General features: G+C 42.9%; 3 protein-coding genes across 7 annotated transcripts in view; all 3 read right to left on the bottom strand.

The window, feature by feature from the left end:
- Nucleotides 1-14177: 14177 nt before the first annotated feature.
- LOC308318433 (uncharacterized protein) lies at nucleotides 14178-36580 on the bottom strand. Its single transcript, XM_080767988.1, has 4 exons — nucleotides 36296-36580; nucleotides 32755-32905; nucleotides 31874-32305; nucleotides 14178-18398 (listed from the first exon to the last, which is right to left on the bottom strand). The coding sequence occupies exons 2-4, from the start codon at nucleotides 32824-32826 to the stop codon at nucleotides 16653-16655; spliced, it is 2250 nt and encodes a 749-aa protein (XP_080624114.1). The 5' UTR covers nucleotides 32827-32905; nucleotides 36296-36580; the 3' UTR covers nucleotides 14178-16652.
- Nucleotides 36581-40060: 3480 nt separating this feature from the next.
- On the bottom strand, nucleotides 40061-60975 carry LOC308317881 (uncharacterized protein). Of its 2 annotated transcripts, none has more exons than XM_080767226.1 (7): nucleotides 60840-60975; nucleotides 55516-55563; nucleotides 52361-52480; nucleotides 48395-50795; nucleotides 46353-46807; nucleotides 44178-44549; nucleotides 40061-42026 (listed from the first exon to the last, which is right to left on the bottom strand). In XM_080767226.1, exons 4-7 carry the CDS (start codon nucleotides 50691-50693, stop codon nucleotides 41181-41183), a joined length of 3972 nt encoding a protein of 1323 aa, XP_080623352.1. In that variant the 5' UTR covers nucleotides 50694-50795; nucleotides 52361-52480; nucleotides 55516-55563; nucleotides 60840-60975; the 3' UTR covers nucleotides 40061-41180. The 2 variants fall into 2 exon arrangements, with proteins under 2 accessions (XP_080623352.1, XP_080623351.1); XM_080767225.1 differs by having other exon boundaries at nucleotides 48395-50746.
- Nucleotides 60976-68920: 7945 nt separating this feature from the next.
- Nucleotides 68921-72089, bottom strand: part of znf1035 (zinc finger protein 1035) — a 30594-nt gene continuing 27425 nt past the window's right edge. Inside the window, exons 5-6 of one of the 4 annotated variants that reach the window (XR_013964406.1) lie at nucleotides 69973-72089; nucleotides 68921-69892 (exon numbers count right to left, since the gene is read on the bottom strand). The exon at nucleotides 69973-72089 is cut by the window's right edge and continues 8109 nt beyond it. Coding sequence is in view for 1 of the 4 variants with exons in the window: in XM_080768814.1 (XP_080624940.1) it covers nucleotides 70486-72089 (1604 nt within the window). In the remaining 3 variants the exon portion in view is untranslated. The other 3 variants (XR_013964407.1, XR_013964408.1, XM_080768814.1) reach the window with 3 other exon arrangements.

The following is a 72089-nucleotide window of genomic DNA, read 5'->3' as shown; positions in this document are numbered from 1 at the left end:
GGCGACCGCGTTTTCTACGAGGCTTCTCGGACTGCACTACTACTACCGCAGCGTCTGTCGAAGAGGCTTGAACGTCTCCTCCGGTAGCGTTTGCCACCACGTCCATCGCAGGGAGAGCGTGGTGCAAGGCGACGCGGTCCGGTTCAGACTGAACCAGTCCGCACGGATCTTTAACAGGGTCATTCTTCCTCCTCCTTCTCCTCCTTTCCGAGGGTTTTTGATCTGCAGCCGCCACAGAAGGACTCTCTGTCGTTCCGTCGACACGAGCGTCCGCCGGAGCTGCAGCGGCTTCACCGCCGCCGGCGGTCTGACCTTGCCTTCTCTTAAACGGCCGGCCGCGTTTCCTGCGAACCGTCCCAGACTGCAGCGGGGCGGCGGTGGCGTCTGGCGAAAAGCCTTGAGCGTTGTTGTTGTTATTGTTGAACTGCGACGTCTCTCCGGAAATGTCTCTCGTGTCCTCCGCTGGCTGCGTCCTCGCGTGGGCACCGTGTTGGACGTTAGCGCCGTCTGTGTAAACGGGTGTAAACGAGACCCTCGGGGGTCCCGGGGAGAAGGGTGTGTCCGCTGGGGGCCGGGGCGTCTCTGTGACGCCTCCCTGTGTAGAGGACGGACCTTCATGTCTGCTGTGGTCCACTCTGTGTTGAAGCTTCTCTCCAGAGGGTGGACCTTCATGTAGGCTGTGGTCCACTCTGTGAAGCTTCTCTCTAGAGGATGGAGCTTCATGTAGGCTGTGGTCCACTCTGTGAAGCTTCTCTCTAGAGGATGGAGCTTCATGTAGGCTGTGGTCCACTCTGTGAAGCTTCTCTCTAGAGGATGGAGCTTCATGTAGGCTGTGGTCCACTCTGTGAAGCTTCTCTCTAGAGGATGGAGCTTCATGTCTGCTGTGGTCCACTCTGTGAAGCATCTCTCTAGAGGATGGACCTTCATGTCTGCTGTGGTCCACTCTGTGTTGAAGCTTCTCTCCAGAGGATGGAGCTTCATGTAGGCTGTGGTCCAGCTTCTCTCCAGAGGATGGACCTTCATGTCTGCTGTGGTCCACTCTGTGAAGCTTCTCTCCAGAGGATGGACCTTCATGTCTGCTGTGGTCCACTCTGTGAAGCTTCTCTCTAGAGGATGGACCTCCATGTCTGCTGTGGTCCACTCTGTGAAGCTTCTCTCCAGAGGATGGAGCTTCATGTAGGCTGTGGTCCACTCTGTGAAGCATCTCTCTAGAGGATGGAGCTTCATGTAGGCTGTGGTCCACTCTGTGAAGCTTCTCTCCAGAGGATGGACCTTCTTGTCTGCTGTGGTCCACTCTGTGAAGCTTCTCTCCAGAGGATGGACCTTCTTGTCTGCTGTGGTCCACTCTGTGAAGCATCTCTCTAGAGGATGGAGCTTCATGTAGGCTGTGGTCCACTCTGTGAAGCTTCTCTCTAGAGGATGGACCTTCTTGTCTGCTGTGGTCCACTCTGTGAAGCTTCTCTCCAGAGGCTGGACCTCCATGTCTGCTGTGGTCCACTCTGTGAAGCTTCTCTCCAGAGGATGGAGCTTCATGTAGGCTGTGGTCCACTCTGTGAAGCTTCTCTCCAGAGGATGGAGCTTCATGTAGGCTGTGGTCCACTCTGTGAAGCATCTCTCCAGAGGATGGACCTTCATATCTGCTGTGGTCCACTCTGTGAAGCTTCTCTCCAGAGGATGGACCTTCATGTAGGCTGTGGTCCACTCTGTGTTGAAGCTTCTCTCCAGAGGATGGACCTTCTTGTCTGCTGTGGTCCACTCTGTGAAGCATCTCTCTAGAGGATGGACCTCCATATCTGCTGAGGTCCACTCTGTGAAGCATCTCTCCAGAGGATGGACCTTCATGTAGGCTGTGGTCCACTCTGTGAAGCTTCTCTCCAGAGGATGGACCTCCATATCTGCTGAGGTCCACTCTGTGAAGCTTCTCTCCAGAGGATGGAGCTTCATGTAGGCTGTGGTCCACTCTGTGCTGAAGCTTCTCTCCAGAGGATGGACCTTCATATCTGCTGTGGTCCACTCTGTGAAGCAGCTTCTCTCTAGAGGATGGACCTTCTTGTAGGCTGTGGTCCACTATGTGAAGCTTCTCTCTAGAGGATGGACCTTCATGTCTGCTGTGGTCCACTCTGTGAAGCAGCTTCTCTCTAGAGGATGGACCTTCATGTAGGCTGTGGTCCACTCTGTGAAGCTTCTCTCCAGCAGTCTGTTGAAACAAAAAAACATTTAATATGAAAGTAATAATTAAAATAATTATTTTATTTCACCACTTGAAACCCCAGGGCAGTGGTTAAAGGAAAGGAAAGGTACCATGTTTACCCAGGGTAACTGGACTAAGCTCAAGAACTTGTTTACAGCCAGGCCCTGCTCATAGAACATTTCATGGTAGGGGTTCAATGCCTTGTCCAAGGGCACTTCAGCGGTGGTAATTTTTAACGTGCCGGTCCGGGGATACGAACTATAGCGACCTTCCGATATCAAGACCGCTCCGCAAACCGTTCTTAGTCCAGTAATAATGTAATTTGACCTCAAACTAATTGCAAAAGAACCAAACTCAGCTGATTTTGTATCTTCAATATATCCTGAATAACAGAAAGAAAGTTGCCGGGAATTGTCTGAGGAGAAAGTGTTGAAAACGGCCTGTACAGTTTGGCCACCATAGACATCCTATATAAGGCAAATATTTTATTTACTTTAACCCATTTTGACCTGAGATCAGATTCTAAAAATGTCTTCTACATCCTGACAGTTTTCTGAAAAAGCTATGTTTCTATGTCAGTCGTTCTTCGATTTTTCAAAAATAGCAGACCTACACTCATTGGGCTAAATTTGGCCACAGCCACAATTCCAGGCAACATTAAAGATACAAAAAATCAGCATTTCATCAGTGGTCCGTGGCTCAGATAAATAACGGACCTTGATATGAAAAAGGTTGAAAACCCACTAGGGGAACATTCGCCAAAGACCGCCGACCTACAAGCTCAAAACACGTGACACGCGTGCGTTTTGGGCAAAGAGATTTAGGGTGCGTTCGGAAAACTCGCACTTGAGCACACTGGTGTGCACTCTGTGTGCACTCTGTGTGCACTCTGTGTGCACTCTGTGTGCACTCTTGTCGTGCGTTACATTCAGTGCACTCGGTGCGTTTGATTTGATTTGATTTGATTATCTTTATTTTGAAACCTTCAGGTATGACAGTCAAATAAGAAAAAACTAAAAACAATATATATATATATATATAACCACAATGCATGTATATTTCTTTTTTGAATGAAATAAGAAAATTATATTGTCATTCAACAATGCAGTGCGCTATCGCCACCGGGTGTGCCGAGTGACCGCACTGACCCCCCCCCCCCTACTCAGAAGCTGGGGTTGTCCAGTGTGTCACTGACCCCCACCCTACTCAGAAGGTAACATGTCATTGGTTCAACGTTGTTATGAAGCTGCATGGCTACCTGCATGATGTAATGAAGCTTCATGGCTACCTGCATGATGTAATGAAGCTTCATGGCTACCTGCATGATGTAATGAAGCTTCATGGCTACCTGCATGATGTAATGAAGCTTCATGGCTACCTGCATGATGTAATGAAGCTTCATGGCTACCTGCATGATGTAATGAAGCTTCATGGCTACCTGCATGATGTAATGAAGCTTCATGGCTACCTGCATGATGTAATGAAGCTGCATGGCTACCTGCATGATGTAATGAAGCTTTATGGCTACCTGCATGATGTAATGAAGCTTCATGGCTACCTGCATGATGTAATGAAGCTTCATGGCTACCTGCATGATGTAATGAAGCTTCATGGCTACCTGCATGATGTAATGAAGCTTCATGGCTACCTGCATGATGTAATGAAGCTTCATGGCTACCTGCATGATGTAATGAAGCTGCATGGCTACCTGCATGATGTAATGAAGCTTTATGGCTACCTGCATGATGTAATGAAGCTTCATGGCTACCTGCATGATGTAATGAAGCTTCATGGCTACCTGCATGATGTAATGAAGCTTCATGGCTACCTGCATGATGTAATGAAGCTTCATGGCTACCTGCACGATGCAGCTCATGGACGAATGGCGTGGAGAGACCGGACCGCACACTGGAACAGGCGTCACTTCAGAGGATGGGAAGCTATGCTGCTGGACACATCGACCACCGAGCGTCCTTTCAGGGGATGGGAAGCTATGCTGCTGGACACATCGACCACCAGGCGTCCTTTCAGGGGATGGGAAGCTATGCTGCTGGACACATTGACCACCGGGCGCCCTTTCAGGGGATGGGACGCTATGCTGCTGGACACATCGGCCACCGAGCGTCCTTTCAGGGGATGGGGCGGTGTGCTGCTGGACACATCGACCACCGAGCGTCCTTTCAGGGGATGGGGCGGTGTGCTGCTGGACACATCGGCCACCGGGCGTCCTTTCAGGGGATGGGGCGGTGTGCTGCTGGACACATCGGCCACCGAGCGTCCTTTCAGGGGATGGGGCGGTGTGCTGCTGGACACATCGGCCACCGAGCGTCCTTTCAGGGGATGGGGCGGTGTGCTGCTGGACACATCGGCCACCGGGCGTCCTTTCAGGGGATGGGGCGGTGTGCTGCTGGACACATCGGCCACCGAGCGTCCTTTCAGGGGATGGGGCGGTGTGCTGCTGGACACATCGGCCACCGGGCGTCCTTTCAGGGGATGGGGCGGTGTGCTGCTGGACACATCGGCCACCGAGCGTCCTTTCAGGGGATGGGGCGGAGTGCTGCTGGACAATTCGACCACCTCTGTGTTGTAAGGACACTTTATTCTCCATGTCAGAACTCTGTGGATTACAAATAAACAGACTTTAGTCTACATGTCAGAACTCTGTGGATTACAAATAAACAGACTTTATTCTACATGTCAGAACTCTGTGGATTACAAATAAACAGACTTTAGTCTACATGTCAGAACTCTGTGGATTACAAATAAACAGACTTTATTCTACATGTCAGAACTCTGTGGATTACAAATAAACAGACTTTAGTCTCCATGTCAGAACTCTGTGGATTACAAATAAACAGACTTTAGTCTCCATGTCAGAACTCTGTGGATTACAAATAAACAGACTTTAGTCTCCATGTCAGAACTCTGTGGATTACAAATAAACAGACTTTAGTCTACATGTCAGAACTCTGTGGATTACAAATAAACAGACTTTAGTCTACATGTCAGAACTCTGTGGATTACAAATAAACAGACTTTAGTCTCCATGTCAGAACTCTGTGGATTACAAATAAACAGACTTTAGTCTCCATGTCAGAACTCTGTGGATTACAAATAAACAGACTTTATTCTACATGTCAGAACGCTGGGGATTACAAATAAACAGACTTTATTCTACATGTCAGAACGCTGGGGATTACATAAAATCACACCTGTGTGAACTGAGTGGTGCAACTCCCCTCTCACACAACACATCTCTCTGTTTTTTACTAAAACTACAATATGACGTCACCGCTCACACAACACAGCTTTCTGTTTTTACTAAAACTACAATATGACGTCACCGCTCACACAACACAGCTCTCTGTTTTTACTAAAACTACAATATGACGTCACCGCTCACACAACACAGCGTTCTGTTTTTACTAAAACTACAATATGACGTCACCGCTCAGACAACACAGCGTTCTGTTTTTACTAAAACTACAATATGACGTCACCGCTCACACAACACAGCTCTCTGTTTTTACTAAAACTACAATATGACGTCACCGCTCACACAACACAGCTCTCTGTTTTTACTAAAACTACAATATGACATCACCGCTCACACAACACAGCTCTCTGTTTTTACTAACCAAACGGTGGTCAGCTCTTGACCACTGGGACTATGAACAGGCCTTTAGAAAATCAGCAAGACAAGTTCAGGGGGAGCAAAAACTGTGACAAGAATCAAGAGTTACTAGAATTACTAAAATTACTAGTTTAGGTGGGGAACAAAGAACCGTTTTTGCATGGTGGGGAACATAGAACCTGGGGAACATAGAACCTGGGGAACATAGAACCTGGTTAACATAGAACCTGGGGAACATAGAACCTGGGGAACATAGAACCTGGAGAACATAGAACCTGGGGAACATAGAACCTGGTTAACATAGAACCAGGGGAACATAGAACCTGGGGAACATAGAACCTGGGGAACATAGAACCTGGGGAACATAGAACCTGGGGAACATAGAACCAGGGGAACATAGAACCTGGGGAACACAGAACCTGGGGAACACAGAACCTGGGAAACATAGAACCTGGGGAACATAGGACCTGGGGAACATAGAACCAGGGGAACATAGAACCTGGGGAACATAGAACCTGGAGAACATAGAACCTGGGGTACATAGAACCTGGGGAACATAGAACCAGGGGAACATAGAACCTGGGGAACACAGAACCTGGGGAACATAGAACCTGGGGAACATAGAACCTGGGGAACATAGAACCTGGGGAACATAGAACCTGGGGAACATAGAACCTGGGGAACATGGAACCTGGGGAACATGGAACCTGGGGAACATAGGACCTGGGGAACATAGAACCTGGGGAACATAGAACCTGGGGAACATGGAACCTGGGGAACATGGAACCTGGGGAACATAGAACCTGGGGAACATAGAACCTGGGGAACATAGAACCTGGGGAACATAGAACCTGGGGAACATAGAACCTGGGGAACATAGAACCTGGGGAACATAGAACCTGGGGAACATGGAACCTGGGGAACATAGAACCTGGGGAACATAGAACCTGGGGAACATAGAACCTGGGGAACATAGAACCTGGGGAACATAGAACCTGGGGAACATGGAACCTGGGGAACATAGAACCTGGGGAACATAGAACCTGGGGACATAGAACCTGGGGAACATAGAACCTGGGGAACATAGAACCTGGGGAACATGGAACCTGGGGAACATAGAACCTGGAGAACATAGAACCTGGGGAACATAGAACCTGGAGAACATAGAACCTGGAGAACATAGAACCTGGGGAACATAGAACCTGGGGAACATAGAACCTGGGGAACATAGAACCTGGGGAACATAGAACCTGGGGAACATAGAACCTGGAGAACATAGAACCTGGGGAACATAGAACCTGGGGAACATAGAACCTGGGGAACATAGAACCTGGGGAACATAGAACCTGGAGAACATAGAACCTGGGGAACATAGAACCTGGAGAACATAGAACCTGGGGAACATAGAACCTGGGGAAACATAGAACCTGGGGAACATAGAACCTGGGGAACATAGAACCTGGGGAACATAGAACCTGGGGAACATAGAACCTGGGGAACATAGAACCTGGGGAACATAGGTATACACTCCCATAAAAGGCTATCCTGAACCCGTGTTGTCAGAAAAGTGACTTAAAAGTTGACACAGAATTGTCAAAGTAAAAAAGTCGAAATCATACGATTTGTCGCACACGTTACCGCAGGGAAATTTGTTCTCCGCATTTGACCCTTCTCTCTTGGAGCGGTGAGCTGCAGCCGTGCCGCGCTCGGGAATCGTTTGATTAGTAGATTTATTTGACCCCCCAATCCAACCCTTTGATGCTGAGTGCCAAGCAGGGAGGCATTGGGTCCCATTTTTACAGTCTTTGGTTGGTACGACCCGGCCGGGGATCGAACCCCCGACCTCCCAGTTTCAGGGCGGACACTCTAACCACAACCACAACAAGGCCACTGTCTGTCTCTTCTGATGCCAGGAAGAGAGAAAGGCCAACACCCCAAATCTCGGCCACTCACTCACACTCACTCACTCACTCCAGTATGGTGGTGTTACGGTGAAATTGGTGACCTGCCAAACTATGTGACCCATGGGGTCCTTTCCTTTGGGGGGTTCCAGGGGGTCCCCAGCCAAAGTAGCTAACACAGCATCACAACCATCCACTTATGTATAAGGGCAACCGAACAAAAAAAGACTCCAGTGAGGGATATGGTGTGAAGCTCTTTCCAATGTGTGGTGATGATGGCAGTAACTCAGGTCGTCTCGTTGAGTGCATTTAAATTAAACGCATGACATAAACCGGGTACTTAAACTACAAAAACAGACGTACATAAATTACAAATAGCTCAAAACAAAGCTGCCAGATTATCTCTCCAGTGTTCCAACAGGACACACATTGCAGAAATGCACAGAAATATATCATGGGTGGCTTACTGTTGAGAATAGATTACATTCACGTATTCTTACGTTTTTCAGAAATGTATTAATGGACAAAAAACCACAGTATTTCTTTGAACAGGTAGCACATGTAAGAGACGAACATAACCATATGACTAGACAAGCCAGTTCGGGTGTTTTGGTGGCACTTAAACCAAGAACAAATATTCTTAAATCTTCTATTATCTACAGAGCAGTAATAGGTTGGAATGCACTACCAAAGTGTGTAACCAATACAAATACAAAATTCATCTTTCAAATCAAGTTAAAAGAACACCTTATGTAAACCATGCTGCAGTAACCCTGGGAAAATAATAATTCAAATGTATAATGTGTTGAAAGTGATTTTTTGCTATGTTTTTCTTTGTTTTTTATTTTATATTTTATTTCACTATGTTTTATTTTGAGTTAGTGTTTGTAAACAATTGTAAGTATTGCCTTTGTTAAATGTTAAATGTTTGTCTGTGTCGGACCCCATGCAGGAAGACTAGCTTTTGTCAAGGCAAAAGCTAATGGGGATCCTTATAAACAATAAACAATAAACAAAAACAATAACTTGTGATGCAAAATAAACCACGGACAACTCAAAACAACTGAAAACAAACAAAACACGCACGGTTGGAAAAACTGTGTGGCTTCCCTGTGGCGTTTCCCAAAATTCCCTGCTGCCGTGCACCTGTGACACATACAAATAGACTGCCTGTGATTGGCTGAACCCGCCTATGCCCAGGTTGTCACTCAGTCAGTATCATAATCTCAGTCCATATATTCATACAACAAATTAACCACAGTATAATTCATCAAATTGGCTACACAACAACTTATATGTTGGCTATTCAAAAATAGTGCTGCTATATCTGCTATTTATTTATAGTTTCTAAAAAAATATTGACATTAATTAATTAATGTTTATTTAATTTCGAAATGTTTGAACCCATTTTAGACCTGAGGCAGACTCTAAAAAAAAAACAGTATTCTGAAAAACCCATGTTTCTGTGGTGGTGCTAAAACTTTTTCATGTCCAGGACCCCCAGAATATCTGTATTTGGCCCGTGGACCCCCATCTGAAAATATGTTGTTCCAGGGACCCCCCTCCAGAAGCAAAGATTTGATATATATTAAAAGATTTGCGCCATATTTTCACAATTACAAAAAAATAAATAGCAGATCTACAAGTTCATAGTGTGGCACTCGGTGCCGCGCTATGAGCTTGTAGATCTGCTATTTTTCAACAGCTAGAATTTTACATAATGCTTAAAAACACCAAAAGGGGTTCCCATCCTGAATGTTTTAACATAAATCTATCCCTGTCAGGTGTAAAGGAGCAACTTGGACACTCAGGCATGAAGGAAGCATGAGTTCAAGTCCGTTGCTCTCCCCTTGTCCCCCATATATGGGGACTAGGTTGGTGGAGGGTGTGTAGAGCCCAGGATCACAATAGACACAGGGGTGAAAAATGGGTTACAAAATCGTGGGATAAAAAAATCTCTAAAAAAGATAATAATAATCTATCTCTTTCGAAAGGCTCAAGAACCTTTGGGATGGGTATGACCTTCTCCACCATAATTGTAGTGGAGTCAAAGTTTTATATTTTCCTCTGAGATGTACTGGTGGATTGATTGATTGAGTGATTATTGATTGATTGAAAGTTGCATTAAAGTTTGCAGAATGGGTGAAGTTCAATGAACGTAGGCTACAGTTCAATACAACAAGGTCTGCCCCAGAAAAGCACTAAGACATGTTTACATCTGTGTCCTCCATGTTCAATTCATCAGAACATTTAGACGTAAAACTACTGAAAATAACGGAAATACAGCCAATTAAGTAACTTATTTCTTTTAAATATACTGTATATATATATTTATCCCACCACGATTTTGTAACCTATTTTCACCCCTGTGTTAATTATCTAATGTGATCCTGGGCTCTATACACCCTCCACCAACCTAGTCCCCATATATGGGGGACAAGGGGAGAGCAACGGACTTGAACTCATGCTTCCTTCATGCCTGAGTGTCCAAGTTGCTCCTTTACAACCTGACAGGGGGGAGTTTCCCTGGTTGGACGTAGCACGTGGAAGGAACACGTTATTCCAACCAGTTCCTTTCCCCTCCATCAGGCGCCCCGGCTGGCCAGGGGGAGGCAGTTTAGAGACTAATCAACAGTGTGCCAATCAAAAGGTCTCAGAATGAATTAACCAGAGAGACAGAAACCAAAAGAGTATGAAAAACTAAACAGAGCAAAACAGTGACAGTCAAACCAGTGCTTCTCAAATCATAATTCATATCAATGACCACCACATTCATTTGGGAATAGGGACCCCCCCCCCCCATACAAGTTATTTTTCTTTTTCATAACAGTTCTACAAGCTTTTTCAAAACACATCACTTCCCTTACTTTAAATACCTTGTATAGCAGTGGTTCACAAACTTTTCCATCTCAAGGACCCCCAACTTGACACCAATCAGCCCCATTTGAAGAGACATGCCAGGGACCCCCATAAGAGAAGATTGTTACGGCTCTATAGCAGTTATTCTCAACCCGTTTAATTTCAAGGACCCCCCAGTTTGACATGCATTGGGCTACGGACGGACCCCCCCCATTTAATGGCGTTTATATATATCTCTGGGACCCCCGATTTATATTGTAAAATCAATGCACGGACCCATAAGGGTCCATTTGGTTCCAAACTATCATTTAGCTGCGGGGACCAACCTGAGACAGCCTCTCAGGGACCCCCCTGGAGGGCTCCAGATGTTGTAACATGTGTACGTTTAGGTATACAATGTATATCTAAATGTACACATCATGTTACAACATCTGGAATATGGCCAGTAGTGTAAAATGTAGCATGTGTGAATGAACGTAGTCAACAACACAACATCAAACAGGCTACAATGTAACCATGTGTGTCTTCAGTCAGTGCAACACTGTTGCAACCATCCATCCATCCATCCATCTCTGCATGCACTGCATGATCATAAACTGATATGATGATTATTATTATGATTTATTAAATGAATGGATGCTGCATGATCGTGCACGTCGTCTGCGGCTGCATCATCATTGCCTGCAGCATGCACGCACGCAACGCATCGGAAAGCCGTGCACGTGTATTTAAAACAAAGAAAATACACGTTTTTAAGATGCAAACAGACGCTAATTTATTTTTATTTTTTTAAGACTTGTGTGTTGAACAAAATGAACATGTTGTCTATAATGAACTGAAGCCATAACAATGCATGCAGCAGTTCAGCACTAGGCCACATCAGTCTCACCGCCAAACAGCGACAGATTGTGGCTGTTTTTTTAAACCCACAGCAGCCGGACTGACTCACCGCGGCGGGGCTCTCCGGCTCCGTAGAGTCCATGGTTGTGGTCAGGTGTAGCGGTGGTGGACCGGTTGTTGTTGTTGTTGTTATGAGAGGAGAAAGTGTTGCTGTGTTGCTGGTTTTCACTAGGTTAGCCAGTGTACTAGTAGCATGCTGCTGCTGCTAAATGCAATGCAATGCAAGGCTGCATGTCTGGAGTAGCAGAGCCGCCCACCGCCACCACACTGCACCTCACAGCGAGGCCCCAAACCGAGCTGCGCCGCTACAGCGTGCAGTGTGGGGGGGCCAAGGGGGGGTTGGGTGGGGGGGCGTGGGTCATTTTCACCCCCCCCCCCTCCAAATATATAGGCCGCCTGTAGGTTACTATTAATTTGGCTGCGGAGCCACATCGATATTTTTTGTTATGTGTTCCAGGGATCTCCTCCATAAGAGAATAGCCTACTTTAGTTTAAAAAAAACCGTATAATAATAATAATAATAATTAAAATTTTCACTTTTTTCTTTTCAAGAGTTTTCCGAAATATTGACAAAAAAGCAGATCTACATAAACTCACAACAACACATGGTGTTATGAGGTCTTTTTTAATAGCCACACTATATAAACCGCCATAAAAGTTCACCTTCAAATGTACGGTCTGTACATGCAATGTAGGCTACTCATGCATGCTTTCTTCTAATCTACTTTTAGTCTCTTACTGTTGATTTTATGTCCTTAAATGTCTCAATGAATTGAATACACATGACAGTCGACCACAATGGACACAAGGCCCGCGCCCGAAACGGTTGAGAAATGACAGTGTTGACCATAAGGATCATAAAACATCCTTGAATGATTACTATTGCAATTCCTTTTGGGACAAATCATATAGATTGACATACCGTTCTGCCTCGTCATTAGAGTGGACACTATAGCATGTTGCTGCGCAACACCACTGACCTCTGCTGGACATGTGGGGGTAGTGTGGCTGCAACGAGAGATCAGATTATACAGTAATATACTTTATGGTTTTCAACCGTTTCATTAGATCAAGGTCTATTATGTATTCACCATATCTGAGCCACGGTCGGTCCACCATTTGATGACATTTAGCCTCTCAGACCCAAGACTAAAGAATATTTAGTTGTCATATATTGGATAGGCTATGCTGTTATGCACAATTCCTTGATGCGATACCATTAGGAGAGATTTCCAGGCAAGCTTTGATCAAAATAACAATTCTTCTAATATTGTATAATTGTGTAGACTTCTTGTAAGTTTTAAGTAATGCAGATGTTTAACAATAATTTAACTCTGGAGTGTATAACTGAAACCAAATAGAACCGTAACTGTCCACTTTAATAACTAAAGATTTAAAAGAGTTAAAGATCTAAGAGGTTAAATTTGGTTGCCAGTTCGAACCCTGTGGGCTTGGCTCCCCCAGAGTTAGTGTCGAAGTGTCCTTGAGCAAGGCTCTGAATCCCTAAATGCTCCTGATGTGCAGGTTGGTGCCTTGCATGGTTTCTGCCGCCATCGGTGTGTGGATGTGTGTGTGAATGGGTGAATAGATGCACAATCTCTGTAAAGCGCCTTGGATAAAGGTGCTATATAAACCCAACATTTAGCTGTAGATCTGAGCAGTGGTTTGAAAACATTCTTAAAACCATAAGGGTGTATCAATGAAGTAATGAGTGTGAAGAATGGAGACCCAGGATTCAGGACAAAAGAGATAAACTGCTGACGTGTTGTTGAAGACACAAAGAAATGAGCAAACAAAGAAACACTGGAAAACATATAGAATTTAACCTGAGAAATGGGCACTCTCGACTGATTGGCTGAAATTGGCATCCCACCCGAATACGCATGTTCTACCCATTTAGGATAGGACTGAGGCCGATTCTAAATCCTGACCTAAGTTTTCTGAAAAACGTCAAATAAAAAAATAAAGAAATAAAAAACGTTATGCGTATTGGCTACTGTCGTGTACATAGCAACAAGTTCCCCAAAATGGGTTCCCATCCAGAATGGTTTAACGCACTATAGCAATGATTATCAGAATATTGGCCCTTTACCAAAAAAACAAACTAGTTAAAACTGTTTTAAGTTATAACCTTGCCCTGTATAGAGCGTCGCCAGGCCCAGGAAATAATCCCCAATGCATTTTTCCCCATAGACATTTGTCGTGAGTCGTGACAAATCATGACAGTCGTGACAAATCATGACAACAAAACACAATATTTTGGACCAAACAAATCATCACAAAGAAGAAAAAAGAAAAGAAAAAAAAGTGTTGTTTTTCTTCTAATTATTTGTTTGGCCCAAAACATTGTGTTTATTGTCATGATTTGTCACGACAAGAGTTGGCTTTAAATAAATCTCTTTAAATCTCTCTCTTTAAATAAATACTTTTTGAAAAGTCTATGAGGAAAATGAACGGAGAAAAAAATTTCGGGTGGGGACTGCGATGCTCTAGTCTATACCATGGGCTCCAACACGTCTTTGACTTCAGAGATACTTTCAAAATGCCTTAATTCAAGTGCTGGCAGATGCCTTTTTATATTTAAAGTATATCTTTTTAGGGGCAGCCCATCAGTGAGTAATATAATGATACTTTACATCATTCTACACCATCAGATATGTTACTGTACATCACTCTACACCATCACACACAGTCATCCTGAAAATATAGCTTTATTTTCTCACTGTAAATCCTGACAAAGCTGTGGTAAGAACTCACAAGGCATTGTGGTCAACCTCTCACCATACATAAAAAAAAGCACGTTTACAAAAAAAAAAGAAAGAAAGAAAAAATAATCCCTACAATATGTATCTATGCAAACCTAGTGTGTTGTTTTTTTTAAACGTATGTACATATAGATGTTTGACTTGTGCATTTTGACTGTACAAATACAAGAAGGGAAATGCTCATCAAACAAACTTGTTGGGAAATTTGCTCACGTGGCTTTAGGGCCGATTCATACTCCTATTTTAGAGCTGAATAAAAGTGGGTTCGGCTCTGTAGAGCCTACGATGTGACGTCATTTGAGGTTCGGGGGGGGCGGGTACCGTCCTAAAGTCGTCTCTTCGGTGCTACTGAAGTTTTCTGACGAGCCGAGATCATTTCGGCACTACAGCGCCGAAACAGCGGGGTAAAATGCGGAGTATGAATCGGCCCTTAGAATTAGAACAAGGGTTTCTCGGGGCGGGCAAACGCAAAAAGATGTAGCCTGTGGTTCTCAAAACGGTGTTCATTTTAAGGTCTCCCCCCCCAACTCTAAGGTTCTGGGGGGGGGGGGGGACCTTAAAATGTGTTCAGACCGGCAAGGTGTTCATATTTCCTTCCGGTCCAGATTGGGAGTCGCGTTGGGTTTTTAATAATTCAGATCTTAGTTGGAGAACGTTTCACATACGTGTCTTATTATATTCCATCTAAATAAAGCAATAACCTCCCAATATATATATATATTTATATATATATATACAGACACACAGTAGGGCTGCACAATTAATATATAATAATAATTAATTATTTTTTTCTTCTTAGTTCAATTCAGTTCGAAACATCTTATTTTCGGTCAGCTGTTGGAACCACGTCATGGAGGTCGGGGGACGTCGCATTAGACCGACCTCCCGCTAATCCCGCTGCAACGTGGCGGGTTAAGACTCGACCCCACGGTGTCCCCCCGCGTGCGGTCACCCCAGTCTCGCAGAAGAAGACTGCCACGACCCTAATAGAGGGCATTATACGCCATCATCATCATCATACCTGGAAGTTATGCGGGAACGTCTACTGAGTGGCAAAAAACTACTTTCTGGCCTCGACAGTGTCCATACATCCACACAGAAAAGTCCTTATCTGATTTGACAGTCCATACATCCACACAGAAAAGTCCTTATCTGATTTGACAGTCCATACATCCACACAGAAAAGTCCTTATCTGATTTGACAGTCCATACATCCACACAGAAAAGTCCTTATCTGATTTGACAGTCCATACATCCACACAGAAAAGTCCTTATCTGATTTGACAGTCCATACATCCACACAGAAAAGTCCTTATCTGATTTGACAGTCCATACATCCACACAGAAAAGTCCTTATCTGATTTGACAGTCCACATACATCCAAATCTATCAGATTGCATTAAAGGACCACTTCACCACTTTTCAACCTATCTTCATATAATAGGTCCTCACTAATATTCTTGAAAAAAATGGCATAATTTTTTTCTACTCAGTCTGTGTCTCATAGGAGGGCTGTGGGCAGTTCAGAAACCGTCTTCCAGTGACATCATCGATGGGGAATACAAGCTAATAAAAACTGCAGGCTTTCTAGTCCTGAAAAGTTGCAATGTGAAAATGGAAGCCATCGTTCTCACGATAATGAAAATCTAAACATTTTTGTAAAAAGAAAAATCTTGTTTAAAAAATAATCTGCCTAATGATGATGTCACTGGAAGACGGTTTCTAAACTGCCCACAGCCCTCCTATGAGACACAGACTGAGTAGAAAATAATCGTGTCATTTTATCAAGATTATTAGTGAGGACCTACTATATGAAGATAGGTTGAAAAGTGGTGAAGTGGTCCTTTAAACAACGTTAAGCGCCACTCACTCTATGCCTGCTCATAACCTGCTCATAACTCATAGGTTGAACCACCATCTTCACAGCCAGTCATCAGGCTCAGTCAAATAACAGCCGTCAGATATAAATAATATGGTAATAACGGTTTATGTTTCCCAGAAGCACAACGAGAAACAAAAGACATGAACAAAACGATAAGAAAAAGAAAAGAAAAAACTACACAAATAACTCATCGTTACCAATAATGGTGATTAATAATCGTCATGGTTACATGAAGCAGAAACAGTCCCGAGATGATCACTTTATAGCCATAATAGTGCAGCCCTAACATACACAAGTATATATTTTATTGAGTTTTATCCGTCACAATTAAGCCTTCATACTGCATGAAGTAGCCAAACGTTGGTTTTTATTTTTAGGAGCATTTGTACCCATTTGTTTATTTATTTATAGACCAAAAACTGTTCAAATGAAGACACGTCTTTTTACGTCAACTTTATGCACTTGTCTGAGGTTGAGTGGTGGTGGTGGTCGAGGTGGGGGTTGTGGAGGGGGGGTTTGTTTACATCTGAACGATATGGAGGGAAGAGTTCAAGCTCTGGAACATCTGGACAGGTGTGGGCGACGGGGAGTTCAGGCTCTGGAACTTTTGGACGATGGGCGCGGCGGCGGGGCTAGCCGCTGGGGCTACCGGGCTGTCGTCAGGCGCTGACGACACTGCGCTGTTAAGATTCGGAACGTCAGGCTCTGACGACACGGGGCTGTTTAGATTCGGAACGTCAGGCTCTGACGACGCGGGGCTGTTTAGATTCGGAACGTCAGGCTCTGACGATGCGGGGCTGTTTAGATTCGGAACGTCAGGCTCTGACGACGCGGGGCTGTTTAAATTCGGAACGTCAGGCTCTGACGAAACGGGACTGCTTAAATTTGGAACGTCAGGCTCTGACGAAACGGGACTGCTTGACTTCTCACCGTCAGGCGCTGTTACCGCCGGACTGCTTGACTTCTCACCGTCAGGCGCTGTTACCGCCGGACTGCTTGACTTCTCAACGACAGGCGCTGTTACCGCCGGACTGCTCGACTTCTCACCGTCAGGCGCTGTTACCGCCGGACTGCTTGACTTCTCACCGTCAGGCGCTGTTACCGCCGGACTGCTTAACTTCTGAACCTCAGCGGCCACCGGGCTGCTTAACTTTTGGACGACCGCCGCCGGGCTGCTTTCCACGATGAAGCACTCGTCGTCGTCATCGTCGTCGTCCTCCGCCGCCCCCGTTGTGGCCGCCGTCGTCGGCACCGCGGCGGCGTGCGCTTTGCGTCCGTGGGCCGCCGCGGGCCGGGCGAAGGCGGCCTTCATGCCCCCGGGGGGGGGGGCCGCCAGGCCCAGTTTACTGTTGCCGTTCCTGTTGAGATGCAGCACGGGGTACACGGGGGCCTTCCCCGAGGGGGAGGGGGAGGGCGAGGGCTGGGTGAGCTTCCTGAAGCGGTTGGGCAGCTTGCCCAGCTGCAGCTGCTGCTCCACGAACTCGCGCGCCTTGGCGCACTTGTGCCGCTGCAGCATCTGCAGCGCGTCGAAGTCTATGTGGCAGATCTGACACGTGAAGCCGCCGTTCTTGTTCTTGCTGCCGGCGCCCAGCATGGCGGCCGGCGGCAGGGCCTTGTTGGCCAGGTTGGCCAGCATGAACTCCGTCTGCATGCGGGCGCTGGCCTGCAGCGGCCGCGGCACGGCGGCGGCCGCGGACCGCCGCGGCGGCTGCGTCTGCGCGGCCCGGCGGTAGGAGGAGGCGGCGCTGTGGGCGCGGGTCAGGTCGATGCGCCCGTTGTTGGCCTTGGCGCCGACGCCGCCCGCCGCCAGGCCGGTCCGGCCCCCGGGCGGCTTGCGCTCGGCGAACGGCCTGGCCGTGATCAGCCTCATCTTGAGCGAGGAGGAGGAGCCTGTGGAGGCGTGGCACTGGTGGTAGCGCGGCACCGACTTCTTGCTGGACAGCAGCACGCCGCAGCCGATGCAGCCGAACACCTTGTCCGTGATGTGCGTGCCGTTGTGGTGCGCCGTCAGCTCCCGCCGCGTCTTGAAGCGCATGTCGCACTTGGCGCAGATGAAGCGCGCGTCGCGGTTGAAGCGGACGTCCGCCTTCTTCAGAACCACCACCGGCTGGTAGAGCGTCCACAGGTCGGCCGTGGGGGAGGCCGCCGTGGCGGTGGCCGGAGGCGCCTGTAGGGGGCGCTGCTGTGGCTGCTGATGATGCTGCGACCCGGACGGCAGCATCATGGCGTTCACCTTGGAGGCCAGCGCCGGCAGCCGCGCGTTGACCTTTTATGGCGAGCAGAAGGAGAAGAAGAAGAAACGTGGATTTAGTTTGTTGACGATGTGACCAAAAAAGTGTGAAATAAGGTCAGACTAAAGAGGTCCTTTGTCCACCAGTCGACCTTTAGGCTTAACCCATTCTGACCTGAGATCAGATTCATACGAGGTTTCCACTGGACACACACTGGGTCTGATTAACCAATTCTGACCCGAGATCAGATTTAAAAAATGTCAGTCGTTCTTTCGATTTTTCAAAAAATAGCAGACCTACAAGCTCATAGCGCGCCACTCGGTGGCGCGCTATGAGCTTGTAGATCTGCTATTTTTCAATAGCTAAAGCATAACATGATGCTAACACCAAAATGGGTGCCCGCCCAGAATGGGTTAATCAGGAGATGTAGTAGCCACAGGGTAATCTAAGCGGTGGATATTGCTCATGTCTTTATGTATGTAAATTGTCCTGTTCTTTGTGTTTTGTATATATATGTGTTCTGCATACTTGGCTGCTGTGTCGCAAGACAAATTTCAGTGTGAACTGACAATAAAGTACTATATCATATCATATCAATTCAATCTATACATTAAAGAGAATGCTTAGGTTTATTATAAACCTAAACTGTATTATCATCTCCACCGTGTGATTCGACTTAATAAATGTCTAGCCTAGCCCCTTAGATCTAACACTTCATGTAGACTTGGACAGTATTTTAGAGACAGACTTATAGCTCGTTACGTAGACAGCACTAGAATTGCATTTTATGTAGTCATATTAGCACTTTATAGTACACATGTATATTGTATAATATATAATATAGTATAGTATGTATAGTTGACAGATAGATACTCCACTGTTACGTTCTTAGTTTATACATGATTCATGATAACTATACTTTTTATATTATGTGATGTATGCAATGCTTTTGTTCTTGCTTAATGTAAGTCGCTCTGGATCAAGGGCGTCTGATAAATGCCTGAATTGTCTTCCTTTGTTTTGCCTGTTTGTATCAAAGTTTTGTTATTGTTTGTTTTGTTATAATACGAGATAAAAAGGGCACTGTAAGCTACGGCTTCAGGCGGCACCTTTTCGCTCCAAGTATTCTCTGTAGTTTGTTGAAATGAACCCTGTTCAAAGTATTATATATTATATATTCTCTGTAGTTTGTTGAAATGAACGCTGTTCAAAGTATTATATATTATACATTCTCTGTAGTTTGTTGAAATGAACGCTGTTCAAAGTATTATATATTATACATTCTCTGTAGTTTGTTGAAATGAACGCTGTTCAAAGTATTATATATTATACATTCTCTGTAGTTTGTTGAAATGAACGCTGTTCAAAGTATTATATATTATACATTCTCTGTAGTTTGTTGAAATGAACGCTGTTCAAAGTATTATATATTATACATTCTCTGTAGTTTGTTGAAATGAACCCTGTTCAAAGTATTATATATTATACATTCTCTGTAGTTTGTTGAAATGAACGCTGTTCAAAGTATTATATATTATACATTCTCTGTAGTTTGTTGAAATGAACCCTGTTCAAAGTATTATATATTATACATTCTCTGTAGTTTGTTGAAATGAACGCTGTTCAAAGTATTATATATTATACATTCTCTGTAGTTTGTTGAAATGAACGCTGTTCAAAGTATTATATATTATACATTCTCTGTAGTTTGTTGAAATGAACGCTGTTCAAAGTATTATATATTATACATTCTCTGTAGTTTGTTGAAATGAACCCTGTTCAAAGTATTATATATTATACATTCTCTGTAGTTTGTTGAAATGAACGCTGTTCAAAGTATTATATATTATATATTCTCTGTAGTTTGTTGAAATGAACGCTGTTCAAAGTATTATATATTATACATTCTCTGTAGTTTGTTGAAATGAACGCTGTTCAAAGTATTATATATTATACATTCTCTGTAGTTTGTTGAAATGAACGCTGTTCAAAGTATTATATATTATACATTCTCTGTAGTTTGTTGAAATGAACGCTGTTCAAAGTATTATATATTATACATTCTCTGTAGTTTGTTGAAATGAACCCTGTACAAAGTATTATATATTATACATTCTCTGTAGTTTGTTGAAATGAACGCTGTTCAAAGTATTATATATTATACATTCTCTGTAGTTTGTTGAAATGAACCCTGTTCAAAGTATTATATATTATATATTCTCTGTAGTTTGTTGAAATGAACGCTGTTCAAAGTATTATATATTATACATTCTCTGTAGTTTGTTGAAATGAACGCTGTTCAAAGTATTATATATTCTCTGTAGTTTGTTTAAATGAACGCTGTTCAAAGTATTATATATTATACATTCTCTGTAGTTTGTTGAAATGAACCCTGTTCAAAGTATTATATATTATACATTCTCTGTAGTTTGTTGAAATGAACGCTGTTCAAAGTATTATATATTATACATTCTCTGTAGTTTGTTGAAATGAACGCTGTTCAAAGTATTATATATTATACATTCTCTGTAGTTTGTTGAAATGAACCCTGTTCAAAGTATTATATATTATACATTCTCTGTAGTTTGTTGAAATGAACGCTGTTCAAAGTATTATATATTATACATTCTCTGTAGTTTGTTGAAATGAACGCTGTTCAAAGTATTATATATTATATATTCTCTGTAGTTTGTTGAAATGAACGCTGTTCAAAGTATTATATATTATACATTCTCTGTAGTTTGTTGAAATGAACGCTGTTCAAAGTATTATATATTATACATTCTCTGTAGTTTGTTGAAATGAACCCTGTTCAAAGTATTATATATTATACATTCTCTGTAGTTTGTTGAAATGAACGCTGTTCAAAGTATTATATATTATACATTCTCTGTAGTTTGTTGAAATGAACGCTGTTCAAAGTATTATATATTATATATTCTCTGTAGTTTGTTGAAATGAACGCTGTTCAAAGTATTATATATTATATATTCTCTGTAGTTTGTTGAAATGAACGCTGTTCAAAGTATTATATATTATATATTCTCTGTAGTTTGTTGAAATGAACGCTGTTCAAAGTATTATATATTATACATTCTCTGTAGTTTGTTGAAATGAACGCTGTTCAAAGTATTATATATTATACATTCTCTGTAGTTTGTTGAAATGAACCCTGTTCAAAGTATTATATATTATATATTCTCTGTAGTTTGTTGAAATGAACGCTGTTCAAAGTATTATATATTATACATTCTCTGTAGTTTGTTGAAATGAACCCTGTTCAAAGTATTATATATTATACATTCTCTGTAGTTTGTTGAAATGAACCCTGTTCAAAGTATTATATATTATACATTCTCTGTAGTTTGTTGAAATGAACCCTGTTCAAAGTATTATATATTATACATTCTCTGTAGTTTGTTGAAATGAACGCTGTTCAAAGTATTATATATTATACATTCTCTGTAGTTTGTTGAAATGAACGCTGTTCAAAGTATTATATATTATACATTCTCTGTAGTTTGTTGAAATGAACGCTGTTCAAAGTATTATATATTATACATTCTCTGTAGTTTGTTGAAATGAACCCTGTTCAAAGTATTATATATTATACATTCTCTGTAGTTTGTTGAAATGAACCCTGTTCAAAGTATTATATATTATACATTCTCTGTAGTTTGTTGAAATGAACCCTGTTCAAAGTATTATATATTATACATTCTCTGTAGTTTGTTGAAATGAACGCTGTTCAAAGTATTATATATTATACATTCTCTGTAGTTTGTTGAAATGAACGCTGTTCAAAGTATTATATATTATACATTCTCTGTAGTTTGTTGAAATGAACGCTGTTCAAAGTATTATATATTATACATTCTCTGTAGTTTGTTGAAATGAACGCTGTTCAAAGTATTATATATTATACATTCTCTGTAGTTTGTTGAAATGAACGCTGTTCAAAGTATTATATATTATATATTCTCTGTAGTTTGTTGAAATGAACGCTGTTCAAAGTATTATATATTATACATTCTCTGTAGTTTGTTGAAATGAACGCTGTTCAAAGTATTATATATTATATATTCTCTGTAGTTTGTTGAAATGAACGCTGTTCAAAGTATTATATATTATACATTCTCTGTAGTTTGTTGAAATGAACGCTGTTCAAAGTATTATATATTATACATTCTCTGTAGTTTGTTGAAATGAACCCTGTTCAAAGTATTATATATTATATATTCTCTGTAGTTTGTTGAAATGAACGCTGTTCAAAGTATTATATATTATACATTCTCTGTAGTTTGTTGAAATGAACGCTGTTCAAAGTATATATTATACATTCTCTGTAGTTTGTTGAAATGAACGCTGTTCAAAGTATTATATATTATACATTCTCTGTAGTTTGTTGAAATGAACGCTGTTCAAAGTATTATATATTATATATTCTCTGTAGTTTGTTGAAATGAACGCTGTTCAAAGTATTATATATTATACATTCTCTGTAGTTTGTTGAAATGAACGCTGTTCAAAGTATTATATATTATACATTCTCTGTAGTTTGTTGAAATGAACCCTGTTCAAAGTATTATATATTATATATTCTCTGTAGTTTGTTGAAATGAACGCTGTTCAAAGTATTATATATTATACATTCTCTGTAGTTTGTTGAAATGAACGCTGTTCAAAGTATATATTATACATTCTCTGTAGTTTGTTGAAATGAACGCTGTTCAAAGTATTATATATTATACATTCTCTGTAGTTTGTTGAAATGAACGCTGTTCAAAGTATTATATATTATATATTCTCTGTAGTTTGTTGAAATGAACGCTGTTCAAAGTATTATATATTATACATTCTCTGTAGTTTGTTGAAATGAACGCTGTTCAAAGTATTATATATTATATATTCTCTGTAGTTTGTTGAAATGAACGCTGTTCAAAGTATTATATATTATACATTCTCTGTAGTTTGTTGAAATGAACGCTGTTCAAAGTATTATATATTATATATTCTCTGTAGTTTGTTGAAATGAACGCTGTTCAAAGTATTATATATCATACATTCTCTGTAGTTTGTTGAAATGAACGCTGTTCAAAGTATTATATATTATACATTCTCTGTAGTTTGTTGAAATGAACGCTGTTCAAAGTATTATATATTATACATTCTCTGTAGTTTGTTGAAATGAACGCTGTTCAAAGTATTATATATTATACATTCTCTGTAGTTTGTTGAAATGAACGCTGTTCAAAGTATTATATATTATATATTCTCTGTAGTTTGTTGAAATGAACGCTGTTCAAAGTATTATATATCATACATTCTCTGTAGTTTGTTGAAATGAACGCTGTTCAAAGTATTATATATTATACATTCTCTGTAGTTTGTTGAAATGAACGCTGTTCAAAGTATTATATATTATACATTCTCTGTAGTTTGTTGAAATCAACCCTGTTCAAAGTATTATATTATTATACATTCTCTGTAGTTTGTTGAAATGAACGCTGTTCAAAGTATTATATATTATACATTCTCTGTAGTTTGTTGAAATGAACGCTGTTCAAAGTATTATATATTATACATTCTCTGTAGTTTGTTGAAATGAACGCTGTTCAAAGTATTATATATTATACATTCTCTGTAGTTTGTTGAAATGAACGCTGTTCAAAGTATTATATATTATACATTCTCTGTAGTTTGTTGAAATGAACGCTGTTCAAAGTATTATATATTATATATTCTCTGTAGTTTGTTGAAATGAACGCTGTTCAAAGTATTATATATCATACATTCTCTGTAGTTTGTTGAAATGAACGCTGTTCAAAGTATTATATATTATACATTCTCTGTAGTTTGTTGAAATGAACGCTGTTCAAAGTATTATATATTATACATTCTCTGTAGTTTGTTGAAATCAACCCTGTTCAAAGTATTATATATTATACATTCTCTGTAGTTTGTTGAAATGAACGCTGTTCAAAGTATTATATATTATACATTCTCTGTAGTTTGTTGAAATGAACGCTGTTCAAAGTATTATATATTATACATTCTCTGTAGTTTGTTGAAATGAACGCTGTTCAAAGTATTATATATTATACATTCTCTGTAGTTTGTTGAAATGAACGCTGTTCAAAGTATTATATATTATACATTCTCTGTAGTTTGTTGAAATGAACGCTGTTCAAAGTATTATATATTATATATTCTCTGTAGTTTGTTGAAATGAACGCTGTTCAAAGTATTATATATCATACATTCTCTGTAGTTTGTTGAAATGAACGCTGTTCAAAGTATTATATATTATACATTCTCTGTAGTTTGTTGAAATGAACGCTGTTCAAAGTATTATATATTATACATTCTCTGTAGTTTGTTGAAATGAACGCTGTTCAAAGTATTATATATTATACATTCTCTGTAGTTTGTTGAAATCAACCCTGTTCAAAGTATTATATATTATACATTCTCTGTAGTTTGTTGAAATGAACCCTGTTCAAAGTATTATATATTATACATTCTCTGTAGTTTGTTGAAATGAACGCTGTTCAAAGTATTATATATTATACATTCTCTGTAGTTTGTTGAAATGAACGCTGTTCAAAGTATTATATATTATATATTCTCTGTAGTTTGTTGAAATGAACGCTGTTCAAAGTATTATATATTATACATTCTCTGTAGTTTGTTGAAATGAACGCTGTTCAAAGTATTATATATTATACATTCTCTGTAGTTTGTTGAAATGAACCCTGTTCAAAGTATTATATATTATACATTCTCTGTAGTTTGTTGAAATGAACGCTGTTCAAAGTATATATTATACATTCTCTGTAGTTTGTTGAAATGAACGCTGTTCAAAGTATTATATATTATACATTCTCTGTAGTTTGTTGAAATGAACGCTGTTCAAAGTATTATATATTATACATTCTCTGTAGTTTGTTGAAATCAACCCTGTTCAAAGTATTATATATTATACATTCTCTGTAGTTTGTTGAAATGAACCCTGTTCAAAGTATTATATATTATACATTCTCTGTAGTTTGTTGAAATGAACGCTGTTCAAAGTATTATATATTATACATTCTCTGTAGTTTGTTGAAATGAACGCTGTTCAAAGTATTATATATTATATATTCTCTGTAGTTTGTTGAAATGAACGCTGTTAAAAGTATTATATATTATACATTCTCTGTAGTTTGTTGAAATGAACGCTGTTCAAAGTATTATATATTATACATTCTCTGTAGTTTGTTGAAATGAACCCTGTTCAAAGTATTATATATTATACATTCTCTGTAGTTTGTTGAAATGAACGCTGTTCAAAGTATATATTATACATTCTCTGTAGTTTGTTGAAATGAACGCTGTTCAAAGTATTATATATTATACATTCTCTGTAGTTTGTTGAAATGAACGCTGTTCAAAGTATTATATATTATACATTCTCTGTAGTTTGTTGAAATGAACGCTGTTCAAAGTATTATATATTATATATTCTCTGTAGTTTGTTGAAATGAACGCTGTTCAAAGTATTATATATTATACATTCTCTGTAGTTTGTTGAAATGAACGCTGTTCAAAGTATTATATATTATACATTCTCTGTAGTTTGTTGAAATGAACGCTGTTCAAAGTATTATATATTATATATTCTCTGTAGTTTGTTGAAATGAACCCTGTTCAAAGTATTATATATTATACATTCTCTGTAGTTTGTTGAAATGAACCCTGTTCAAAGTATTATATATTATACATTCTCTGTAGTTTGTTGAAATGAACCCTGTACAAAGTATTATATATTATACATTCTCTGTAGTTTGTTGAAATTAACCCTGTACAAAGTATTATATATTATATATTCTCTGTAGTTTGTTGAAATTAACCCTGTACAAAGTATTATATATTATATATTCTCTGTAGTTTGTTGAAATTAACCCTGTACAAAGTATTATATATTATACATTCTCTGTAGTTTGTTGAAATGAACGCTGTTCAAAGTATTATATATTATACATTCTCTGTAGTTTGTTGAAATGAACGCTGTTCAAAGTATTATATATTATACATTCTCTGTAGTTTGTTGAAATGAACGCTGTTCAAAGTATTATATATTATATATTCTCTGTAGTTTGTTGAAATGAACGCTGTTCAAAGTATTATATATTATATATTCTCTGTAGTTTGTTGAAATGAACGCTGTTCAAAGTATTATATATTATATATTCTCTGTAGTTTGTTGAAATGAACGCTGTTCAAAGTATTATATATTATATATTCTCTGTAGTTTGTTGAAATGAACGCTGTTCAAAGTATTATATATTATATATTCTCTGTAGTTTGTTGAAATGAACGCTGTTCAAAGTATTATATATTATATATTCTCTGTAGTTTGTTGAAATGAACGCTGTTCAAAGTATTATATATTATACATTCTCTGTAGTTTGTTGAAATGAACGCTGTTCAAAGTATTATATATTATACATTCTCTGTAGTTTGTTGAAATGAACGCTGTTCAAAGTATTATATATTATACATTCTCTGTAGTTTGTTGAAATGAACGCTGTTCAAAGTATTATATATTATATATTCTCTGTAGTTTGTTGAAATGAACGCTGTTCAAAGTATTATATATTATATATTCTCTGTAGTTTGTTGAAATGAACGCTGTTCAAAGTATTATATATTATATATTCTCTGTAGTTTGTTGAAATGAACGCTGTTCAAAGTATTATATATTATATATTCTCTGTAGTTTGTTGAAATGAACGCTGTTCAAAGTATTATATATTATATATTCTCTGTAGTTTGTTGAAATGAACGCTGTTCAAAGTATTATATATTATATATTCTCTGTAGTTTGTTGAAATGAACGCTGTTCAAAGTATTATATATTATATATTCTCTGTAGTTTGTTGAAATGAACGCTGTTCAAAGTATTATATATTATATATTCTCTGTAGTTTGTTGAAATGAACCCTGTTCAAAGTATTATATATTATATATTCTCTGTAGTTTGTTGAAATGAACGCTGTTCAAAGTATTATATATTATACATTCTCTGTAGTTTGTTGAAATGAACGCTGTTCAAAGTATTATATATTATACATTCTCTGTAGTTTGTTGAAATGAACGCTGTTCAAAGTATTATATATTATACATTCTCTGTAGTTTGTTGAAATGAACGCTGTTCAAAGTATTATATATTATACATTCTCTGTAGTTTGTTGAAATGAACGCTGTTCAAAGTATTATATATTATACATTCTCTGTAGTTTGTTGAAATGAACGCTGTTCAAAGTATTATATATTATACATTCTCTGTAGTTTGTTGAAATGAACGCTGTTCAAAGTATTATATATTATACATTCTCTGTAGTTTGTTGAAATGAACGCTGTTCAAAGTATTATATATTATACATTCTCTGTAGTTTGTTGAAATGAACGCTGTTCAAAGTATTATATATTATACATTCTCTGTAGTTTGTTGAAATGAACGCTGTTCAAAGTATTATATATTATACATTCTCTGTAGTTTGTTGAAATGAACGCTGTTCAAAGTATTATATATTATACATTCTCTGTAGTTTGTTGAAATGAACCCTGTTCAAAGTATTATATATTATACATTCTCTGTAGTTTGTTGAAATGAACGCTGTTCAAAGTATTATATATTATACATTCTCTGTAGTTTGTTGAAATGAACGCTGTTCAAAGTATTATATATTATACATTCTCTGTAGTTTGTTGAAATGAACGCTGTTCAAAGTATTATATATTATACATTCTCTGTAGTTTGTTGAAATGAACGCTGTTCAAAGTATTATATATTATACATTCTCTGTAGTTTGTTGAAATGAACGCTGTTCAAAGTATTATATATTATACATTCTCTGTAGTTTGTTGAAATGAACGCTGTTCAAAGTATTATATATTATACATTCTCTGTAGTTTGTTGAAATGAACCCTGTTCAAAGTATTATATATTATACATTCTCTGTAGTTTGTTGAAATGAACGCTGTTCAAAGTATTATATATTATACATTCTCTGTAGTTTGTTGAAATGAACGCTGTTCAAAGTATTATATATTATACATTCTCTGTAGTTTGTTGAAATGAACGCTGTTCAAAGTATTATATATTATACATTCTCTGTAGTTTGTTGAAATGAACGCTGTTCAAAGTATTATATATTATACATTCTCTGTAGTTTGTTGAAATGAACGCTGTTCAAAGTATTATATATTATACATTCTCTGTAGTTTGTTGAAATGAACGCTGTTCAAAGTATTATATATTATACATTCTCTGTAGTTTGTTGAAATGAACGCTGTTCAAAGTATTATATATTATACATTCTCTGTAGTTTGTTGAAATGAACGCTGTTCAAAGTATTATATATTATACATTCTCTGTAGTTTGTTGAAATGAACCCTGTTCAAAGTATTATATATTATACATTCTCTGTAGTTTGTTGAAATGAACCCTGTTCAAAGTATTATATATTATACATTCTCTGTAGTTTGTTGAAATGAACCCTGTACAAAGTATTATATATTATACATTCTCTGTAGTTTGTTGAAATGAACGCTGTTCAAAGTATTATATATTATACATTCTCTGTAGTTTGTTGAAATGAACCCTGTTCAAAGTATTATATATTATACATTCTCTGTAGTTTGTTGAAATCAACCCTGTTCAAAGTATTATATATTATATATTCTCTGTAGTTTGTTGAAATGAACCCTGTTCAAAGTATTATATATTATACATTCTCTGTAGTTTGTTGAAATGAACGCTGTTCAAAGTATTATATATTATACATTCTCTGTAGTTTGTTGAAATGAACCCTGTTCAAAGTATTATATATTATACATTCTCTGTAGTTTGTTGAAATGAACGCTGTTCAAAGTATTATATATTATACATTCTCTGTAGTTTGTTGAAATGAACCCTGTTCAAAGTATTATATATTATACATTCTCTGTAGTTTGTTGAAATGAACGCTGTTCAAAGTATTATATATTATACATTCTCTGTAGTTTGTTGAAATGAACGCTGTTCAAAGTATTATATATTATACATTCTCTGTAGTTTGTTGAAATGAACGCTGTTCAAAGTATTATATATTATACATTCTCTGTAGTTTGTTGAAATGAACCCTGTTCAAAGTATTATATATTATACATTCTCTGTAGTTTGTTGAAATGAACGCTGTTCAAAGTATTATATATTATACATTCTCTGTAGTTTGTTGAAATGAACGCTGTTCAAAGTATTATATATTATACATTCTCTGTAGTTTGTTGAAATGAACGCTGTTCAAAGTATTATATATTATACATTCTCTGTAGTTTGTTGAAATGAACCCTGTTCAAAGTATTATATATTATACATTCTCTGTAGTTTGTTGAAATGAACGCTGTTCAAAGTATTATATATTATACATTCTCTGTAGTTTGTTGAAATGAACGCTGTTCAAAGTATTATATATTATACATTCTCTGTAGTTTGTTGAAATGAACGCTGTTCAAAGTATTATATATTATACATTCTCTGTAGTTTGTTGAAATGAACGCTGTTCAAAGTATTATATATTATACATTCTCTGTAGTTTGTTGAAATGAACGCTGTTCAAAGTATTATATATTATACATTCTCTGTAGTTTGTTGAAATGAACGCTGTTCAAAGTATTATATATTATACATTCTCTGTAGTTTGTTGAAATGAACCCTGTTCAAAGTATTATATATTATACATTCTCTGTAGTTTGTTGAAATGAACGCTGTTCAAAGTATTATATATTATACATTCTCTGTAGTTTGTTGAAATGAACGCTGTTCAAAGTATTATATATTATACATTCTCTGTAGTTTGTTGAAATGAACGCTGTTCAAAGTATTATATATTATACATTCTCTGTAGTTTGTTGAAATGAACGCTGTTCAAAGTATTATATATTATACATTCTCTGTAGTTTGTTGAAATGAACGCTGTTCAAAGTATTATATATTATACATTCTCTGTAGTTTGTTGAAATGAACCCTGTTCAAAGTATTATATATTATACATTCTCTGTAGTTTGTTGAAATGAACGCTGTTCAAAGTATTATATATTATACATTCTCTGTAGTTTGTTGAAATGAACGCTGTTCAAAGTATTATATATTATACATTCTCTGTAGTTTGTTGAAATGAACGCTGTTCAAAGTATTATATATTATACATTCTCTGTAGTTCTCATCAGGCTCATCATTTATTCTGAATTTGAGCCAGGGACCACCGTTTGATGACATTCAGCCTCAAGACACAAAACTGAAGAATATTTTGTTTGGATGCGATTTAGTCCACAATGGATGATATGCACATCTTGCCAGCAAGGTTCTACCTACTGTAGGTGCAACTGTAGGGAAAGCTTGAATTATCCTCTCTCCATCTGCAATGTGTTTGTTTAATACAAATCCACTGTAGACATGTTATGAGCTCCTGTCTGTCATGGAATTCCTTGCAGATTATTTTTTTCCTAAGTGCTGGAGTTTGGAAGCGCTCGTTGACCATCACTCAACAGCCCAGGCGTACCGCCTGTTTAGAATGTGCACATAATGCAGGAGGCAGCAGGAGGTTGCTTTACGGATAACGAGCGCTTCCAAACTCCGACACTTCATCTGTAAGGAATGTCTTGACAGACAGGAGCTCATATCATGTCTACGGTGGATTTTCATGAAACAAACACTTTGCGCAGAGAGAAAGAGGATAATTCTAGCTTTCCGTACAGCTGCAATGTTGGTGAGTTTGACGTTATTTAATACAATTAAATGGGACTTTTCTGTGGGGATGAACGGGCTGTCGTTGGGAAGTTGCACCTGGCAAGATGGCAGTCGTGTGCTGCTTTGATGTTGGTACCGTTAGGAGAGATAACAGGCGATAACAGCTGATCAAAATAGCTATTATTCTACATTCTGTAATTGTGCAGACTTCTTGTATAATGTATAATGATCTATAAGGGCACTTTGTTACCATCTCTCCATCATTTAGCATCATGGGGACCACCTGGGACCACCCCCAAGGACCCCTGGTGGTCCCCGGACCACCTGGAACCCCCTCAAGGACCACTGGTGGTCCCCGGACCACCTGGGACCCCCCCCAAGGACCACTGGTGGTCCCCGGACCACCTGGGACCCCCCCCCCCCCCCCCCCCCAAGGACCACTGGTGCGGTGGGACCCCCCCCCCCCCCCCCCCCAAGGACCACTGGTGGTCCCCGGACCACCTGGGACCCCCCCCCCCCCCCCCCCCAAGGACCACTGGTGGTCCCCGGACCACCTGGGACCCCCCCCCCCCCCCCCAAGGACCACTGGTGGTCCCCGGACCACCTGGGACCACCCCCAAGGACCACTGGTGGTCCCCGGACCACCTGGAACCCCCTCAAGGACCCCTGGTTGAATGAAAACCACTGCCACAGGTACATTATCTAAGACGTCTAAATAAACCATAAACCATTCACCTTTGCGCCCACGGAGGAGGAGGAGGAGGAGGAGGCGCTCAGCATGTACGGCGAGCCTCGCATCAGGGCGGCGGCGGTCGCCTGCAGCCCGCCTCCGTGGGGCGGAGCCAGCGTCCAGGCGCTCTGCATGCTCTGCTGCGATTGGTGGTGGCGAGACGACGCCGCCGGGCCCACGCCGCCCCCCAGCCGCCGCAGCTGCTCTTGGTCGTGGCGCATGTGCGCCGAGCGGCGCATGACGATGGTCTTGTGGTCCAGAACCTTGTGGCCCGGCTCGTGCGTGTTGCTGTGCGTCAGCATGTCGCCGTAGTCGGCGAACTCCGTGCCACAGGAGCAGATGAAGGCGGCGGCGGGGCAGATGTGGTCCTCCAGCCGCGCGCGGCTCGGGAACAGCTGCTCACAGCTGAAGCACAGCTGGGGCTGGTCCTTCATCACCTGGAGGAGGGGAGATGAGTCGTTATTATCGTTTATTATTATCGCAGTGGTTTTCAACCCTTTTCATATCAAGTGAATAATTAAACTATATGACTTAGACAGCAGTCCTACACCTGAACATTCTCAGCCGGGGAATTGTTGTTTAAAGTAGTCCAAAAAAGGCTGCCAGACCTTATAGAATTTCTGGGCGGAGCCCCTGGTAGAATATTTCAGCTTTTCAAGTTTTAGGTGTGCCGTCACGTCTCCGACCCAGCGTCGATGCGATGGGGGAGTAGCTGATTTCCAATTGAACAGAATAAGGCGTCGGGGCCAATAGGGAGGTGAAGGCTGTGGCGTCGGATTGGACAACTGATGCAGTCATTTCACCTGCAGGGACCGCCCCCCAAACACAGCACTGAACGGGTTAGGACTGATCTCTCTGTCACAGATGTAAGAGAAGGTCTGCTCACCTTCATGGTGAGGCCCACCCGGGGTCTCTGCGTGGACTTGGGTCTCCCTCCCACGCTGAACTGACTGAACATGGCGGCGGTGGCGAGTCCACGAACCGCTGGGTGTTCTTCACTGCTGTCCAAGCGACCTCCGGTTCAGCGAGTCTGAGTTCTACGGACGAGGGAAAAAACAATTTAACACCATCCTTTTGCACAACAAGTCACACAAACAGGCAGAGAATTCTCCTTTTTAATACGGGGCACTCCAACCTTCTGGCTTTCAGAAATTCATCAGAAGTCTATGGACTTCTATATAAATAAATAAATAAACAGCACGTGACGTCATGTGGCAGCCAAGACATCCATTTGTTTGTTTTGTCCTAAAACGCAAACATTAAATGCCATTGACCATGACAGTTCTTAAAGTTAACATAACTATAACTAAATGCAAAGGTAACATTTCAGGATTCCTATTATTCAAAAATAGCAAAACATTAGTCAGGGTTTCAATTCAAATATAGCAAAAAATGGCTGATCTACAAGCTCAAAACGCGTCGCGACGCGTTTTGACCTTGTAGATCGGCTATTTTTGTCAATGGCTGTGTCCCCCCGGAGTGAGTGTGTAAATATATTGACCCTTGCCATGGTCAGAGTTGCCCAGCCCTGTTACATAGACGGTTGTTATTACCATATCCTGAGCTGGCCCGGGTCAGGCTTGAACCCTGACCTCCCAGTCCCAGGGGGCGTAGTGGTGGTGGACACTAAATAATTGATCTGGTTGAATTCATTCCCTTTCCGAGAGTGTACATATTAATGGATCCAAATGGACCTTTAACGGGTCCATCTGGTTCCATTATGTGCGCGCTCATAGTTTTACAGAGTGATTGTATGTAGACAGACCTGCCATCCTGTAGCGTGCATGAGTTTCAATATACAGATTATTGATTACTTATTTGATATTCTACTGTTAAGACTGATGATAGGTTCTTGGTTTACTGATGATCCCAGATCAGTGGTTTTCAACCAGTGGTCCTTCAGAGGTTAAAATAGGGTGCATTTTGCATCCCAAAACACAGTTTATAGTCAAGGGACGCAATGAAACGAGTGCAATTCCGTTTGTGTCCGAGCATAGGCATGGCAACGCCCCGCCTGCCTGTGATTGGTCTACTGACACTGTCCTCCAAGACGCGAGGTGACTCCGTGGTGAGATTGAGAAATAAATAATACGACAAGAGAACGACAGCTAATGGCGCGCGCGACAGAATGCAGCCTTGTTGTAACTATAACTTGTACGTTTCATTTTTGTAGAAGAGGCAAACTTGACCTGCCGTTCGCTTTGATTGAATACGTTATGTTGTACTATGATTTGATTTGGGTAAATGAAGTGTAAACTGTAAAGGTCTCCACACACCGGGCGCGAATTTGGACTTTTAAGCTGCGTTTCTCCATCGGTTTTCCTTTAGTGTTGATTATCGTGTATTAATCTAATTATAGTAAACTAATACTAGAGTGTTTTATTTACACTAAAAAGGATAAAGATGAAGGGAGAATATACCTTTTTATAGAACAATAATGTTTCAACACAAACACTTTATTTTAGAACACACCCAAATCAAATCATATTATGGCGTTCATTGTTCAATCAATTATTCCTTCGAAGCAAAACGGCATAAACAATATTAGTTTGCCTCTTTTACAAGTTAGTGTTCTCTTGTATCATACCATACTACTTGTATTGTAACCTCGCATCAGACTATCCAGGATTCCAGGCATCCATCATATCCATCCATATCCATCCATACCCCCCCCCCTTTTCCCCTCACTGTATATGTATATCTTTTCCCTTTTTGCTTCCTATATGATGAATTCCTGTTCTGTTCTTTAACTACATAGAAGTGTCTATTTGTACGTCTCTAAATGTTTTGATGAATTGAACATGGTGGACCCTGTTGTAAACAAGTGTAATGCTTAATTGGGTCGTCCACTCTCACAGTTAACAGTCTCTGTATTGAGTTTGTGCTTGAAATGTATACTGTAATTCTACAAACTGTTAATACATATTTCAATCAATCAATCAAAAACCTTGGACGGCGCTCTGAGGACAGTATAGGCCAATCACAGGCAGGCGGGGGCGTTACCATGCCTATGCTCGGACACAAACGGAATTCACGCCGATAAAACAACGACCTACTGTAACTACTGTACTGTTTTTTTATTCTAGTTTTTATTTTGCTAGCTTTAGTTACAATAATCATTTATTCTTCAGTTTTCTACATGAATAAAACCCACATTATAACCATATAAAATGAAATGGGAGTTAAATGCTGCCATTTGTCAAAATGGCAAAATAGGACCAAATAGGACCCTTCAACTCATAAGATGTCCCTGGGACTAATCTCTGAAAGACCATCCCTGCATCCCGGGACTCATTACATTGAAAACCTGTTTACATCACTGGTCCTTGAGGGGCTTGCAGGTGGTCCGGCCCCCAGCTAAATGATGGAGAGTTGGTAACCAAATGGACCCTTACTAGATCTTCAACTCTTGAGAGCGTAAAATGCTCTTAAGAGTTAAATTATTGTTAAAACAATCTTGCTTTATTAAATATTCTACGTTTTTTTGGTCTGAGAGGCTAAATGTCATCAAATGGTGGTCCGCATGGATCAAATGCCTAATAAATAACAATGGGCCTTGATATGAGAAGTTAGAATTAAGTCTGATGATAGGTTCTTAATTGTATATGATAGATGTGACTATTTCTGTGTTTACTTTATATTATATTTACTGTTACACTGATGCCTCGTTCTTGGTTTATTTATGATCCTTAGAGGACTATTTATATGCATTCGATGTGTTAACCTTGCTTACTGTAATGTCTATATTGTGCAGACAGAACTGTAACGGTCCGTTCAAGGGACGCCACTATTTCAGAACTTTCCATTTCTAATTGGACACACTTTCAGACAGTGCAGGATGGAAATGGTGATAGCTTGTTATGAAAAACATATACGTGTGAATGATCAGCCAGCTAAGCCGTTATGTGACATAGATATAAAGCCCAGAATGTCATTCTAATACATAAAATATGACAGCTAAAGTAGCTAAACGTGCTAGTTATTTGGCACCACTTAACTGCAGGCACCGGCTTATAACACCAGTTACACATCCATACATAAGACACACTGTCTATTACAGGGTTATTGGTGTCATTCAAAGAGCAACGGATTATTTGTTGATATGCTGAAATGATGGCTTTTAACACCTTTAGCTGATCGTCTTAGCAAAACCACTCTCACTCTCTCTCTCTAGAGAAAAAGATCATTTGTTTTGACATAATAACGTCTATCTATTTATTTTCGTCTGGAGACCAAAACCTCACCTTATCAACACGACACGAAGCCCAAACTGTCGTCGTTTAGAGAACGAATATATAACGTAATTATTATTAATATTTTTAGCAGCCCGACACATTTCACTCACACACACACAGACACACAATGTGCTACAGACAGACAGAGCAGAGCTGCTGCTAGCATTAGCATTTAGCATCAGCATCATTTACCTGACGAGCCGCGGCGTCCCGTGTGACCATAACAGTCAGTCCCCACACGGAGCGGCACCTGCGGGCGACGTGTGGCTATAACGATAACAACGACGTTATAACGTTTGTTTTTGTGACGTTAATAGCGGCGCTGCGGTCCCGTTTTGGCGTGGCCGGCTAACTGGGGATGCTAACGGGCTTAGCTAGCAGTCCAGTCAGTCAGTGAAGAGGCTAGCAGGCAGCAGTGCAGGGAGGATGCTAACGTGCTAAGCTAAGTGGCTAGGCTAGCTGCAGTCAGGGCAGAGAGCAGCTAACAACCACAGAGTTAGGATGGAGCTGTTTCTTCTTCTGCAGCTTTTTGGCGCGTTTTCACCTCAAGCCCGTCGGCCGGGGCTGCCATGTTGTGCTGCCACCTGCCGGGCGGGAGGACCGGCTGCCGAGGAGGACGATTGATTAATTTGATTGATTGATGTATTAACAGATTGGAGAATTACAGTACATTTCAAGCACAACTCAATAACTGTTAACTGTGGAGTGTGGACTGTTAGCTGTGGACGACAACATAAAGCATTACACTTGTTTACAATAGGGTCCACCATGTTCAATTCATCATAACATTTTTATCGACTCGATACTACTGTAAATGACTGCAAATTAACTGCAACTGATTAGTGCTATTCGTTTAAAAAAGCTTTATACCCTGTATATATAACATGACGATTTGATTGATTGATTGAATTCATTTCACAGACAGTAGAATGGGTACATTTCGAAAGAAAGCATGAAGTCAATACAATTAAGAGGGTCCACCATTTTCAATTCATCATAACAATAATTAAAGACGTACAAATATACACTTCTATGAAGAAACAGGACGTCATCATGTAAAGAAAGTGGGTGTGCTATTATTTGAATTGAAATCCTGAAAAGTTCAATTCCTATTTCATTTCAAATGCCTCTAATTATAGTGTTAACTAGGCTACTAGTGTTATGTGGACTTTATGAACCAAATACAAACACATTTGCACATAAGAAAATAACATTTTAATTCTACTCATTAAGCTACTAATTCAGACTGAAGTAATTTAAGCGGGTCATGTTTGCAAATCAACATTATATCAGTAGTCTGATATTAACCTGAGGGCCGCATTAAGTGAAGGTGGGGGCCGCATGTGGCCCCCCCCGGGCCGCCAGTTGATATTAACCTGAGGGCCACATTAAGTGATGGTGGGGGGGGGGGGGGGGGGGCCGGGCCGCCAGTTTTTGGTTCCATGTGTTACACTCTCATAGTTACAGACCAGTTTTGCTTAGCATTGAGTCTACTGCCATCTACTGGACAGAAGTTTATGTGGTTTTTGTTTTCAACCCTTTTCATGTCAAGCTCCACAATTCATTGGACATTTGAGCCACCGACAGACCAGCGACCACCATGTGTTGACATTTAGCCTCTCGGACACAAAACTAAAGAATATGTGGTTGTCGTTGCCTCTGGATCAGTGGTTCCCAAACTTTTTCACATCGAGGACCCTCAAATTGACACCAATGAGCCCGTGGACCCCCACTTGAAAAATATATGCCAGGGACCCCCATAAGGGACCCCCATAAGGGACCCCCATAACCATAAGAGACGATTTTGACGGCTCTAGTGGTGATTCTCAACCCGTTTAATTTCAAGGACCCCCAGTTTGACATGCATTAATTAATAGTCTACAGCATTTTGATGTTGGTAGGAGAGATAACAGGAAAACGATCAATATATATAACAATTCTTACATGATCTAAGTGTGCGGACGTCTTGTAAATTAAGTAATGCAGATGTTTAACCCATTCTGACCGGGCACCCATTTTGGTGTTGGCATCATGTTATGCTTTAGCTATTGAAAAATAGCAGATCTACAAGCTCATATCGCGCCACCGAGTGGCGCGATACGAGCTTGTAGGTCTGCTATTTTTGAAAAATTCGAAGAACGACTGACATTTTTAGAATCTGATCTCAGGTCAGAATGGGTTAATCAGACCAGTGTGTGTCCCGTGGAAACCTCGTATGAATCTGATCTCAGGTCAGAATGGGTTAATCAGACCAGTGTGTGTCCCGTGGAAACCTCGTATGAATCTGATCTCAGGTCAGAATGGGTTAACAATAATTTGATTAAGATCTACAGCATGATAAGGTTCCATTTGGTTGCCAACTTTTCATAATTTATAAAGTATATACCACTGGTTTAAAAAAAAACACTGTTTTACATCAACGCAAACGCACTGGCAATAATATATTCAGAGTATTTATTTCCTTGGAAATAATAATCATCATAATAGTGTGTACAGCTGATGTCTACTGTTGTTCATTACACAGAGCAGACCCAGAAAGGATTATTCATTTCCACAAATTAGAGAAACTCATCACAGTCCATAGAATAGAAGCAAATTAAAGACAAGAGTTTATACCGGTGCACAGCATGTTACGTTTGAATGAAATACACTCAGTTTGTTTGTCAGGCTCTGCCCTAAAGATCTGTGCTATGTAGCAAGGTGCTGAAACCTGACTGCTGCTGCAAAACCTTTTTCATGTCAAGGACCCCCAAATTGAAACGACCCCCCCCCCCCCCCATTAGAAGAGATATACCAGGGACCAACATAAGAGATTTTTTACGGCTCTAGCCGTGATTCTCACCCTTTATGATTTCAAGGACCCCAAATTATAGTTTGACATGAATTAGCCCATTTTAATAACATTTCTATCTCCGAGACCCCGATTTATAGTGTAAAATCAATGTTAATTCAACTCTGATAGTGTACAAATGTAACCCCGTCAGGGTTCATTTAGGGATAGTTCCAAACTGTCATTTAGCCGGTGACCCCCTGGAACTCCCTCAAGGGCCCCAACTTTGGGACCCCCTGCCATAGGACGTTCCATCAGTGGCTGATGAGGGGTAGAGCGGGCGGATGGGGACGTGAGGCTCCCCCAGAATTAAGTGTCCTCGAGAAGGACTCTGTCTGAAGGCTGAACCCTTAAATGCTTTCCGGTGTGCATGTTGGTGCCAGGCATGGTGTTATGAATGTGTGTAAATGCTTTGGATCATAAAAGTGCTATGAAAATGCACCATTTAAATCTGTATTATTATATAAACTGTACTCCTGTTGTCGCCCGAAGGTGAAATAACTGATAAAACTGCTAAAGCTTTTCCAATTCCATCTCTAAAGCACATGCAACCATCCTGTGAAAATTTACTAGTCATACAAAAAGAGTACAAAATAGATCCACTAAATCCCTTTTCATCTGGTGAGATATGTAAAGATAAAATTGCTACTTTATGTAGATATTCAAAGTGAAAAAGGTTAACACCGGTAGGTCCAACAAAGTATTAATTATGTTGAATATCTACGTGCAAACAAAAGGACTGGTTTACAGTAAGCCATTTAAAACCAGCTGTGGGGCGTTGGCCCCAAAAGGACTGGTTTACAGTAAGCCATTTAAAACCAGCTGTGGGGCGTTGACCCCAAAAGGACTGGTTTACAGTAAGCCATTTAAAACCAGCTGTGGGGCGTTGACCCCAAAAGGACTGGTTTACAGTAAGCCATTTAAAACCAGCTGTTGGGCGTTGACCCCAAAAGGACTGGTTTACAGTAAGATATTTAAAACCAGCTGTGGGGCGTTGACCCCAAAAGGACTGGTTTACAGTAAGATATTTAAAACCAGCTGTGGGGCGTTGACCCCAAAAGGACTGGTTTACAGTAAGCTATTTAAAACCAGCGCCACGTGAAATGAAAGGAGACACAATGCACAAATCTGCATATTTATTAACTTGTTAACAAGCAAACACAAGCTAGGCTACTAGCCTACTACTTCTACGATGAAGTCTGCTTTAGCCATTTGGACCCGGGCTGGTAGTGAGAAATATTTACATGTTTTCTTTTTAAAGGTATGGTTTTAACCCTGGGTCCAACAATCTAAACAAGTTAATAATTGTTTTTACAGTGGCGACAAAAACCTAAACAAGGTGGTATACGGTATCTCTTTTTACAAGTGGCAACAGTTATAATCGTTGAAGATGAACCAAGACCACATTATGGCACAAAAATAATACAAAACTAAATAAACTGACATTACTGTATATAATATCAACATGATTGTGGACACTTCAAATCGAACCCTGTGCTCTGCCTAAATAAAGTCTAAATGCCAAAAAAAAAGGTTTGGTTCATATTTTTTGGACTTAAAAGGAGAATTCCATACTAAAAGGCTTTCTTACCTTTCTTTGTAGTTGTTACGTCCCCACCAAAGAGGTCCAGGTGTTATTTTGTGCAAAAGCTCCTCATTGGCTATTTCCCCTACCATAAGCCCTAAATGAATTGCATTGAATTGAATGGGATGTATGGGGTGTTGTGCTAATTCGCTTATTTCCATTGCTCAAAATTATATATTTTTTGTATATATCCTCTCTTCATAATGTAAATAATAACCCAAGCGGCACACGTTACTACTTATTTCGATGGAAATAAGCACAACACCCCTCTCCGTGAGGGGTGTCGAATATGCTCTCCTCTCCGCATAGAGTACACTTAATTCTTTTTTTAAGCATAGAAAACGCACAAAAACATGTCTTACACATAATTATAAAAGAAGCCCATTTGTAAAAAAGAAAACCTAAATCATAATCGTCGACGACGAGGCGAGGGTCCTCAAAAACAAAGGAACGTTTTCAGTCATTTCTAAAGTTTAAACGCTTCCGAGGCAAATCGTCAAGCTTGTTTGTTTGCTGCTGCTGGTGGTGGTGGGCGTCTTCCTAAACGCTCTCCGCCACCAGGAGGCGCTCTAGTTTGGGCCTGGGGGCCTCCTAAACGCTCTCGGCCACCAGGAGGCGCTCTAGTTTGGGCCCGGGGGGGCGCCATCGTGTCCCCAGTCTTCCTAAACGCTCTCGGCCACCAGGAGGCGCTCTAGTTTGGGCCTGGGCACCATCATCATGTCCCCGGCCATGATGCGGTGAATCCTCCGTCGGTGGTTCTTCAGCGACTTCAGGTTGGAGTAGGAGCCGTCGCAGATGTCACAGCGGTACGGTAGCGGGCCCCCGCCACCCCCTCCCCCTCCCCCCTGGGTCTGGCGCTGGGCGTTGCTGTGCGACAGCATGTGTCTCTGCAGCCCGTCGGGCGAGCCGAACCAGCGGGCGCACACGTGGCAGCGCATGGGTTTCACTCCTCCTCCTCCCCCCCCGGAGGAGGGCGGCGGCGGCGGCTTGCAGCAGGCGCCGCTCCGCTGGTGGAACACCAGCGCGATGGTGCTGGGGAAGTGGGCGTTGCAGCGGCTGCAGTGGTGGGTCTTGGCCTGCGGGTGGTGCTGCTGCTGCTGCTGGTGGTTGGCGGCGAGGCGCGAGGAGGCCGAGCCCTTGCAGCGGTTCAGGGAGACGTGGCGGCTCAGCGAGCAGCGCGAGGAGAAGGTGTTGTTGCAGCGCGTGCACGTGAAGCGCTGCTTGCTCTTGTTGCTGTTGTTGTTGTTGGCGCTCCGCTGCTGCTGCACGGCGGAGGACATGGACGCACTCTTCATCTTCATCAGCGCAGGGAGAGGCGGAGGAGGAGGAGGACGGTGGAGGTGTTGGTGTTGGTGTTTGGGCGGAGGACGAGGAGGAGGAGGGCGATGAGGCGAGGACGACGGCGCCTGCTGCTGCTGGAAGCGAAGCAGCAGCGGCTGGGAGCGCCGCGGCTGCAGGCCCCCCGGGTACAGCTGGTGGTGAGGGTGCATGTGGATCTGCAGGTGGACCTGCAGGCAGGTGGTGGAACAACAACCAAAGAATGTATTAAAGCTGTCCAATACATACAGGGATGAAATTATGACAGGCAGAATATCAACATCCTAATACTGTCTAATAATTAGACAGGGACCTAAAAAACAGGGACAGGGACCTAACCTGAAAAAAGAATCTACTATCTAATGTCCACTTATGGCGAAATAATTACTATCTAATGTCCCCTTAGGGCCTAGGGGACATTAGATAGTAGATTATTTTTTTCAGGCGAAGGAAAAAAAGGTTAACCTGACTTTGCCAGCTGGGGGCGGTATTGGGTAACCATGTTCCCCAACACCGCAACCATTTGGGATTTCTCAGGGAGTTGAGCTAACACCGAACAGCTCCTGTACCGAACCAATCAGCGTGAGCTAAGGGCGGGACATGTGCGAAACCGGATGTGAAGCTATATAGACACGTCAATATGATTGGTTGTGTTTGCACGCCCACACGGTGATAGACAGACGGTCCCATCCAATCATCTACCAAGTATCTTGAAAAAAATGAACAGCCCCGTCATCGAATTGCCTCCCGAGATCCCAGATCCCAATAAGCTGTGAAACAAACTTGTGTAGCAAAGCTTCTTGGATCTGGCAGCGTCAGGTTAAAAAAAAAGGTGCCCCTAAGGGGACATTTCAAAGTCGACTTTGAAAGTTCAAAGTTACTAGCATTAGGATGTTGATATTGATTTTGTATTCATTCCTTAGAGCCCCAAATCACACCTTAAAAAGCACGAGTGTCTTATTTCAAGCAGAAGGTTGTTTTTTGACAGCAGAAACGGCCTGTCATAATTTCACCCCCCCTCCCTATTCCAAAGCCCCACCAGGTACATTATAATATATTTAAACTATTTTCAGCAATGGTACAATTATTTTTTCAGTGGGTAGATCTTGTTGAGCTGGTCATTTTGAAAGTAGATCTCACGTCATAAATGTGTGGGCACCTCTGGTTGGGAAAAAAACCCCTAAAGTTGTCCTTTAAGTGGGGGTGAATCTGTGGAACGGCCTGGACAACCAACTGAAAAAGTCTAGCTCAATAAATACATGAATGAATGAACCCATTTAGACCCATTTCTACAAATGTTTTCTAAATCCTGACAGTTTTCAGAAAAACTCATGTTTCTATGTCAGTCGTTCTCAAACATTTTTTATGTCAAGGACCCCCAAAAATATATGAAATTGGCCGCCGACCCCCATCTCAAAATATGTTGTTCCAGGGGACCCCCCCCCCCCCCAGAAGCAAAGATTTCAGTTAAAAATGTTCACTCTGAAAGAAATAAAGAATATATATTTAAAAATGTGCGCGACATTTTCACGATTTTTCAAAAATAGCAGAGCTACAAGCTCACATTTTGGTCGGGAACCCTTTTTGGTGTCTTAAGCATTATTATAAATTATTATAAAGACGCTGAAGGCCCAGGACAGACTGAAGTGGAGATCCTTTGTTGCTGCCCTACATGCCAGCCGGCGTAAAGGGCAGGAAGTAAAGTAAGTAAGCATTATGTTATGCTTTATCTATTTAAAAATAGCAGATCTACAAGTTGTAGATCGTGACAATTCGCCTCAAATCTTTGTTTCTGGGGAGGTCCCTGGAACATCATATTTTAAGATGGGGGTCGGTGGCCAATTACATATAGTTTGTGGGTTCCTTGAAATGAAATATTGAGCACCACTGATACAGAAACATGAGGTTTTTCAGAAAACCTTTTTTTAGAAGACACTTTTTAAATTTCGACGTCAAGTCCTAAATGTGTTTTAAGTGTGCAACGGGCGCCATAGGCCCTCCCTGCCGTACCTCGTATTCGGCCTATAGGAGCAGCCCACGGTCTCCCCACCCGTGGGACAGGTGTAGTTCTTATTTGTAGTTCTTACCTCGTAGTCGGCCCAGGAGCCCACGGTCTCCCCACACGTGGGACAGGTGTAGTTCTACGTACCTCGTAGTCGGCCCAGGAGCCCACGGTCTCCCCACACGTGGGACAGGTGTAGTTCTTATTTGTAGTTCTTACCTCGTAGTCGGCCCAGGAGCCCACGGTCTCCCCACCCGTGGGACAGGTGTAGTTCTACGTACCTCGTAGTCGGCCCAGGAGCCCACGGTCTCCCCACACGTGGGACAGGTGTAGTTCTTACCTCGTAGTCGGCCCAGGAGCCCACGGTCTCCCCACACGTGGGACAGGTGTAGTTCTCCTGGGCGTGTTTCTGCAGGTGTTCCAGCAGTAACCGCGGCGACGTGAAGCCCGCGCCGCACTCGCAGGTGACGCGGCGCGGCAGCACGGAGGGCAGCGACATGATGCCCCAGCTGTTACCGCCGCCGCCGTTACCACCGCCGTCCTCCTCCCTCTGGCGGGCGCCGCCAACGCTCCCCTCGCGGCCCGGTCCGCCCGTCGGTACCGGTACGGTCCGGTTCAGCTCACACTTGTTCCGGTGGACCAGCATGTTGTCTTTGCGGTTGAAGCTCTTGCCGCAGACGTAGCAGTCGAACATGGGCTTGACCTTAGTGACCTAAACGTACAAACACAGTCGAACATGGGCTTGACCTTAGTGACCTAAACATACAAACACAGTCGAACATGGGCTTGACCTTAGTGACCTAAATGTACAAACACAGTCGAACATGGGCTTGACCTTAGTGACCTAAATGTACAAACACAGGCGAACATGGGCTTGACCTTAGTGACCTAAACGTACAAACACAGTCGAACATGGGCTTGACCTTAGTGACCTAAATATACAAACACAGTCGAACATGGGCTTGACCTTAGTGACCTAAATGTACAAACACAGGCGAACATGGGCTTGACCTTAGTGACCTAAATGTACAAACACAGTCGAACATGGGCTTGACCTTAGTGACCTAAATGTACAAACACAGGCGAACATGGGCTTGACCTTAGTGACCTAAACATACAAACACAGTCGAACATGGGCTTGACCTTAGTGACCTAAATGTACAAACACATAATTATGCAGTAAAAAGTAAACAATAATACCAGTGTTGTTTTCGTCGACTAAAACTAAGACGAAAAATGTTCGTCGACTACCTTTTTTCACGGACTAAAAACTAAATAAAAACGAATCTATGATGACTAAAATTAGGACTAAATATACTGACAATTTCGTCAACAAATAAAAACGAGACTAAAATGTTAGGAAAGGACTAGTGGACGAGAGATCCAGTTTTATGCTGGGTTGCATGCTGAAAATAGCAGATTGTATATCTGCTATTTTCAGCATGCAACCAAGTGTAAAATATGTCATTACAACGACATCAAGGCCTGTCAAAACACATTTTAGTCGACTAAATCAACTGTATATTTTAAATCGTATGACATTTAGTCGACTAAAACTAGAACATTCCAGGCAACTAAACTAAGTGAAAACTATTCAGGAGACTATAGACTAAAACTAAAATAGAAATTTGCTGCCAAAAACAACACTGAAATAATACACACTATATTTGAAGCAACCACTTCAAAAATAAAAGCACGCTTAAAAAAAAAAAAAAAAAAAAAAAAAAAAAAAAGCTAAAATCTATGTGGGCGTAACTAGTGTAAGGCAAAATAAGCTAAATATGTATTTTCTGTTCATCATTGGTATATATAAGAAGCACAACACTACAGAGAATCAGTTTTCCCATCGCTACTGTTCCTGTTTTAGTTTTTTTCTGTTCCTTTTTTCCCCCCTTTTATTATTTGAATCATTAATAAGGTGGGCATAATAATAAGCTTCGGCTTCAGCCCAAACCTTTTCAGTCAAACTGTAATTCTGTGTAAAAACCCTCATTCTGAAATGTACTGTACTGTAAAGATGGAGTGCCACCATTTTTTCCACCCTAAAACATGATCATCAGGTGTTATTACAATATAAGGGGGATGAACTTTTTCCAAAAAGTGTACAGTATTTGTTAAAATCATGCTTTTATGTGGACACGCCCACCAGTTCATTAAGTATGCCTGGTTTGCCTGGTGGGTGGGTGGTGATGGGTGGTGATCCACCTGAACTGAAGCCCCGCCCACAGCTGTCGTTGTATGATAAAAGGGGGAGGGGTTAGGGGAGGGGCTGATACTGTGATGTCACTATATTACTGTTTACTTCATTGGCCCGTTTGACTGTCAAGGGTTCAGCCTCCAGGAAGAAACCCTAAATACAAAGTTAATACACCGTTGCACATAAAAACGACTCCTGGGTGTCTAATGAAGTACTGTCACCTCATAGACACATGAAAAACTGGAAAAATACAAATAATAATGGCACTCCATCTTTAAATGACTGAGATAAATAAACTAACTAAACTAACTAACTAACCTTATTCGGCGCCACGGTGCCGCCAAACATGTGTTGTTGTTTTGGTGGCGCCTTGTTGTTAACGGCGTCGTGCCGCGGCGGGACGGCTCCGAAGAAGTGCTGGACGGGGCCGCCCGAGGCCGCCGCCGCGGGGGGGAGGAGCCCAAGGCCGCCGGCCGCCGAGGCCTGCCTGGTGGCGCCGCACAGCATCAGGTGGCGCCTCAGCGTGGACTGGCGGCTGTAGGTCTTCTGACAGCGGCCGCACGGGTAGCGCTTCACGCCGTTGCTGACGAAGAACGGCAGCGGGCGAGCGTTGGCCGGGGAGGAGTTCTCCAGGCCGCCGCTGTCGTCGTCGTCGTCCTCATCGTCGTTATCGTCCGCGGCGGCCAGCTCCTCCTCCACGTCCTCCTCCATCTGGGCCAGGTCGCTCTCACTCAGCGCCTCCATCTCCTCGTCCAGCGGGACGGTCCACTGGCCTGGAATTATGCTTTACATTACCCTGTTGTCGTCGCACTTCCAAACATCACAGTCTGGGGTGCAGTACTTAGTTTAGACAGTTTTTGGTTTAGACTAGTCATTGGTTAGACCAGTCATTAGTCCTACAACTACAACCTAATCTCAAACCCTCACCCTAAACCTAACCTCCCACGGGGCAGCACACCTAAACCTAACCTTAACTCATGGGGTGCAGGTCTTTTTTCCGACAGCATATTGATCCGAAACCTCAATCCTAACCTAACCCTAACCGCAAGCACGGGAGCAGCGCATGTCGGACCATCGCTTTTTCGCATCGCAGCGAATGTCCCCCCGCTGCGGATCGGACCGTTGCCCCGTCGGCTAGAATGCTGTCGGAAAAAAGGCCGCCTCCCAACCCATGTCTAACCAATGACTAGTCTAAACTAAGTATGCATCCCACAATTCTTTCATGAAATGTAGAGGCCCCTCATCTATGGAACTCCCTATAGATGCTTCACTTAAATCCTCATTATCTTTGCCAATATTCAAAAAAACATCTAAAGAAATATCTTATTTCTTCCTCTCAGTAAATTACATGTTTTACTTTGATGCGTTATATTTTCTTTTGTGTGTTTTGTTGTTGTATTGTTTATTTCAGTTTTTTGTGCAGTCTGTGTATTTATTTCTTTACTGCACAGCTGCCCCTCCTTTGCCAACTTATGTACTGTTTCTTTATGAACTTTTAATCTGTTTAAATCAATGACCTCTTCCTACAGGAAAGGATTCCAAATAAGCCTGGCTTCTTCCCTTCCTTGCATTGTGAATGGCTTAAACTAGAGGTCCCATCCATACAATCCCAACTAGGAAAGTCAGCCTTTTGCTTCGATTGCCCCGCCCCCAACCACATGGAACACTTTACAGCAAACATTGAAAATTAATACTCCAATATCCTATGGTCAATTTAACAACCTGCTTCTGAACCTCCCTACCTCAATATGTAACTGTTTTTAACTTATGTTTGTCTATATTATATGTCTTTGCCTTACATGAAGATTTGTTTGTGTATATGACCCGCATTGTCATGGCAAAGCAGCTTTTTCTGTCAGTGCTCCTTTTGATTGGAACAAACTCCAAAAATCCTTAAAAATCAGATCACTGCCTTCCCTAGGTCAATTCAGGGAAATTATTTCTAGCACTTTTACTCATCAATGTAACTGTTTTAATTGAGTCTCATCTATTTATTATATTTATTCTAGCTTTGGACACTTTCTGTTTTACATTTCATATTTTGATATTGCTGTATTGTAGAGTGTATGTTGTTGAGTTAGTTTTTTGTATTTTGTGCTTTGTATTTCGGCTACATTGAAAATGAGGGCTTGCCCCTCAATTGTACTCCGAGTTTAAATAAAGGTTATGATGATGTCTTTAAATTGTTTTATATAATGTATGTAATGTGATCTCGTCAGCATTGAAAATGAGGGAGAACCTCAATTGCTCTTTCGAGAATAAATAAAGGTTTCAATCAATCAATCAATTGTATTTTTGTTCTTTGATATATTATTGTCTATTTTTTGTACTACGCGTTAAATAAATGAACCAAACCAAACCTCCTCCGTCCCGTCCGTCCCAGGGGAGCTCCTCAGCGTCCGGGAGGAGGAGCCGCGAGGCCGGAGAACGCTCCGCCGCCGCGGCGGGGGGCGGGGCCGAGGAGAACGGCGGGAAGCCCTTGGCCGTGCCGTGGCCGCCGGACGACCACAGCGAATCAGAGAACTCGGGCAGGCTGGGCGGCTCCACCTTCACCCTGTCCGTGCCCACGGCCACGCTCTTGGAGATGCCCAGTATGGGCATCTCAGCCACGCCCGGGACTCTGTTGTTCTGGACGGACGTCAGCCGCATGGCGGCGGGCGCACCGCCGCGGTGGTGGGGGGGCGGAGCAGCCGCCGACGCCGACGAAGAGGAGACTCGGCACTTGTGCATCTTGAGGTTGTACCGCCGCGCGTAGCTGTGCTTGCACGTCGGACAGAAGAAAACCCTCTTCTGGTTGTTCTGCAGCCGGAGGTGAGCGAAGGCGCTCTTGGCGTTCCCCCCCGAGGGGGGCGGCGCGGCGGGGCAGACGTGGTTGTCGGGGAACGGCATCTTCCCGATGATCAGCTTCTTGCAGTGGCGGCAGCATTTGATCCTCTCCTTGCGGTGCATGGAGTGGTGCTCCGTCAGCGCGTCCACGTCCCTGAAGACGCGGCGGCAGCGGCAGCACTGGTACGCCCCCCCGCCCCCGTTCCCCCCCCCGCCGTGGCCCCCCCCCGCGGGGTCCACCAGGGTCATGCGCGTCTCCAGCAGCACCACGGGGGAGAAGCTCTTGGTCAGGGACACGATGCTCTTGGTGCTGGAGTCCAGGATGCGCCCCACGCCGGGAGACTTGGTGGTCTTGGACGTCCCATTGGGCTTCTTGAGGAGCGTTCTGAGCTGAGACACGGAGGAGGAGGGGTCGTCCGCGCTGAGCGGCGCCTCGGATGAAGCCTCTTCTCGCGTGATTTCGACCGGGACGAGTTCGGCTTTGGGGACGAGGGGCTTGTCGTCGACGGGCACCGCTTCGGGCGGAGGGGGTGGGGGCGGGGGGACGACGCGGGGAAAGCGCCTCATGTAGGCGGTCGCGAGCAGCTTCATGAAGTTATTGTTTTTGGGCAAATGGTCGCCCTTCGACACCGAACTGCTGCCGGGGACGGAATCCCTTCGGTCGGCGCAGGAAGGACCGTCTTCTTGTATATCCTCGGTCATCTCTTGTACAGGTTTAGGCCTGTCTTGGATAGCCTCAGACATCTCCTGTAAAGGTTTAGGCCTGTCTTGTATAGCCTCAGACATCTCTTGTACAGGTTTAGGCCTGTCTTGTATAGCCTCCGACATCTCTTGTACAGGTTTAGGCCTGTCTTGGATAGCCTCAGACATCTCTTGTACAGGTTTAGGCCTGTCTTGGATAGCCTCAGACATCTCTTGTACAGGTTTAGGCCTGTCTTGGATAGCCTCAGACATCTCTTGTACAGGTTTGGGCCTGTCTTGTATAGCCTCAGACATCTCTTTTAAAGGTTTAGGCCTGTCTTGGATAGCCTCAGACATCTCCTGTATGGCGTCGGACATGTGCTGTATGGCCTCCGAGATGTCCGGTACAGGTTCGAGCATGTCTTGCATAGCTTCCGGCGACGTCTCTCTCGCGGCGGGCGAGCCGTCCGGTTCCTGGTGCGGTGGCCGTCGGGGGGCGTGGCTTCGTTCTCCAGGTGGTGCAGCGGTGGCGTCCTCCTGGGCACCGGCACCAAGCGCAGTTCTGGTGTCTGACGGGGGGGGAGTTGGGGTGGCGGCGACCGGCCGGGGGTCACCTGAGCGCTGGGGAGCCGGGGCCGCCACCGCCCGGGTCGGCTCTCGTAGGGGAGGAGCCTCTCGTAGGGGAGGAGCCTCACGGAGGGGAGGAGCCTCTCGGAGGGGAGGAGCCTCTCGTAGGGGAGGAGCCTCTCGGAGGGGCGGAGCCTCCGGGGCAGCCCGGGGCTGCAGCAGCCCCGGGTTGGAGAGGTGGACCCTCTTGTGCTCCAGCATCAGGTTGAAGTCCCTGAACTCGTCGCCACAGTCGCAGATGTAGAGCGAGTCCGACGGGCTCTCGAACAGGACGATGGCCGAGCTGGGGGGGGGGAGGGGGGGCTGGTGGTGGTGGTGGCGACTCAGCGGGTCCTGGAGGAGGTGGTGGTGGGGGTGCTGGGGGGGCTTGGAGGAGGGCAGGGGGGGCAGCGGCGGAGCGGAGGAGATGGCGGCGGCGTGCGTGGCCTGGTGCACCAGCAGCGAGGCCAGGCCGGTGAAGGTGGAGGAGCACGCCATGCAGCGGTACACCTTGGAGGAGGACGAGGTTCCCTGGAGACCCAGCATGGCGGCGGCGGCGAGGATCACCTCACGGTCCTCTCTCTGTGTCCCAGGACGTCCTGGGGAAACACCACCACCACACAGGGGTCAGTCTGAGCTGCACAACGCCTGCACGACCAATAATAACATGAATATAGTTATGCTGACCTCATGCTATTAAAGTTCTGAGTGGAAGTAGGCTTACTGTGACACCTGCCTGCATGTCTGTCTGTCTGTCTGTCTGTCTGTCTGTCTGCCTGTCTGTCTGTCTGTCTGTCTGTCTGTCTGTCTGTCTGTCTGTCTGTCTGTCTGTCTGTCTGTCTGCCTGCCTGCCTGCATATAGGAATACTCATCATAAATAAACTAAGAACCTAAGTCTAAACAATATAAGTTGTAATAACAAATAAATACATACGAATGAATGAATGAATTAATTAATTAATAATCTTTACAGTGTACACTATAGTATGCCTGGTATCTGACTGCATAACGCTATTTCCTCCTAGCCTTTGTTTGCATGAGCCTTAACGGTAGTCAGGGCAAAGTGCTACGGGTGCAGAGTAGACTCACAGCAAACAGACCAGGGAATGCATTTCATGAAGGCATTCTGCCCCTGAGAAACAGAGGCCTTGATGCCCCACACCGGTGCTTGGACAGCAACGTTTCATTACGTTTTAGTCATGGTGGTGACGTGGCTCCTATATTCAGCTATTGTGTAGATAATAATAAAACTTTATTTTTATAGCACCTTTCATGACATGAAATGCAGCTCAAAGTGCTTTACAGCGCAATGGAGAAAGAAAAAAGAAAAGAAAAGCAAGGCATAAAACATAAAAAAACAATAAGAGCAGTAATGCAATACAGTGAGGACATGAATAACAAAACATTAAAAGATCAATTAAAAGCAATGTTGTAGAAGTGGGTCTTGAGCTGAGCTTTAAAAATGTCTACAGAGGCTGCCTGACGAAGGTACAGTGGGAGCTTGTTCCATGCCGACGGCCCGTAGAAGCAAAAAGCTGCTTCCCCGTATGTTTTAGTTGCCATTTTTTTAGGCAAAGCGAGCAGGCCAGCAGTGGAAGACCTTAGGGGGCGGTTTGGGACATATTTAGGCAGGCAGTCATGTAGGTAGGAAGGTACGAGACCATTGAGAGCTTTATAAACAAGTAAAATAATTTAAAAATCATCCTAAAATCAACCGGAAGCCAGTGCAGTGAAGCCAAAACTGGAGTAATATGTTCTCTCATCTTAGTTCTAGTTAATACTCTGGCTGCTGCATTTTGGACAAGTTGTAAATCTGTCAGTTGTTTTCTTAGGAAGTCCAGAATAAAGTGCATTGCAGTAAATCAAGCCGAGAAAAAAACCAAGGCGTGTGTTCCAGGTTAAAAACTAAAAGCATTTTGTTAAATAAGTCAAATTGAATGTTATAATTTAGCTATTGAAGAATAGTAGATCGTCGAGTGGCGCGCTACGAGCTTGTAGGTCAGCTCTTTTAGAAAAATCGTGAAAATGTGGCGCAAATCTTTGAATATATATATTCTTTCAGAGCCAAGGGGCTCCCTGGAACAACATATTTTCAGATGGGGGTCGGAGGCCAATTACATCATATATTGTTGGGCTTCCTCGACATGAAAATGTTTGAGAACGACTGACATAGAAACAGAAAAATGGGTTTTTCAGAAAACTTATCATAATACCTAAAGGCGGGTGCAGGGCGCTCCACAGGCGCCGGAGGTCTGGTCTAACTGAGCCGTTGAGTCACCAGGTGGTGTGAATGGTTCCATCAGCAGAGGACCTGGAACAGATCTACAACACATCTGGAACAAAGGGCAAGACGACATTAGATCTACAAAGCATCTGGAACACAGGGCAAGACGACATTAGATCTACAAAACATCTGGAACACAGGGCAAGACATTAGATCTACAAAGCATCTGGAACACAGGGCAAGACGACATTAGATCTACAAAGCATCTGGAACACAGGGCAAGACATTAGATCTACAAAGCATCTGGAACACAGGGCAAGACGACATTAGATCTACAAAGCATCTGGAACACAGGGCAAGACGACATTAGATCTGGCATTTTTCATGCAACCAAGTGTAAAATGACTTATACTGGATCTCTTGTCCACTAGTCCCTTCCTAACATTTTAGTCTAGTTTTTATTTGTTGACGAAATTGTCAGTACATTTAGTCTTAGTTTTAGTCATTGTAGCCTAGTTTTCATTTAGTTTCCATCAGTGAAAAAAGGTAGTCGACGAACATTTTCCGTTCCAGAATATTTTAACCCAATTTCCAGGACTATGTAACAATCATTCAGCGCGATAATTATTCTCTTACTCTTAAAACTGATAAATAAATACAATAAGGAATTAAAACTGATAAATACAATAAAGGACTTAAAACTGTCTGACCAGTGCCTCCTTTCCTGTGCGATACAGGATTGATTTCAAGGTTTTGCTTTTTGTTTTTAAAATGTTTAAATGGTTTGGCACCCATTTATCTCTCTGAACTACTCATACCGTATGTTCCCACAAGGACCCTCAGGTCGTCTGACCAGCTTCTCCCGGTGGTGCCTAAATCAAGGCTGAAGCTCAGAGGGAACCGGGCTTTTGCAGTGGCAGCTCCCAAGCTCTGGAATGAGCTGCCTCTGCACATAAGACAAGCCCCCCACTCTTCAGGTGTTTAAATCACGCCTCAAGACATATTTTTTTTCGTTGGCTTTTCCAAGCATAGTATGAGCTTTTGATGTTGAAAGTGACACTGTGAACTGTATGTTGTTTGTTTTTAATTAAGTTGTGATTTTTATTATTTTATTGTAAAGCACTTTGGTACAACTTGTTGTTATTTAAATGTGCTATAGAAATAAAGATGGTATGGTATGGTTTCCTCGTAGAATATAGAATGTTATAATTCCATTCCAAATGTTTTTGCTACACCACCTAGAAACACACGTAGAAACTAGAGAACCGGCTGGATGGCACTTACACCCGCCTTCTAATGAGAGCGCAGCATCTCTCATGGAAGAGCCACCCATCGACTGATCTAATATACGGCAACCTTCCCCCGTGTTTCTTTACTAGTCCGATCCAGAAGAACACAGTTTGCCGGCCACTAGCTACAGAGCTGACAATGAGGTTATATCTTCCCACCACTCAAAAAAAAACATCTTTCAGGTTCAGGATGCATTGTAGATTGGATATTGGAAATAGTAGGCCAGGAAATGTGCAATGGATTTGTGGTTTAAAGTTTATATGAAATGTACAGATATGTATTGTCAGACGTATATTGCTTATTGATTGACGTTTGAATTACGGCATGTATTCTTGTATTACAAGACTATTGTAGACTACACCAGTGGCGTCAACTCCGTGGGTTCAGAGGCGCAAATGAACCCACTGGCATTTTGGCAAAATATATCAATATGCAGTATATGCACCCACTGTCCACTGAAATGTCCCTTCCCCAGTGGTCATGTTGTCATGCACGTAGTCACATACCTTTACGGGGGGTTTTAATCCTATAGCTGTAAGGAGAAACACTTTCCTCTTACTTTAAATGGTAGGCCTACGTCAATAAGCGACCGCCACAAAGCGACTGCTTTACTGTTTCATGCTGAAAACTCGTTTTTTTTCCACCGGTGGGCGGGGGGGGGGGGGGGAAGGGGGCGTGGCTGCATGCCATGAACCCACTGCCGTTATAAGAACCTTCCGCCTACATAGTTTTTTGTTTAACACATTGCCGGGGGTGTGGAATCAAAGCCACGACCTTGTTGTGCTACTATCAAGCATCGAGTAGACCCGCCCTGGAAAGCACAAGGTCTCTGGTTTGATTCGGGTAAGAGTCTCTCTTCCCATTCAGTCCAGTCCAATTCTCATCTCATTTATAAGCTTTCAGCTTCAGCCGATTCCTTTTGAGACACCTCCAGTTCCTTTTTTTTTGGTTATGTAACCGTGTGTTAACAAATAAGCTGTTTTGTAACTGTGAAGATGATCAAATAAACTAAACTAAACTAAAATCTCTAGCGAGGCTGGGTAACGTAACGAGCCGTCCTCATGGCAAACATGGACAGGTTGTTTTTTATGCTTGGCCTTCAATCTAATGCTGCATTAGACGGTTCTGTGAACAGCAGGTGCTGCTGCATTAGACGTCATCAACAGATGTGAGGATCTGATTTCAGGCCAACTTTCTGACAGTACTGATTCAGTCCAGGAATCCCTGCATGGTTAATATTGATGTATTTATTAACCCATTCTGGACGGGAACCGGGAACCCTAACATTATGTTACACTGTGAGCACGACTCCAGTGAGGGTAGGTAAAAGACCGGAAAAATACAGTTATGTCTTTCAAGCCCCAAATTGATATGCATGTCATGCTTATTTAGATCTGACATCAACATTAAAAAAGTCTTCTATATCATGACAGTTTTCTGAAATACTTATGTTTCTACATCAGTGGTGTTCAATATTTCATGTCAAGGACCCACATCATTATATACAGTAAGTATATATATATATATATATATATATATATATATATATATATATATAGATATGTATGTATTTGGTCTCCAAACACCCATCTGAAAATATGTTGTTCCAGGGACGCCCCCGGAAGCAAAGGTTTGAATAACAACGTTCGCTCTGAAAGAATATATTTTCAAAGATAATGCGCCACATTTTCACGATTTTTCAAAAATAGCAGATCTACAAGCTCGTAGGGTGGCACTCTGTGCCGTGCTGGGGACCCTCTGGGGACCCTCTGGAATCCTGGAATCCCCTCAGGGACCCCTTGGGGGTCCCCGGGACCACCTGCTAGTTTAAGGCCTAAACAGCTGTAAACTCACCAACAACGCCTCGCGGCACAGCAAGCCGTCTGCAGCCTCCGACTGAGCCTACGGGACGTAAACACAGGCCTTATGAGTCACATGACACACAAAACACACCTGATATACAATTATTAAACAATCTATACCAGGGGTCTGTCTTCCAACAGGGGGCCCGGGGCCCCTAGGGGGTCCTCAGAGATACTGCAGTCAGATCGTTGTGTGATATATAGGGACTTTATTTAAAGTTTTGCGTTAGGCGTCAGTTCTCTCTCGTGGGCCGCCACCCACCCGCTAAAAGGACTGTGTCCGTGGCGTGCGTTAGCATCTTTGTGCACGGCGAAAACACACATTTACCATGACTCCTATATAGTATGTAGTGTGTGTGTGACGGGGGGGGGGGTGTAATAAATTATTATTCAATCTAAATTATTTAATCTAAAAAATTATTAAATCTACCCTTTGCTGTGCAGTACATCAAAATACAACTCCGAGTCCTGACCCCCTGGTGTTTTTAAGAAAACATTCAGGCTTTAAGAGACATCGTTCCCAGCTCTAAATGGTTAAAACACAACAGACAGTACTGACTAAGCTATGAAATAGTTAACCCATTAAGACCTTGAACACATCTGTGTGACAAACAGATTGTCACACAGTTTAAAGATAATGGTTGAAGTGGTTAAACGTTAAGGGGACACAGTCAGACTATAGCTTTTAACCACCTTCCTTAACAACCATTGTTTTAAACTTTAGCTGTTGAAAAATAGCAGACATACAAGCGCGTCACAGAGTGCTGCGCTACAATCTTGTAGATCTGCTGTTTTTGAAAATACGTGTACATACCCTACAGGGGTTGACATTTGACCCCAAGGTCCGTCGGGTTAAGTAAAGGTCATGCCTACTCGCCCGAAGTTAATTAAATGATAGGTACATTTTGAATTACCGTTCAATTTAACCCATTCTGACCTGAGATCAGAATCTAAAAATGTCTTCTACATCCTGACAGTTTTCCATTCTGACCTGAGATCAGATTCTAAAAATGTCTTCTATGTCAGTCACTCTTCGATTTTTCAAAAATAGCAGATCTACAAGCTCATAGCGTGCCACCGAGTGGCGCGCTATGAGCTTGTAGATCTGCTATTTTTCAATAGCTAAAGCATAACATAATGCTAACACCAAAACGGGTTAACACTCATTTGATTTACTTTCTGGGGCTGTGCGTTAAAACAGTATTTTTTTGGATGCCGAATACATATAGCTATGAATATGACTATGGTTTCACACTTTGTTATTTCATATTATATTTAAGTGTAGCAACAGTCAAAACAGCACATTAATAGGTAAACTGTGCTCTTGTTTTACATTCCACAGCCCAGAAGACAGAAGACACGTTCAGGTGTTCAGAGACAGATATCTGGTGTTGTGTTTATAGAAGACAGAGCTCTGGACACGTTCAGGTGTTTAGAGACAGATATCGCGTTGCGTTTATAGACGGTTTTGCGTCCGTGCTCAAACGAACACTTGCCCCGGTCGGTCGGGAAACCTGAAAGCAAACTCCACCTGCCCCAAAGTTTCACAAGCCAAGCAAATGACAAACAACGTCTGCAAATATAATATTCTTTCACAGCGAACATTTTAATCTCATATCTTTGCTTTTTGGGGGTTCGGTGGACAATTACAATTACATATCATTTGTGGGGTCATTGACATGAAATAGTTGGAGAACCACTGAAATAGAAACATAAGGTTTTCAAAAAACTGTTGTAGGATTTAGAAGACATTTGTAGAATCTGGTCTCAGTTGATTGAAATATTCATTTGTTTGTTTGTCATTTGTTTATTTTGAATATGCCAATAAAATAAATAAAACAGAAACAGTTCGTTGCATTTCCTAATTATGAGGAAAAATAATTAAAATAAATAGCTTATAAGAAAAAGAACAAAGAAAAAGACAAAAAGAGACTAATAGCAAATCCTAGAAGGAGTGAGAAGAAGTAAAAAGTATTAACAGTTTGCAGAATTACACTACATTTCAAGCACAACTCAATACAAAGACTGTCAACTGTGAGCGGACGACACCAACAAAGCATTACACTTGTTTACAAGAGGGTCCACCTTGTTCAATTCAGCAAAACATCCAAGGTCTTAATGGGTTAAATGCTAATACAAAGTGCACATGTCCCACAGTGTCATTATGTAAACAATTCACGGAGGGGGGGGGTGATATGATGTAAACAAGTCTTAGTGCTGTGTTGTATCATATCGACCTGTACTTCCCTTGAACTGCTACACATTTCAATAATTTCCAATCAATCAATCAAATGTCAAACACTCCATCCATCCATCGCACAAAACGGCGTCGCTTGCCAACAAATGACAGATCTTCAAGACTCTCCTGACTGGCCTGTCCTGTTCTGTCCTATAGTGTCTCCCCACGGTGGAGACTTGTACATCTGTCCTGTCCTATAGTGTCTCCCCACGGTGGAGACTTGTACATCTGTCCTGTCCTATAGTGTCTCCCCACGGTGGAGACTTGTACATCTGTCCTGTCCTATAGTGTCTCCCCACGGTGGAGACTTGTACATCTGTCCTGTCCTATAGTGTCTCCCCATGGTGGAGACTTGTACATCTGTCCTGTCCTATAGTGTCTCCCCACGGTGGAGACTTGTACATCTGTCCTGTCCTATAGTGTCTCCCCATGGTGGAGACTTGTAGATCTATCCTGTCCTATAGTGTCTCCCCATGGTGGAGACTTGTACATCTGTCCTGTCCTATAGTGTCTCCCCATGGTGGAGACTTGTAGATCTATCCTGTCCTATAGTGTCTCCCCATGGTGGAGACTTGTACATCTGTCCTGTCCTATAGTGTCTCCCCATGGTGGAGACTTGTAGATCTATCCTGTCCTATAGTGTCTCCCCATGGTGGAGACTTGTAGATCTATCCTGTCCTATAGTGTCTCCCCATGGTGGAGACTTGTAGATCTATCCTGTCCTATAGTGTCTCCCCACGGTGGAGACTTGTAGATCTATCCTGTCCTATAGTGTCTCCCCACGGTGGAGACTTGTAGATCTGTCCTGTCCTATAGTGTCTCCCCATGGTGGAGACTTGTAGATCTGTCCTGTTCTATAGTGTCTCCCCATGGTGGAGACTTGTAGATCTATCCTGTCCTATAGTGTCTCCCCATGGTGGAGACTTGTAGATCTATCCTGTCCTATAGTGTCTCCCCATGGTGGAGACTTGTAGATCTATCCTGTCCTATAGTGTCTCCCCACGGTGGAGACTTGTAGATCTATCCTGTCCTATAGTGTCTCCCCACGGTGGAGACTTGTAGATCTATCCTGTCCTATAGTGTCTCCCCACGGTGGAGACTTGTAGATCTGTCCTGTTCTATAGTGTCTCCCCACGGTGGAGACTTGTAGATCTGTCCTGTTCTATAGTGTCTCCCCATGGTGGAGACTTGTAGATCTATCCTGTCCTATAGTGTCTCCCCATGGTGGGGGCTTGTAGATCTGTCCTGTCCTATAGTGTCTCCCCATGGTGGAGACTTGTAGATCTGTCCTGTTCTATAGTGTCTCCCCATGGTGGAGACTTGTAGATCTATCCTGTCCTATAGTGTCTCCCCATGGTGGAGACTTGTAGATCTGTCCTGTCCTATAGTGTCTCCCCATGGTGGAGACTTGTAGATCTATCCTGTCCTATAGTGTCTCCCCATGGTGGAGACTTGTAGATCTGTCCTGTCCTATAGTGTCTCCCCATGGTGGAGACTTGTAGATCTGTCCTGTCCTATAGTGTCTCCCCATGGTGGGGGCTTGTAGATCTATCCTGTCCTATAGTGTCTCCCCATGGTGGAGACTTGTAGATCTATCCTGTCCTATAGTGTCTCCCCATGGTGGAGACTTGTAGATCTGTCCTGTCCTATAGTGTCTCCCCATGGTGGAGACTTGTAGATCTGTCCTGTCTTATAGTGTCTCCCCATGGTGGAGACTTGTAGATCTGTCCTGTCCTATAGTGTCTCCCCACGGTGGAGACTTGTAGATCTATCCTGTCCTATAGTGTCTCCCCACGGTGGAGACTTGTAGATCTGTCCTGTTCTATAGTGTCTCCCCATGGTGGAGGCTTGTAGATCTGTCCTGTCCTATAGTGTCTCCCCATGGTGGAGACTTGTAGATCTGTCCTGTTCTATAGTGTCTCCCCATGGTGGAGGCTTGTAGATCTGTCCTGTCCTATAGTGTCTACCCATGGTGGAGGCTTGTAGATCTGTCCTGTCCTATAGTGTCTCCCCATGGTGAGGGCTTGTAGATCTATCCTGTCCTATAGTGTCTCCCCATGGTGGAGACTTGTAGATCTGTCCTGTCCTATAGTGTCTCCCCATGGTGGGGGCTTGTAGATCTGTCCTGTTCTATAGTGTCTCCCCATGGTGGAGACTTGTAGATCTGTCCTGTCCTATAGTGTCTCCCCATGGTGGGGGCTTGTAGATCTGTCCTGTTCTATAGTGTCTCCCCATGGTGGGGGCTTGTAGATCTAACCTGTCCTACAGTGTCTCCCCATGGTGGAGACTTGTAGATCTGTCCTGTTCTATAGTGTCTCCCCATGGTGGGGGCTTGTAGATCTAACCTGTCCTACAGTGTCTCCCCATGGTGGAGACTTGTAGATCTGTCCTGTTCTATAGTGTCTCCCCATGGTGGGGGCTTGTAGATCTATCCTGTCCTATAGTGTCTCCCCATGGTGGAGACTTGTACATCTGTTGTTTTTAGGACAAGCGATGTGTATACAACAGCAGCAAGGCTTCCCATGGTTACATAATAATAATAATAATAATAGACACGACTTTAAAATGACGTTAAACTAAGTGACACTCAGTCAGTGACGATAATAATAATAACTTGAGGTTAATAACATCTGGGTTGATTTGACTCACAGCAGCCCAGAGGCTGCACGTTCACCTATAGCTAGCATCATGCTAACTAGCAATAGCTATACGGTTAGCAGACAGTGCACATACTTTGCTATTGTGTGTGTGTGTGTGTGTGTGTGTGTGTGCGCGCGCGTGCGTGTACGAGTGTGTGTGTGCGCGTGCGTGCCATAGACGTCCAGTGGCCATGACGCCTTAACCCAGAATTATCAATCAAACTCACTAAGCCACCGCCAAAAGGGTTTTCATTAAAACAACACACATTCATTAATTAATTAATGAGGACTTCTGCAGTGCATTGATGCTAACAGAGCTAGCCGTCATGCTACAGCGCTGCTCTTTCTGAAAGCCTCCCCGGGAGGAGAGCAGAGAGAGAGCGGCACAGAAAGGTTTTATAACAACAATAACACCGATGAATACCACGCCTCTCTTACCGTCTGTCCTCTGCCATCAGAGCCGCGTGTCACGGTGCTTTATCGGCGGGTGAATGAGTGATGTTTTAATGCTCTCTGAAAGGCGTTAAAAACGGCTGAATATTGTGACAAATGGAGATATTATTCTGTGTCTCTCTCTCTCTCTCTCTCTCCACGCCGCTCGAGCTCTCGGTCTCTGTGGGGTGGGCGGGGCGTCCTGCACTCCACACGGTGTGTTGCCAGATTGAGAGAGAAGCAAGCAAGCGACTATATGACATTTGATTGATTTATTGATTGATTGATCGATCGATCGATCATACCCCTCGCTCGGGTGACCCAGCCGGGGTGATCAAGTCCTGAATAACGTCCCAGTAGCTACCCTCGATCAGTCACATTATTAGGGAAAAACCAGGGACAAGCAGACTTGGCAACACTGCGCCTCGGCTGGCGCGCGCTACTCGGCTAAATGGGCGTGATGCGCACGCGCAGGGGGAACCTGGCCGGCGGCACACTTGAGGGCGTCATTTCCTTTCCCGTTGCAGGTTGCAGGTCCGGTCAAGAGGCGGATACGGAAACGGTCTGTGTGCCCTCAACGTATGTGTGCGTGGAGATTTTCCCGGATGCAGTAGGCGGAGCTCTAGACGGGATCCGTGAGCAATGAAACCTAGATTTCCACAGAATACACACCTAGACCTAGGGCGCGTTCGGAAATGCGCCCTGAACGCACTGGTGTGCTCTCTTGTCGTTCGTTTATTCAGTGCACTCAGTGCGTTGTCGTTCGAAAATCCAGTGCGCTGCGCACCGGGTGTGCTGAGTGCACGCACTGAGCAAGGGTAGGGTTGCTCGGTGTGAATGGTGTGCTTACGTCACAGCTGTGTCTCTAGCGCTCCCAGGTGGCGTTCTGTACCTAGGTACAGAACGCACACAGTCAGTGGGCAGCGCTGTGATTAGCCCAAGGCTATAGTGCCTACTTTATACATTCTCAACTTCGCCGTCATCCTCGTCGCTGTCCACTATTGCAACAACAACAACGGCTGAACTTGCCAACAGAGAAACAACTGTAGCCATCGCTTCTGCCATGTTGCTCTTCTACAGTAGGCTAGGCTACTTGCTTGTGAAGTTGTACTTGTGCTGCGTTTCTCGTTGGCTGCAGAGACTCGAGTTTTAGTGCAGGCGTAGGATCAAAACAATCACAAACGTGCACGCCCCCTACAGGAAGGTGTGTTTGGTTGTAACTGGTCGTTCGTAAATAAGGCACACTGAACGCACTCTGTGACGTCACCGCCCACCACACTCAACAAACTGACCACATTCCCGGTGCGCATTTCCGAACGCGCCCCTACTGTCAAGAGAAATATACCAAGAAAAAAAACCGTTCACGGGAAATAGCAGATCTTCATCCATTTTTAATAACAATAATTAATAATAATTATTATAAATGTATAATAATTTCTAATAATAAATTAAAATAAATAAATAATTAATAATAGTTTCTATCGTGTTTTGTATTGCATTATTGTTTCGATTAATTGAGCATTAAGGACCGTATTGGGTTTATATTCCTGTTATTCAATCAATCAATCAATCAATCAATCAATCAATCAATCAATCAAAGTGGCTTGTGAGTGGCTAATTACATTTGCCCACTGAAAATGAACCACTGGGGGCAGAGTTGCACAGTACTGTCGCCTCACAGCTAGGAGGTCCTGGGTTCGATTCCCGCTGTGGGTGCTGGCGGCGTGTTTCCTATGTTGTAGGCGGGGTTGGCGAAAGGGCCTTTCTGTGTGGAGTTTGCATGTTCTCCCCGTGTCCCCTATAGGTACCGTATTACCCTCATAAAAAACATGCAGTAATCCTGGTCTCTAAACTGCCTCGCCCTGGCCAGCCGGGGCGCCTGATGGAGGGGAAAGGAACTGGTTGGAATAACGTGTTCCTTCCACGCGCTACGTCCAACCAGGGAAACTCCCCCCTGTCAGGTGTAAAGGAGCAACTTGGACACTCAGGCATGAAGGAAGCATGAGTTCAAGTCCGTTGCTCTCCCCTTGTCCCCCATATATGGGGACTAGGTTGGTCTCCCCTTGTCCCCCATATATGGGGACTAGGTTGGTCTCCCCTTGTCCCCCATATATGGGGACCAGGTTGGTGGAGGGTGTGTAGAGCCCAGGATCACATTAGATGATTGACACAGGGGTGAAAAATGGGTTACAAAATCGTGGGATATAAAAAAAAAAAAAAAAAACGAAAATGAACCACTCATTGCTCTCTCACCAGAAGTGCAGATCTACAAAATAGCAGAGCTTGTAAAGTGGTTATAAGGCATGCAATAGTGCAGTAGTTTTCAATCAGTGGTCCTTGAGGAGGTTCCAGGTGGTCAATGATGGAGAGTTGGTAACCAAATGGACCCTTACAGATCTTTAATTGTTGCCAGTTGGGCAGTTGGGAGTGTAAAATGAAACCAAATGGACCTGTAAGGGTCACATTTAATGTAACTCTCAAGACTTACATTATTGTTGTTAAGAGTGTAAAATGAAACCAAATGGACTTGTAAGGGTCACATTTAATGTAACTCTCAAGACTTACATTATTGTTGTTAAGAGTGTAAAATGAAACCAAATGGACTTGTAAGGGTCACATTTAATGTAACTCTCAAGACTTACATTATTGTTGTTAAGAGTGTAAAATGAAACCAAATGGACTTGTAAGGGTCACATTTAATGTAACTCTCAAGACTTACATTATTGTTGTTAAACATCTGCAAGAAGTCCACACAATTACAACATGTAGAGGAATTGTTATTTTGATCAATGTTCTCCCCTAATGGTTATACACCAACATCAATACAGCATGGATATAGTGGACAAAATATTATTCAACCGCAACAAAATATAATGGTTTTATAGTGTCCGAGAGGCTAAATGTCATTGAATGGTGGTTCCAGTGGCTCAAAGGATGATGAATAAATTAATGGGCCATGATATGAATATAAACCACTGCAATAGAGCCTGGTTTTCATAATATGAAACCTTATTATAGGTTAAAGAGAGCACGCATGTGATGCACTATTGGCTGTTTAATACAAGGGGAGGGAGTTGGACATCGAGGCATTTCACCTGGAGAACACTCAGGGGGTATTATTATTAGTATTATTATTAGTAGTAGTAGTAGCAGTAGTAGTAGTAGTATGTGTTGATGTTTAATGTACTATAGCTGGCCTTCTCCCCCCCCTTTTTTCCCCTCACTGTATACGTTTATTTTCCCTTTTTGCTTCCTTTATGATGAATTCCTGTTCTGTAACAATATAGAAGTGTCTATTTGTACGTCTCTAAATGTTTTGATGAATTGAACATGGTGGACCCTGTTGTAAACAAGTGTAATAATGCTTAATTGGGTCGTCCACTCACAGTTAACAGTCGTTGTATTGAGTTTGTGCTTGAAATGTAGTGTAATTCTGCAAACTGTTAATAAATATTTCAATCAATCAATCAATGTAGCTTCCCATCCATACAGTCAGTTAAATAAAACATAGGCCTTCCCTACATGGACAAACGGGGTTTACAGTGAAAGAGAATATACAATGTCATCAAACTCAACTGAGGTTTTATTTGATTGATCTTGTGTGCACACACTTTATTCATGAATGTCATTTAAATTCAGAGTGAAGAACGTCTGACTTTCAACGTCTCTGTCGGTTTTGTTTAGTCTATTTCTAATGTTTGACGGCATCATAATCCGTATATCGGAATGGATCGGTCAGAATCGGTATCATGTTATAATTTCATAATCGCATTTCATAATTTCTATTCAGATCTAATGATAATATCTTTGCCAAGCGCGTAAACCTGTAGTCTCTTGTAAGCAGATCCACAAGCCCACACAACGCATTGCAGCGAGACGCGTTGTGAGCTTGTAGATCTGCCATTTTTTTTAAAGACCGTGAAAATGTGTGCAATTGAATACTGAATATATGTATATATTGTTTAACACTGCAATCGCGTTTTAAGTAAAATCTTTTCTTCTGGGGGGGGACGGGTGGGGAACATATTTTCCGGTGGGGCCAAATACAGATCATTCGGGGGGCCCTTGAGATGAAAAAGTTTGAACACCTTAAAACTAGAGATCTACCCACCAAGAAAACATTATCGCATTGCTAAAAAAATATTTTAGTTTATTTTCTTTACCCGAGGGGGCTTTGGAATAGCGGTTGCTGGCGTTGCATAATTATACAAAAACGCACATGGAATGGGAAATATAATCGGTACAGGGTTTTGTAATGCTACTGACGTTTGTGTGCGACACTCTTGAAAACGAAGTATTGCATCGTGGGTTTGAGCGGACAGACCCTCCTTTTTTTTTTATCTCAAAAGGTGACTCGATCTGGGCCTGGGCCGAGGCTCAGCGGTCCAGGCACCTTGGGCGGTATAGCCCGAGCCCGGCAGTGTGGCGCGGGTTCGAATCCCGATCCCGACGGCCTTTACTATGGGGAGAAATTTGTCTCAAATGTTTTTACAAATGTTCCATGATTTACAAATGTGTTTACAAGATTTACAAATGTGTTTCCAAGATTTACAAATGTGTTTACAAGATTTGCAAATGTTTTTCCACGATTTACAAATGTATTTCGTATTTTTACAAAAAATATATAGATTTGTGTGTGCGTTTATCCTAAAATACCATTTGTAAATCCTCAATTCTGCGTGTGAATTGTAAATCTGCATTTGGCATTCCTTTTTCCTGTTGAATCATTTTGAGACAAACGTCACGCTTTTTTATGATAATTTTCACAAATGTATTGTCCTATCCACAAAAAAACGTGTAACTTGTAATTTGGCATTTAAATACATTTTTACAAATATATGACAATTAAAAATATATATATATACTTGCAGGCGCATTTATCATAAAATATAATTTGTAAAATCAACTCTGTGTGTCAGAGTTGATGATTTGTGGATTTTCTCAATGCATTTGTGACTCCAGCCACTTGTGGATTTTCTCAATGCATTTGTGACTCCAGCCACTTGTGGATTTTCTCAATGCATTTGTGAAACCAGCACAAGGTAAAAATGTCTCAAAAAGGCGATTGGCTGCCTCGTTGCTAGGCTGCCTCTAAGCCAATGGGAGACTTACCATAAATCCCATAGTCTGAAGTCTTCAGACTATGGGATTTATGGCAGTCCAAGTTCCAGTAGATGAGTTGGATGCTCATTCATTATTGAGATCCTTGGTCGTCCAGTTCCACACTGTATTTCAAGTTGGACTGGTGTTGGAGGATGTTGTTGCCTCTCCAACCTCCTGGGACACCGGAACATGCTGTGACAAAATATCAATGAAAAATATTTTCCTGTGCATGTATGCAAATTCCAGGTAGTCCACATCCAGGGGTGCTTACTGGAGAGAATGTGACACCCTGTCATAATTTCCAAGACCTGATGTCTAAGCAATTCCTACAATGCAAAAATAATAGGACAAATTTGGTGAGAGGAGCCAGGCTTTTACAATAAGGTCATAAGTGTCAGTATAATATTATGACGTCAGTATCACAGTCAGTGACATGTCAGTGTCATATCACAATCAATCATGTCATCACGGTCAGTATCATGATAAGTATCTGGAAACAAGTCCACAGCAAAAGGATTTCAGTTCAACCACTTTAACCCCCTATGTACAAGCTCACTATTGCTATGCCACAAGTTGTGAGCTTGCAGATCTGCCATTTTCAGAAACATTTAGATAAAAACATTTGGAGGATCTTTATGATCTTCAGACTGAAGATCATAAAACACAGCAACGTGAAACTGTGAGCTACAAGGCAGAGGCTGCAGCAAAACAAACTTTAGATTGATGTTCATAAACGTGAGATTTCTGCACAGGTCTGTTATGACTTGTTATTCTTATTTAGTCACTACATAACATAATGGAAATGGAGAGTGTGCTATGTGGCATAGCAATAGTGAGCTTGTACATAGGGGGTTAAAGTGGTTGAACTGAAATCCTTTTGCTGTGAACTTGTTTCCAGATACTTATCATGATACTGACCGTGATGACATGATTGATTGTGATATGACACTGACATGTCACTGACTGTGATACTGACGTCATAATATTATACTGACACTTATGACCTTATTGTAAAAGCCTGGCTCCTCTCACCAAATTTGTCCTATTATTTTTGCATTGTAGGAATTGCTTAGACATCAGGTCTTGGAAATTATGACAGGGTGTCACATTCTCTCCAGTAAGCACCCCTGGATGTGGACTACCTGTAATTTGCATACATGCACAGGAAAATAGTTTTCATTGATATTGTGTCACAGCAGGTTCCGGTGTCCCAGGAGGTTGGAGAGGCATTAACACAATTGTGCGCACTGCAGTTCAGACCATGAGAGTATCAACAACATCCTCCAACACCAGTCCAACTTGAAATACAGTGTGGAACTGGACGACCAAGGATCTCAATAATGAATGAGCATCCAACTCATCTACTGGAACTTGGACTGCCATAAATCCCATAGTCTGAAGACTTCAGACTATGGGATTTATGGTAAGTCTCCCATTGGCTTAGAGGCAGCCTAGCAACGAGGCAGCCAATCGCCTTTTTGAGACATTTTTACCTTGTGCTGGTTTCACAAATGCTTTGAGAAATCCACAAGTGGCTGGAGTCACAAATGCATTGAGAAAATCCACAAGTGGCTGGAGTCACAAATGCATTGAGAAAATCCACAAATCATCAACTCTGACACACAGAGTTGATTTTACAAATTATATTTTATGATACATGCGCCTGCAAGTATATATATATATTTTGAATTGTCATATATTTGTAAAAATGTATTTAAATGCCAACTTACAAGTTACACGTTTTTTTGTGGATAGGACAATACATTTGTGAAAATTATCATAAAAAAGCGTGACGTTTGTCTCAAAATGATTCAACAGGAAAAAGGAATGCCAAATGCAGATTTACAATTCACACGCAGAATTGAGGATTTACAAATGGTATTTTAGGATAAACGCACACACAAATCTATATATTTTTTGTAAAAATACGAAATACATTTGTAAATCGTGGAAAAACATTTGCAAATCTTGTAAACACATTTGTAAATCTTGGAAACACATTTGTAAATCTTGGAAACACATTTGTAAATCATGGAATATTTGTAAAAACATTTGAGACAAATTTCTCCCCATACTTTACTGCATGTCACTATAGCTCCCCCCCCATCTCTCTCCCACATTTCCTGTCAGCCTATACAGTCTGTCCCTCTATAAAAAATATAAAATAAAGGCGAATGCCGCAAAAGAAAAGGTGACTTGATTACCTTAATTCAAGTGGCAGATGCCCAAAAGTAGTCATTTTATATAGATTTTGATTTTCAGGGGCATGTCATGTGGTCTACCTGCACAGCCTTTGTGGTCTACTTTTGGGCACCGCTGGCCTAGGGAAAGAACAGTGGCACCCATGTGCTCTATAGGCATGTTTCAGATAATGCACACGGCACTCTGAAGATGATTCAGTTGACACGTTTATTTTTATTATGAATGCACAAACTAGAATGTCAACCATAAAAAATATGCCTTTTTTCTTCTTTTTTTTAAAAAGAACATCCTCTTCATTCACCTGTACAAGACATGAACAGCTAAACACTACAATGAAATGTACCCTGGAGTAGAGTTTAACCCATTCTGACCTGAGATCAGATTCATACGAGGTTTCCACTAGGACACACACTGGTCTGATTTAACGCATTCTGACCTGAGATCAGATTCTAAAAATGTCAGTCGTTCTTCGATTTTTCAAAAATAGCAGACCTACAAGCTCGTAGCGCGCCACTCGGTGGCGCGCTATGAGCTTGTAGATCTGCTATTTTTCAATAGCTAAAACATAAAATGGGTTCCCGTTCAGAATGGGTTAAAAGGAGAGCGAGGCCAGCCCAGGACACTGAATGTTTTAAACCCCCAAAGGTCCAGGGACGTGCAGAGTGTTGAGAGACAGGGCTGAAACCGTAAGAGGGCACTTTTGGAAGAAAACAGCCGATCTACAAGCTCTCAACGCGCTGCTGCGACGCGTTGAGAGCTTGTAGATCGGCTATTTTCCGGGCGCGACCCCCCGCACTCGTTGGCTATAACTGGAGATGTAGTGGATTTCTAAACGATGACATGGATTTCTAAACACACTCTTTGAACTATAAATGCTGCGTTCAAGATCAGGAGAGTTCAGAAAATAATACATTCTCGGGTATGGCATGGAAATGAGATCTCTTTCAGCATGTAGTAAATGCTGCGTTCCAGACCTGCGTTCGTGGTCTGGAGAGGGCAGTTGTTTTACAGACGGCTAAAAGGGCAGGGGGCTGAAACCCCCTTTGATGTGTGCACGTCCCTGGAAAGTTCGAATGACCAAAACCTACGACGACTTAGTGGGATATATATACAGTACAAATGGACTACAAACAAAAGCCCTGTTGTATTTACAAACGCCTTTACAGTGAGGGAAATATTACAATTATTATGAATTAACGCAGCACAAAGTTTATCAAAAATGTCACAGTTAACACTCCCTTAACGAAGCATCTCTCCAACTCCATGCGTTGTATTCACCACACAATGCAATGTTCCTTACCTTTATACAATATCATACAAGTATTTTCTTTTTTTTTTAAATACAAAAGTCATTTTAAAAGGGCTCATATTCATCATGACATGACATGATGCCTTTGTTATGAGTAGGAATACATAAATGTTATTCCAACGCTTTCATGTCCTTCAATTCAATTTGATATTTCTTCTATTAAGTCCAACGGTTCTCAAAGGCCCCCTTTTTCCACAAAAGAAAAGAGAAAAAAAAAAGAAACAGACTTTTTGTTTTGTTTTTGGTTCCAGTTTCCGAAGCAACTTTTCAGGGTTTCTGAAACCAGTTCATTTCCAGTGGAAACACTCTGAGCTGGTTCAATGTTCTGGTTCACTGTTCTGAGCTGGTTCAATGTTAGGCAGGGGGGAAAAAAACTGGTTCTACCCCCGGTGGAAAAGGGGACAATGTGGGATTCGGGGGAGACCCCTCAGGGTTTCTGGGGACCCTCAGGGTTTCTGGGAGACAATGTGGGGTTCGGGGGAGACCCCTCAGGGTTTCTGGGGACCCTCAGGGTTTCTGGGAGACAATGTGGGGTTCGGGGGAGACCCCTCAGGGTTTCTGGGGACCCTCAGGGTTTCTGGGAGACAATGTGGGGTTCGGGGGAGACCCCTCAGGGTTTCTGGGGACCCTCAGGGTTTCTGGGAGACAATGTGGGGTTCGGGGGAGACCCCTCAGGGTTTCTGGGAGACAAAGTGGGGTTCGGGGGAGACCCCTCAGGGTTTCTGGGGACCCTCAGGGTTTCTGGGAGACAAAGTGGGCTTCGGGGGAGACCCCTCAGGGTTTCTGGGGACCCTCAGGGTTTCTGGGAGACAAAGTGGGCTTCGGGGGAGACCCCTCAGGGTTTCTGGGGACCCTCAGGGTTTCTGGGAGACAATGTGGGGTTCGGGGGAGACCCCTCAGGGTTTCTGGGGACCCTCAGGGTTTCTGGGAGACAAAGTGGGGTTCGGGGGAGACCCCTCAGGGTTTCTGGGAGACAATGTGGGGTTCGGGGGAGACCGCTCAGGGTTTCTTCCTAAAACAGTGGTCAGAATACTGCTGTCAAGCGGAGGAGGGGCCAGCGTGGCTCAGCTGGTGCTCCTCCAGCAGGTGAGGGAAGGCGAAGGCCTCGTCGCACTCCGTGCACTCGTACACCACCTGGCCCACGTGGCTCTCCTCGTGCTGCCGCAGCAGCGCCAGCTTGCTGAACGACTTGTAGCACATGAAGCAGCGGTGGTCGCCCGCGCCTTTCTCCGCGTGCTTCCTCATGTGCACGCTCAGGTCCTTGGCCGCGGCGCAGCGGAGGCCGCACTGCGAGCACTTGAACACCGGCGTCTTCTCCTCGGGCGTCATCTTCAGGCGCTCCCGCCGCTCGTGCTCCCGCAGGTACTTCTTCACGGCGAAGCCCTTCCCGCAGTACTGGCACCTGAAGGGCCGCTCGGCGCCGTGCTGGCTGTTGTGGTGCTCCAGGAGGCTGCTCTTGGAGGTGAACTGCCGCGAGCAGAGAGAGCAGTCGTAGGAGTCGTCTCCCGTGACGTCCACGTCCGACTCGCCGCCCGACGCCTGCGCTCCGACGGCGGCGGCGGCGGACTCCCGAGCCGGTGGTCCGCCGTGGTGAGAGCAGCGGTGCTGGCGGAAAGCGTCGCTTCCCAAGTAACTGTTGCCGCACTCGGTGCACTCGAACTGCGTCGCCGCGGTCATGTGACCGCGCTCGTGTTCCTCCAGCTCGCTCTGGGAGGCGTACGTCAGCTTGCACGTCTTGCACTCGTGGGTGTTCTCGGAGTGAGCCGAGAAGTGATCCACCAGCTTGTTGGGCGTGGAGAACTGCCGCGGGCACAGCGGGCATTTGTAGAAGCTCTCGTCCTCGTCCGTCCCGCTGGCGCGGCCTTTAGTCTCCGCCTCCTCCTCGGCGTGCTTCTTTATGTGGCTGACGAAGCTCGCGCGGTAGGAGAAGTTCATCCGGCATCGATTACACTCCAACGCATAGGGCTGTGACTGCTGGTGGATGGCGTTGTGCTTCCTCAGGTGAGACGCAAACACAAAATGTTTATCGCAGTCCGGACACGAATACGGTCTGTCTCTCGAAGGCTTGCAGCCATGCTCCAAGACCTTGTCGGGGCCGTCGAACGTCTCGAAACAAATTCCACAGGACAGTTTTTCCGGGCCGCCGTTCGGAGGAGGGCACGCTGCGGGAGATGCTCTGAGAGGCTTTGTGTTTACTGGAGGAGGGAGATTACTGGTCAGCTCCTTGTGAGCACTTTTCCGGTGCTCAGCGCGACTGCCCTTGGAACGAAATGAGCGATTGCATATGTCACACGGAAAGTTTTCCTCTCTGTGCGCGACGGCCATGTGTTCGGCCATCTGCACCGCCCCCGGGAAGAAAAGGCTGCACTTGGTGCAGCGGAAGGGCCGACTCTTCCCGTGGGAATGCTTGTGTTTGCGCAATGCAAAGAGAGACACGAAGCCCCGGCCACAGGTCTGGCACTGGAACTCCGACTTGTGCATTCGCTGATGACTCGTGAGCTGCGCCGACTGGAAGAAGCACTTTCCGCACTCGGCACACAGATGGGGCTTTTCGCCGAGGTGATATCGCTGGTGATCCTCAAGGCTCTCAAACGTGGGGAATGTCTTGCTGCAGACGTGGCAGGGGAAGTAGGGCGCCGTGT

Source organism: Protomyctophum bolini (assembly GCF_963924005.1).
Source record: "Protomyctophum bolini genome assembly, chromosome: 7".
Lineage (NCBI taxonomy): Eukaryota > Metazoa > Chordata > Actinopteri > Myctophiformes > Myctophidae > Protomyctophum > Protomyctophum bolini.
This window is presented reverse-complemented; position numbering and strand designations above follow the sequence as displayed.

Excerpts from the sequence above, each read along its gene's own strand:
- LOC308317881 (XM_080767226.1), bottom strand. The coding sequence starts at position 50,693 with ATGCTGGGTCTCCAGGGAACCTCGTCCTCCTCCAAGGTGTACCGCTGC. Across the intron at positions 46,808-48,394 it reads GGACGGACGGGACGGAGGAG|GCCAGTGGACCGTCCCGCTG; the intron begins GTTTGGTTTGGT and ends GCATAATTCCAG. Across the intron at positions 44,550-46,352 it reads GCACCGTGGCGCCGAATAAG|GTCACTAAGGTCAAGCCCAT; the intron begins GTTAGTTAGTTA and ends TTGTACGTTTAG.
- LOC308318433 (XM_080767988.1), bottom strand. The coding sequence starts at position 32,826 with ATGTTCAGTCAGTTCAGCGTGGGAGGGAGACCCAAGTCCACGCAGAGA. Across the intron at positions 32,306-32,754 it reads GGGTGGGCCTCACCATGAAG|GTGATGAAGGACCAGCCCCA; the intron begins GTGAGCAGACCT and ends CCCCTCCTCCAG. Across the intron at positions 18,399-31,873 it reads CCTCCTCCGTGGGCGCAAAG|GTCAACGCGCGGCTGCCGGC; the intron begins GTGAATGGTTTA and ends TCGCCATAAAAG.